Genomic DNA, 57,698 nt, shown 5'->3' with positions numbered 1-57,698 from the left:
TTCGGGCGAGAGGCGGGGTACACCCTGGACTGGTGGCCAGCCAATCACAGGGCACATATAGACAAACAACCATTCACACTCACATTCATACCTATGGACAATTTGGAGTGGCTAATTAACCTAGCATGTTTTGGAATGTGGGAGGAGTACCCGGAGAAAACCCACGGGGAGAACATGCAAACTCCACCCAGAGATGGCCGAGGGTGGAATTGAACTCGGGTCTCCAAGCTGTGAGGTCTGTGTGCTAACCACTTGACCACCGTGCAGCCTACATCCAATTATAAAATAAAAAAAAAATATATGGAAATTTTGAATGCGTTGCTAAAGTTTGAAATAGACTTGACTTTTGCTATTCTTAAATAGATGCTACCTAGCATGCTAGCAACCTGCCTGGACACCAGTCAGTAGTATTCCCTGCACAGGTTTGTCCGCCATGATGGTGAGCGGAATCCAGAGCCTTGCTGTGTAAACATGTCCTGGGCTCACTGCTCAGACATGAAGAGAAGATTTTGGCATTTTTCAAGTTCCCACAAAACAGAGACAGGTATGTGTCATAAAAATATTGTAGATTTAGAAGCGGTTGTTGTAAACAAACATGGCAGTGACTCACAAAGACTCACACTGCGTATATTGTGTGAGACTCCCACACAGCGTAGCTTGAAACTGATTTGTTAACACCGAGACCTGCCAGCCAAGAAGTTGGCCCATCCCCGGCTTAGATGATTGACAAAGATGACTTTACAAATGATTTGACTTAATTGCTGCTGGGATAGGCTCCAGCATGCCTGTGACCCTAGTGAGGATAAGTATAGAAAACGGATGCATGGTCCTGACTGTTTATTTTGTGAATTTAGAATGCGGGACTTGGCGGTAGTCCGGAAGTCCTTGGGAGCGCTTGGGAGTATGACCAATCACAGCGGAGTGGGTGTGACCAGAGGCGTGTCTAGTAGGTAGCGTTTTAGGTGCAGATTCTGGACAATCTGGATAGCTTTCTGTGTGGGGGTGTATTGTGGGTAGCTGCTCTATAGAAGTCCACCAAAAAAATGAACCAAATATGGTCAGTCTACCGATGTTTGGACTTTTCCAACACCCTTGGATAACGAATGTACATAAGTCTGTGTGCATACAATGTTGCAGTTGTCGGCAGCACTCGTGCAGCCCTCAGTTAGTATATGCTATAGGGCTGCAATTTGAGATTATTTTTCTTAGTTGATTAATCTGAGATTAATGGAGTAAGGTCCCAAGTTGTTGTTGGTGGTTCATAGTAAATATTGTTTTTCTTAAAAACAGAAAGGCCCCATCCTCAGGAACGCCACAGAAACATTCAAGATTTTTTTTAAGCAGTCCAAATCCCCCCGATCCCCGACCCCCCGATCCCCCCCAAGCAGTCAGGCGGGGTCAGGCGCTAGCCGGGATAAAACAGTGATGGTCAACTTCAACACTTCAAATCAGTTGACAATGTCATGTAGCCACTATAGCTACTACAGTTAGCTATAGCTATAGCTACATGAAATGGTTCGGTCCGCTCCCGCCTCCACCCACTTGGTAGATGCGACATGTTTTCTGTCATTCATAGGTTGGGGCAAAACTTTGACAGGACTAAACGTTGACAGTCGACTTTTATTGTAATAAAGCTTGGCAAGCCATCATCTTCTATACAAAGTTTAACAGCAGAAAATCACATCAACGACGATGAAAACACTCTTTTACGGGATGCTAAATGCTACATGCTAAATGCGGCAGGTATAAACCGTGATTCACATATAAGGATCGGCATCAAAGGGTCACATTAAGAGGTGCAAGCGTTGACCTTTATGTTCCTCCTCAAGGACACGGCCTTCAGCTGAACAAACGTTTCAGGCGCTGGAAAGAACAACAATAAAAACTGTTCAGCGTCATATTGTAATAGTTTATACATTAAAATATATATTTCACCTTTTGGGGGTTCCTCTTGGGATGTGGAGTGGGCTTGGTGTCAATGGTGTCCATCAGTTCTTTCACCCACGTCTGTCGGGGGTCGGTGCAGTACACGCGACCTTTCCTCATGGTGAAGCTGAATGGCGACAATTAGCGTTTATTATTATGAATACATTATTATTATTAAATTAAAATTCATAAAAATAAAAATTAAATTGTTATTATTATTGCTATATTAATAATATAATATATAATAATAATAATATATATTATAATTATATAATATAATATTATATATATAATCTAATAAGATATTGTTGTATTATTATTATTAAATTAAAATTCATAAAAATAAAAATTAAATTGTTATTATTATTGTTATATTAATAATATAATATATAATAATAATAATATATAATATATATTATAATTATATAATATAATATTATATATATATAATCTAATAAGATATTGTTGTATTATTATTATTATTCTTAAGATTCAGGATTGAAATGAAAGCAGCGGGATAAAGGAAGCCCAAACTTTTAATTTGTGGTGTACAGAATTAATTCTCATAATTTTCATAACTGCATTCAAGACTGGCATGATGACCAAAGAGCTACGTTCCAATCATAAACTGTATAAGGTTTATAAAATACTGTAACAGGTCAATAACACTCAATAAGTTATTACTTAGGCCTATAAATTTTTATTTTTAAAATTGTGCAATAAATATTTAACAATAAAAATAATTTTAAAAATAATATTTGCAAAAATGAATCATATTTTTAATGACCGCTCATGGCCCACCTGCAGTACCACCACGGCCCACAAGGGGACCGCTGCCCACACTTTGGGAATAACTGCACTAGAGTTTAGAAATACATGGATACTAATGATATTTTATTTCCATGGAAATAATTGCAATTACAATATTGAATTATTTCTGATATATCTTTCCATTCCCAACTCCTTTCCGTCTCAGATGTAAATATCATGCATGGTAAAATGTATTTCATTTCAGCCATGTTGTACTGAGCAGCCCGGACAGAGGTTTGAGTTTTGAATTCTACCTCCTCAAGGGTGTTTGGGTTGTGAATTGGTGAATTGGTGAATTGGTCAATTTGTGAATTTGTGAATTTGTGAATTTGTGAATTTGTCAATTTGTGAATTTGTGAATTTGTAGTGTGTTTCTCTCTCACATGACAGCGCGGATGTTGCAGCCGCCATCCGTCTCCTGAATCCTGTACTTGACCGCACGCTGCTGGCTCTTCCTGTCCAGCTTCTTCACGTAGGACAGGCAGCAGTCATCGTAGGACACTCAAGGAGAGACCACAACCATTGGTGTTATTCATAAAGAAATAATGGGGGTGGGGCCACATTGGGGGGCCACGAGACGTGGCAAGATTTTAAGAGAAGTACAATGAAAAAAAATCACAAAACAATCCAGGTGCGTTTAAAGAAACCATGATAATATCATGGATATTAATAATAATAAACAATATGTTTTCTCTTATCAACATTTTAGCTTTTTTTTAGATGGTCTGTGATTGGTCACACGCCCGAAGTACTTTCTGACTATGAACCATTTAAGAAATTCCGTCCCTCTGTGACATCACAAAGGAACAGTTTGACCACGCCTTTTGAAACGGAGCGTTTTGAGCCATCCCAAACTTCTTTCAGGGCTCACTTCCAAATACAAGAACCTTATTACCTGAAACTTTGGCATACTTTAACACCAGAATACATCAAATACAACATTCTAACTACATTTATAAGTCGGAAACGTGGAAAAAAAGCATCACATGACCCTTTCACTAATGCATTTATGTTATGAGGAAGTAATGAAGTCCTCCCACTGCGGCAATAAAAGCACACGTGTGGCCTTCTCTTTATCACCTGCGGCATGTTTTGCACGTCATAATATCACCAGAACAGCCACGAAAAGCCCCCCTTTTTACCTTGTGCCATTGCCAGACAGAGACAACATAGGACCAAGAGGAAGACGCATGTGTTGGAAGGCATGGCGGTCCCGAATCTGCATCAAAAAGCCAACAACAACAGGATTAGATTATGATATTATTTGCCCATACGTTAGACTTTAGACGGGACTTTAGACTTTTATACGTTAGACGGGGGGACAGGGAATCCGACAACGCATTCAAACAGTCATGCATTTTATTTTATATGACATTTATATACTTTTTGTGCTCAAGGTAACACATAGAAATATCACTGAAAGAGCATAAAGTAGGAATATATAGTTATATAGAATATATAGTTTGGAATATATAGGATGTGCTATATTTTGCTATGCAGCTTTTTCTGTTATTATAAATCAGGGGTGGCCAACCTGCGGCATGTGCCAGGTCACTGGAAACAATGCAACACATTCTAATTAAATGATTTTTAATAGTAGTATTAAATTATTTCTAAATTGTAAAAATATTGTTTTAAAAAACATGTACAGCTGGGATAGGCTCCAGCACCCCCGCGACCCTTGTGAGGATAAGCGGTAGAAAATGAATGAATGTATTTGATCATATTTTATATTTATTTTATACTTATTTCCAATTTCCAAATAAATTTTGAATGCATATTTTTGCTTCTATGACTATGTATCGTAATTAAATATAAATGTCGTTCGAACACATGAACACAGAAAACTGCACGTCTGCAAGTCTAAAATGAGGGCCCAGTCTTTCCTGGATCTGTGCATCAAAAGGCGACGCGTGCTAGCTAAAGTGTTGTGTCAGCATGTGGCTCACCTGTGTCGCTTGCAGGTTGTCTGGTTTGTGCAACCTGTTGCAGGCGAGGCCTTATAAAGCTTTAAAAAAAGGGGGGGGGGTGAGGGGGGTTGCGTCTTGCCAGGTATCATATTTCCATAAACGCAACTCACCTTTGCACCCCGATTCATTTCTCTTTCTCTTTCCTGGCAGTGCAAGGTTGTGTTGACGTGATGTATGTTTCTATGTCACATGGTTGGCACCGACACCTTCTTTTTGTTCACGCAACTGAATGGCAAATTAAAGCAAGCGATGGTGTAATAATAATAATAATAATAATAATAATAATAATAATAATAATAATAATAATAATAATAATAATAATAATAATAATAATAATAATAATATATTATTATTATATTTTAATAATATTATCCTTATTATATTCATTAATTAATTCATTAATTTTCTACCGCTTTTCCTCACGAGGGTTGCGGGGGGGGGCTGGAGCCTATCCCAGCTGTCTTTGGGCAAAAGGCGGGGCCTTATTATATTATTAATATTATTAATAATAATAATAATAATAAATTGTTAGATTTTATTATTATTATTATTATTATTATATTAAAATCTAACAATTTATTATTATTATTAATATTGTTATTATAATATTGAAATATAATAATTTATTATTATTATTATTATTATTATTATTATTATTATTATTATTATTATTATTATTATTATTATTATTATTATTATTATTATTATTATTATTATTATTATTATTATTATTATTATTATTATTATTATTATTATTATTATTATTATTATTATTATTATTATTATTATTATTATTATTATTATTATTATTGTGGGCCACGGACATTTTTTTGATTTTCAAGTGGGCCACGAGTTTCCGATTAAATTTGTATTTAGATGAGGGGCAAACGTAGGATGGTGTTCCTCCTGCTGCCGTTTGACACCCCTGCACAACCTGAAGTAAGTGTGGAAACTATCTGAGGTGGCATCTCCTTGTCAAGATACAACATGCACAGGAAGCCTAATGCTCACTAATGTGCTTGTCAGCATCAGCAGATGATTGATGGCCGGTGAGCTCCGCCCTTCCCTGAAATTGTCTCTTTAATTGCCATTTTGTTGGAAAAGCTTGGCGATAAGACAACTGATGCTGTTATATTCACGAGAACACCTCCACCGTGACATGACCGGCTTTCTGATGCATTTTGCATTTGAGTGCGTTTGCGTGAAAAGCTGCCACTGGACGCTGTTTGACGACGCTTGACTGCCTTGAGTGGACATGTGATAGCGCCGCTGTTTGTTTACGTTCCAGCCGCCACTCAGACACGCCACTTAGGCCCAATGAAGCGCCGCATGCTGCTCTCGGCTGACATTTTAGTGTCTCAGCCGATGGTTACGACTGTCTATTGGCATGTTTTCCATCCACCCGTGTCGGACGTCACGGCTTTTACTGACTTTATTTTATTCTGTTTTCTCCGGGTTCTACGGGTTCTCCGGATTCTTCCCACATTCCAAAAATGTGTTAGCTTCATTGGCCACTCCCAAATTGTCCATAGGTATGAATGTGAGTGTGAATGGTTGTTTGTCTATATGTGCCCTGTGATTGGCTGGCCACCAGTCCAGGGTGGACCCCGCCTCTCGCTCGAAATCAGCTGGGGTAGGCTCCAGCATACCCGCCACCCTTGTGAAGATAAGCGGCATCGATTTTATGCCGGATTTTATTCTCATAATATTATAATTTTATCCCAAACTGTTTTATACTACTTAAAAAATATATTTTTGTCTTGAATATATAAACTTTATGCTACTAAAATGACTTGACTTGAAAATGACTTAAGACTTAAAATTTGTCCTTCTGATATTACAAGTTTATTCTTGTAAAATTGCAACTTTTTTCTCAAAAATTTCCCCATAATTTATTTTTTATTTTATTTTCCAAGTATTTCAACTTCCCTATCCCAATGCGATCCCAATACGATAATGATACAATAACGATACGATAACAATATGGTAACGATACAATAACAATAACGATAACGATACAATACGATATGATACGATACGTTACATTACGATAATATATGATAACAATTTAACGATACGATAACGATGCAATAACGATACTCCACCTAAGCAAACATTATGTCATTAGATTAATATTTAGACATTTTTCCTGTAAAGTTTTTAGTTTTCTTAAATGATATTTTTAGAATATGCAGTGGGCAGTAAATGGCTCCCTGTATGAAGCCCTTTATTATACCAGGATGTCTTGTTATTGTGCGTATTTAATGTTCAAAATGTACAAAATTGCATCACTTTGTTAGTAGGCAAGATTATGCAAAAAGTAGCAAAAAAGTAGCCTACCACTTTCTGCATCGACCGTGATAGTTATCGCTAATGCTGCGATTGCATTATCCAAAATAAAAAAAATAAAATATTAACGACATTGGGGCTTTGTCAGGATTTGATGGTTCCTCGCCAACGGGCACTTGGACCAGAGCCATATCATCATCATCATCATCATAAGTCATTCCCGATAACATGCAGCGTGTTGCTTTTTGACTCTGTTGATTTTGGCGAGGAGGCACCTCCAAGAACTCATCTACCAGAAACCAGACCTGTCAGGGAGAAGAAATGGGCTTTGGTACAAAGTGTGCAAAGATGATCATTCACTGTTGGAAGTCAATGACAATGAACAAGAAACAGTCAAACCTCGGTTTTCCATCCACCCCAGTTTTTGTCCAACATTTGGCTTGGGCTTTGCTTTTATAACCGAAACGTATGAAGGTTAGTTAGAATTGTACTGGATCTTGGAATCTCTTGCTATGTATAATTAATATAACCTATTATATTCCACTTTTCTGAGCCATAAATGTAGTTAGAATGTCGTATTGTGGCGTTAAACCATGCCAAAGTTTCAGATAATGAGGTTTGCCCGTTTGGAAGTGAGCCCTAAAATAATTTTGGGATGGCAAGCGGTAAGTCGGTAATTAGCAGTTTATCAGTGTCCTAACTGTGCAAAGGAGCTAGCATACAGGGAGCGGGGTTGCTAATAGACGTTTCACACCACAATTAGCGGCCGCATTACACGTTACCGATGCTGTAGAAACGCTAAAATGCTAAAGCTACTTAGACGTCTTGAAGTAACCTCTTTTCTAGAGAAATGTCGGACTTTCCAGTCTCTCAGGGTCAGGGTCAGGGTCAGGGTCAGGGTCAGGGTCAGGGTCAGGGTCAGGGTCAGGGTCAGGGTCAGGGTAAGGGTAATGGTCAGGGCCAGGGTCAGGGTCAGGGTCAGGGTCAGGGTCAGGTTGAGGGTAAGGGTAAGGGTAAGGGTAAGGGTAAGGGTAAGGGTAAGGGTAAGGGTAAGGGTAAGGGTAAGGGTAAGGGTAAGGGTAAGGGTAAGGGTAAGGGTAAGGGTAAGGGTCAGGGTCAGGGTCAGGTTGAGGGTAAGGGTCAGGGTCAGGGTCAGGTTGAGGGTAAGGGTAAGGGTAAGGGTAAGGGTAAGGGTAAGGGTAAGGGTAAGGGTAAGGGTAAGGGTAAGGGTAAGGGTAAGGGTAAGGATCAGGGTCAGGGTCAGGGTCAGGTTGAGGGTAAGGGTCAGGGTCAGGTTGAGGGTAAGGGTAAGGGTAAGGGTAAGGGTCAGGGTCAGGTTGAGGGTAAGGGTAAGGGTAAGGGTAAGGGTAAGGGTAAGGGTAAGGGTAAGGGTAAGGGTAAGGGTAAGGGTAAGGGCAAGGGTAAGGGTAAGGGTAAGGGTAAGGGTCAGGGTCAGGGTCAGGGTCAGGGTCAGGTTGAGGGTAAGGGTAAGGGTAAGGGTCAGGGTCAGGGTCAGGTTGAGGGTAAGGGTAAGGGTAAGGGTAAGGGTAAGGGTAAGGGTAAGGGTAAGGGTAAGGGTAAGGGTCAGGGTCAGGTTGAGGGTAAGGGTAAGGGTAAGGGCAAGGGTAAGGGTAAGGGTAAGGGTAAGGGTCAGGGTCAGGGTCAGGGTCAGGGTAAGGGTAAGGGTAAGGGTAAGGGTAAGGGTAAGGGTAAGGGTAAGGGTAAGGGTAAGGGTAAGGATCAGGGTCAGGGTCAGGGTCAGGGTCAGGTTGAGGGTAAGGGTCAGGGTCAGGGTCAGGGTCAGGTTGAGGGTAAGGGTAAGGGTAAGGGTAAGGGTAAGGGTCAGGGTCAGGTTGAGGGTAAGGGTAAGGGTAAGGGTAAGGGTAAGGGTAAGGGTAAGGGTAAGGGTAAGGGTAAGGGTAAGGGTAAGGGCAAGGGTAAGGGTAAGGGTAAGGGTCAGGGTCAGGGTCAGGGTCAGGTTGAGGGTAAGGGTAAGAGTAAGGGTCAGGGTCAGGTTGAGGGTAAGGGTAAGGGTAAGGGTAAGGGTAAGGGTAAGGGTAAGGGTAAGGGTAAGGGTCAGGGTCAGGTTGAGGGTAAGGGTAAGGGTAAGGGTAAGGGTAAGGGTAAGGGTAAGGGTAAGGGCAAGGGTAAGGGTAAGGGTAAGGGTAAGGGTAAGGGTAAGGGTCAGGGTCAGGGTCAGGGTCAGGGTCAGGGTCAGGGTAAGGGTAAGGGTAAGGGTAAGGGTAAGGGTAAGGGTAAGGGTAAGGGTAAGGGTAAGGGTAAGGGTTGAGGGAGCCAACCTTCTGGTTTCTGGACGACCTCCTCCACCTCCAGAACCATGGCCGCCCAATGATTGACTGGTGACCAGTTTGGGGTGTATCCTGCCTCTTGGCTGAATAGAAGATGGATGGATTTGGGGGACCAGGAATGAATGAATGGGATTTGCATTATTGACTTGGTTAGAGTAGTTAACGGATGAACGACGCTAACTGAGGTTCCGCTGAATAGAGACTAGCTTGGTACTCAGCAGCTGTACGCAAAAACTACTACTGTGTTTTCCATAATTTTTGTCTTTTGGAGGTACAGTTCATGTTACCGTAATCATGTAACATATTGCCCAAAAAAAGCTTTTATCAGTCGGGTTTAACTGTTTCTTTCTAGAAAACGTTTGTGCACAAGTTGCAAGTGCAGGTGCGTTGACTCATCCTCCATTTTCTGAAACACAAACCAGTCATCAGTCGCAGAAAACCCGTGAAAACGTTTAATCACAGTTTACGAACAAACTGATTTCCTGGCTGAGCACCAAAGCAAACAGACTGAGCGGCAGTCATGGGCACAGCTGACGGAGCAATGGAAAACAAAAGAAAAAGCGTTACGGTGGCAAGCACGAGCCCAAGCTGACAGATGAGACCAGCGCGTTCAACTCAAGCGGTGGCTTGTTGCGGTGGCGCCCGGGGGGGGGGGGGAAATGTCAAGTATCATTCTTTCTGGAAACCTTCTGGGCTGGCCTTGCGCAATGTAAACTCTTGTGAAATGGGATTTGTGTGTGTTTGTGTGTGCACGTGTGAGTGTTCTTTTACCAAAAGTTGGCAGTCGCCACCAGACGATGGTTTACGTTTCTGCTTGTGCTGCAGAACTTTCATAAGGAATCAAACAATGTGACACGTCAGCAAATTCTCATAAGTAACACCTAGAAAGGAGTAAATCAAATTGCAATAAAGTAATAAAATCTTTCTTGATTGGCACTAAGGCGATGTTCCTTAAGCTACTTTCACTTCCTGGTTTTCTTCTCGGAACCAACCTCACTGCAGCCTCGGTATTCCTTTCCTCCTTGTGACATTTGACCTGTTTTGACCTTTTGTGTTTCACCGCCTCTGACGCCAAAAAGTGGACGTCTCGAACCCAAAACAACATCATTAAAGTCATATTGTCATCAATCATGAAGACGCCATATCTCCATGACAACCAAAACATCCCAGGGGCAAAAAAAAGGGCCTGAAAGTTCACTTGGAAATAGTTTTTTTAGGGGTAACTCGTTTAAAAAAATTAATAATAATAAAAGGAAAATGCTTCATTCATTCATTCATTTTCCACCGCTTATCCTCACGAGGGTCACGGGGGCGCTGGAGCCTATCCCAGCTGTCTTTGGGCAAGAGGCGGGGTACACCCTGGACTGGTGGCCAGCCAATCACAGGGCACATATAGATGCACAGGATATGAATGAATGTAGTAGACATTCAAAAAAATCCAAAAAACAAATAATAACCGGAATATAACTTTCCCACTTTTGGAGATTTTTTTTTTTTCAGAGATTTTTTTGTAAAAAATAAAAAAAATCAATAAAAAATTAAAAGAAAATCAATAAAAAATATCAAATTATTTAGGGGATTAATAACATTTTAGGGGGGCTGAAGACCCCCTAAAATAGGCCTAATGAATATGCAGCATTGTAATATGATAATTGTATACACCTGTATATTTAGATACTGTACATAGCACACATACATTACATAAGTACACCATAGCAAAAATGATCGGTTCACTTATGGATTTTGACAATACTGACCCTGCATTTACTTGGTGTCGGAACATTTGAGGTCCTACCCCTCATTGGGACAATGCAAGTAGCGTCCCCTTGTGGCTGTTGGCAGCATTGCAATGACATCAGGGCAATGTAGTCCACTTTGGGTAGGGTATGACATCAATGGGACGTCATTGCTTCTGTTATTGAAAAAGTGAAAATATATATTTTATAATAAATAATGTTTGCATAAATAAGTGATTGATCGATTGTTCTTATTTCGATTAGTTGTCAGGCAAGGCCCTGCTCAGTGTGAAAGCTTAGTAGGTATAAATAAATGACAATAGTATTTTTGTTAGATTATTTCCAAAATGTGAGCGGTATTGTCTTTGCTCCTGCGGGCAAACGAAAAGCAGACGAAAGCAGACGAGAGACACACGCAGCCAGACGAAAGCAGACGAGTGCAGATGCAGGCCGACGCACGAGCTCGTCGACCACGGCGGAGCGCGCTCTCTCTCTCTCTCTCTCCAGGCCTGAGCCTGTCTTATCTGCGCGGTGGCTTGTGGGTGTGTGTAAAGTAAAATGGCGGACTTGGCAAACGAAGGTGAGTTGCTAGTAGTGTTGAGTGCGGTGGTGGGGGGTGGGCGGACGAAATACACACATCGGCGACATTAAACGTCGTCTTTCGCGACATGTTTACTTTGGTAAAATGTTGAAATGAGATGAATCGGCAGCTTGTTGGGCGCCGATTCGAGTAGCATGAGTGCTTCCCGGCGTTTCCTTGGCTACACTGTTAGCAAACAGGCTAGCGCTGCTAGTAATGGGGGACTATTGGGGATGCGTCTAATATCTGGGAAGCTTCGGAACGCCCTCGAATGCAAGCAATGCTAACTAGCATTGCACAATGCTAACACCCGGCTATTTATAACTAATGGGATTTGCTTATTATTGTACCTGTATTCAACACAATCACAACAAAATTACTACGAGGTCTGTTCTCCGGGGAGGGAATCTACCTGTTCTTTGACAGGTTTACCTGGACAGCTTGCGAATAACAACTTTACTAAGTGGCTGTTTTTCCATGTTGTCAGCGGCCGGCTTCAGGCTGACTGGACGTGCATTTGGGCGGGTAAACAGCTATGGTAACAAGTCTCATCAGCAGCTTGCTTCTCGTCTTTAATCTCTTTCTCGGGCACGTCTTGTTACGTTAATGTGTGTTGTCAAGAGTCGAGTTGACCGCGACGGCGTTAGCTAGCGTACTACGTCGTTAAGGGACACACTCCACGGAACAACCGGCGGCGGCGTCTAATTGCTGGATTGTGTCCGCTAGTAAGCCAACATTAAGCCGGGCAGAGCATCTCTTCCTCCGCGCTGACACATACACGCAAATGGCCACATAACGCCGTGTTTACTGTATCGTTACTTAATATCCGATATCCTATTTATGTAGCCGCCAAGGCTGGTCTTCACCTGCTCAATGTGCAAGTGCAGAAACACATGCTGTCTGCTTATATGATAGATAACAATTCATGCAGAGTGCAGAAGTTGTAAATGCCTATTGCTTCCGTTGGTTAAAGATCAACCCTATCACAGTGACCTACTTACTCACTTAAAGGATTTGATGGCTGTCAAATGTGTGCAGCATCACATGACTGGACTGTGTTGTATTTACCCTTACACATGATAGGACACCCGATTTGCTAACTGGAGTTATTATGAGTCAGTCACTGAGATTCATCAGGTACTCGCTCCATCACTCCCGTCACTTGTCGCAGAGCACTTGTAGAAACTTGCACACATCAAGAAAATGCTCAGAAACTTGCCAAAATGCACTACAAGTCCCCCCTCGCCTTAAAGTAGAGTCTTTGTTGAACACTAGTGAGTCTGTAAATCTAGTCTTGGTAAACTAGCTGTGAAACTAGAGTCTTGGTCAACTTGGAAGTCAGTGAAGCTGGGTTCTTTGCTAAGCACCCGTGAGTCGGTGTAAGCTGTGAGCTGAGTGAGTGAGTCGTTTGTTTTGGTGAGTCTGCACAATGCATCTTGGGCAGGAAAGGTTGGGACATGCTACCGGTTTTCTTTTGTGATTTAGCCAGCAGTAGCAGGGGCGTCAATCCCTTTGGGATTCCCTCAGGGCGAGTTAGTGAACGGGTTAGTTCTCAATTCGGTGAATAACTCCTGAGTTTTGAGCGACTCGTTTATGACTCGTACATCTCTGCTCCCTGTGCAAAGATACCTGGAAGTGCATGGTTGTGGAGGGAAACCTCAAAATGTGCACCATAATGGTTAGAGGGTTTGGGTCTAAGAACAAGTTTACTGTTGTGGTTGTAGTAGTGCTAGTGATAGTGCTAACTATCCTCTGTGCTACCCAAGCTAACATATTTCATTGACAGCTGCAGTTTCCATCATTTTATGCACTCAATGTACATGTAGGCTTCTCACGATAAGCAATAAATCAGTAACACACGATAAATCAAAATTAACGTGATCATTTTGCTGGCCTTGATACATTGCCGTGTGCATACACGTTTGTTTTGCTCCTCTCTCTCTCTCTCTCTCTCCCAAACAGCTTGGATGATGAGGGCTCACTCTGTGCATCGGCACATTAGTTCTATAGCGAAATGAACAAAGTTTGTGAACCCTCTCGTCATCATTCAGTCTTTTTATCATGCCTGTTGTGTATAAAACACCCTCTGAACTCGGATGCTAAAATGTTTGGTTACATGACCTAAAACGCAACTTGGGTAAACACACAGCTGCACTAGCATGCTCTGTTGGACTAAGCTAACCTAGCCAGTTTACCCTGGCCGCTATGAATGAGCGGTCTGCTGGGAAATATTTTCCCACACAAACGTTCTTTCTCCTCACGCTTAAAACAACATTTAATATCCGTAAGATTCCACATTTAACAGTAGCATTAAAGAAAACCTCAAAGCATTAAAAATAATGCAACCAAAGTGTGGCTGAATTTACATTTTTATTACACAGCATGACCACCAACTGTATTGTTTGTTTTTTTGAATCTCCACTAGTAAGCATCATTGGTATTTGTCAGGAAGGGTATTTGTCAGAATATAAAGAGTATGCGGATAAAAATCCGCAGTGGCGACTCTGTAATCAGGAAAAAGCCGAAACAAACAAACAAACATAATAATAATAATAATAAACATGCCCCCTGCAGTTTCGACTCTCTTAATTTTATTATGGCAATCCTCACCCACTCGGCTACACTCTCTACAACGCAATAGTAATTTATTGCCAGTCCGTCGTGTAAACATCCAGCGGTTAAAACAGGAAAACAGACACACAAGCACATGGCAATATGCCTCAAAAGATATCAAATTATTTTGCATTTATCATGTGGTAGGTGCTGTAATGCACCTCAAACCTGAATGCCACCCGTAAGAAGAAGAAAACGCAGATAGGAAAAAAAAAACCTGGACTATACCATTTAGGGCTGCAACAATTATTAGAATAATCGCGAAGAACCGCTTACATGACTAACGCAGCGTATTGCTCTTCTTGACAAGTAGCTGGCGGTCCCCCGGAAATCAAGGCTCACACTTAAATGACAGTTATAAGAAAGCATTCTGATAAGATGAATGCGCCTCACTCATCTCACATTTGAACATCCCTCGTTGACATGCAAGTGTGAAAAGAAGTCAAGCAGTGTCAAATGGAAAAAAAAAACCCAGAAAGCGCTACCTTAAATAACAAATAAGGATGTATGCTTTGAGGCTTCTATTCATTTGACATAAACTGAGGGTTTCTGTCAACTCCCACTGGCAGTTATTACTTCGGGTATGCTTCTCCCTGCTGCGGCATGTTAACACAAATGTTTCACTGATGTTCTAGCTTGATGACTAACCTTTGCCCCCTTATTTCTACCAACAGACAAGCCTGCCATAGCGCCCCCTGTGTTTGTTTTCCAAAAAGACAAATCTCAGAAGGTGGGTTCCCTTATTCTTCTACTTCAAAGATGGCGCTGTTCTCTCAGATTTTGTCCGTCTCTAAAATAAGCTCGCTTTGAAGAAGTCACTTATCACATTCCTCACCAGTGGCTGAACTGTAAACAAGGCTTGATGAGAAGACTTCCCAAGCGTGTATTTCATTTTGTCATTTGTCTTTCTCCCGGAGAGAGAGTGTTGTAAATATGACCGTGACAGTGCTCGGTATATTTTTAAGATGTGTGTTGTTTTGTGTTTTAGTTTGAAGACATGGCCATCTTGGGATCGTGTCAAACTAAATATTGTGCTTCTTTCAGCGATCTGCAGAGGGCTCAAGTGCAGAGGAAAGAGAAGGTAAAAGTGACATCTGAATGTGATCACACTTGCCAGTAGGGGTGTAACGATACATGTAGTCTGAATCAGATATTTTGGTATGGTAAGTAAGTGAGAGACAAGAAGTACAACCGTCCATTGACCTCCCTTGAGGTCTGCATATGGATTCCCTCAGACAGATGTCATTTACACAAGATCTTAATGTTATACACTACATTTTCTCAAATGACGTATCCAAGTATTCTGGTTTGAGAATTGATTTTGCATTACATTCGTATTACCGTATCGGCTTTTGTTGCCTTGCTGTACCCAAAATGAGCCTAACCGTGCCCTTAATGATCACGATTATGGCATAGCGTTACACTCCTACTTGTCAGTCGTGCTGTAATAATCATAGATGTATTTCCCTGTTCATTTTCAGACTCCGATAAAGAAGAGACCAGCTATTTCCCTCCAGTTAAACGGGAGAGGACTTCATCATTCCCACCTTTACATTCTGGTAACACTTGGGTTTTGTTTGTTTGCTGGTGGTGATCTGTATACTAAGTGCAAGGCTTGTTGACTACTTTGCAGTTCCCAAGAACAATGTATTCATGCCCCCGAGTTTCTGCCAGTCTCCCACTGGGAACTCTGACTCTGAGCCAGGTGAGCTTTTTTGACAAATCTTTAGTTTTAAAGGCCCCCTGAGATGCTAGCGCAAATGTTGCATTAAGACGACTAAACTGTAGTACCTGCATGCTTTGATTACACTGTCTGGAAATATGACGGCTTGTGTGGCTGTCGTCTTGTCTCCTTTGTGTCTCGTCTGTCTGGCTCACCGCCACACTTGAAGATGTATGTCGACCACTAGAATCAAGATGTAATGTTCACTTGAGAGGGCTCTCATAAATGACTCCACAAGCATTGCCGTGGCAACAGGCCGAGTGGCTCAGGAAGTAGCATGAGTTGTTATGTAACCCATAAATGTTTTCTTTCACCTGCTTTGGACATCGCCAGAGGAGAAGCCTGTTGGGTTCCGCCTAAAGCCGCCGACTCTCATACATGGACAGGCGCCCAGTTCAGGTTTGTGCTCCACCTTCCTGCCAATTGGTACCAGTCATATGGTTCTACCCTGATCGCGCTTGCGATTCTACCACTGGAACTGAAACCCGAGTCAGGGAAATCCAACCAGGGCTTTTGTTCCTGTAGGCATCCCGAGTCAGAAGCCAAAGGAGCAGCAACGCAGTGTTCTCCGCCCCGCGGTTCTTCAAGCGCCACCCTCAAAATCACACATAGAGTCCAGTACGTCTTTTGTCTTTGACTCATCAGTCTGCAACGGCATTCACTATTTTCTTTACCTAGATTCTTTTTCTTCCGTACATGTGCTCAGACTCTACTTGTGGAACCAACGGCGTGAAGAAGTCATCGGACGGCCCTGCAGCCACCCAGTCCCTCTTCCTGAACAACACAGAGCACTCTGCCACCCCGACCAAGTTACAGGTGACTGCACCCTGGAAATGATTCCAACACTTACTCAATGACTGCCAGGTTGGACGGGATGATCACAGCCTGTTTGTTTTCTCCCTTGAATTTTAGAAACATGAAAACGAGGAAGACGATGCAACCTGTAACAAAGATGAAGGAGAAAGTGAGAAGAAGGAGGCAGATGTAGCAAACTCTTTTGTGTTTGGTCAGAATATCAAAGACAGAGCAAAGGTAGGTTTGCAGCTGCCGACTTGGAATGCATACTGCAACTTTGTATCAGCATCAGTATAGCACCAATGCCCATGCAGGCAGTAGTAACTGGACCAAAAAACTTCCAAAAGTGCTTCTTTTGGGTTCTAAACGAACATTTTGACTACTAATAGGCTGTATCTAACATTTATTAAATTAAATAAAATGGGGTAGAATGAGGGAGCAATGTTCGCACAGCAATGTAGCAAAGGACGACTGTATGTGTCGGCTTCATTAAACATGAATTTGTGAGGATGTGGTGGTGCATGATTGCTGTGTTTTCTCTCCAGTTGGACCAGAACAGTACAGAAGAGAAGACAAATGCTTCATTGGACTCAGAGGGCACTAATTATTTCCTACAGTACATCTCCACCCCAAGGTATTAGCACAGTGGTGTTGCTGTAGTGTCTCTTGTGTTATCTCCAGCTAACAGCCATTTGTTTCTCCTTTTTGGTCAGTTCAAACAATGCCACAAACAGTACAGACAGTGGGGCAAAATTTGTTTTTGGGCAGAACATGTCTGAACGCGTTTTGGTGAGTGCGGACATCTCTGTTTGCCTCGCTGGCCTAGTTGGACAAATGATCCCGTGTGTCAACAAATTCCCATGTCTGTGCCGTTCTTTTTTCCCTCCCAGAGTCCTCCCAAGGGCGAGACCTCCAGCGAAGACAGTAAAGACGTTCAGGCTCACCCTGCTTCAGAAACCCCTTCGCAAGAGAACGCCCCAGAGAAGGGTAAATACGCTGAAATATGGCCTTTCTTTAGGGACTATTTATGTCTTAACTTGAAGATAAGAGATTGAAGATGAAGAGTTGTGGTTCTGCAAAAATACATGTGAAAGAAGGAGGAGTGAAAAAAGACAAAAAACATGATTGTCCCTTGAGGGCGGGTGTTAAATTTACAAGCAGTGTCCTGGGAATGTGTCCTGAAATGAGTCCATATTTCTGTGTTTTTTTTTTTTTGGTGCATGTTGTGTTTTTTTTTTTTTTTTGGTGCAAGACCTGCTGCCCCATCTCACCTCAGGCTGCAAACACGCACACTCAATGTGAACTTTGTGTGGCGCCGGGCAAGTCACTCACTGCAAAACTGATTTCTCTGTACTGTCATCAGTGAATAGCGTGTCAGAGTCTTTGGAGGAGTCTGCAGCAGCCTACACCAAAGCCACAGCCAAGAAGTGCATCTTAGAGAGAGTGGAAGTGAAAACTGGAGAAGAATCAGAAAGCAACGTTTTACAGGTAAGTGTACGGCTTTGTTAGTCGTTTGGAGGCATCCAACGGAAGGGTTTCCTTTGCCTCCTGCTTCAGATGCAATGCAAGTTATACGTCTTTGAGAAAACGGCTCAGTCGTGGATAGAGAGGGGTCGGGGTCTACTGAGGCTCAACGACATGGCATCGACGGAAGACGGCACGCTACAGTCGCGTCTCGGTAAATGCGCACAATCCCTTCTTAAAGACACAGAAGCCACCCCGCACATACAATGCTGATGCGCCATTGTTTTGCCTCCATCAGTGATGAGGACCCAGGGCAGCCTCCGGTTGATCCTCAACACTAAGCTATGGCCCCAGATGCAGGTGGACAAGGCCAGTGACAACAGCGTACGCATCACTGCCATGGACACAGAGGACCAGGGCGTCAAGGTCTTCCTAATAGTGGTATGTTTTACCAAACACTTCCTACTGTTTTGTAGACAGGGATGCAGCTAGAGACGGGCTTTGGTGCTTGTTGTAATCTATGCTTTTAAACATAAAGCAGGAGTGGCTGAACAGTCCCACCCTCGAGTGGCAGTCCCTCTTGCATTTTTCGCAGACGAATGTCGATTGTTGTTGTGGCTGGCGCACACTCTGCTTCCGCCTTCTTCTCTTCTCAGCCAAAGCTGCATTTCTCGCATCCTCAGCCACCTTTTATGCCAGATTTCAGTTAAGTGCCGGGAAGACCGGTCCTCAGCACGGCTCTCCCAGGAGGAGACGTCGATGTTGTAATTCTACATTTGATCAAAGTTACTTTACATATGTTGGGACTCTGCACGCTTTATTCCCGGTACTGTTACTCACTGACTGCCAGCCATTTATAAACAGAGCTCCGTGCTGAACTTTCAAGACCCACAGAATATTGAGTTTTAGGACTACATAAACATTGAAACTATGCAAAGAAACTTTAGACTCTTCTTTCATCAGAAAAAAAGTTTGTTTATAGCCTTCTTGGGTCTTTATAAATCAGTATTAACACAAAGCTTTATATTGAAAGACATCTTTAAGAATATTTGTCTTATTTCTAGTAAGACTGTCTAAGCGTATGATTTACAAATACACAGCCATAACATAATGTAGTATGTCATTTAGTCAAGTAATAGTAGTAATGGTCATTTCTATCCGTTTCCACTGAACGGTTACAGTCTGGGATGGATACATTCATCTACCATCATCAAACCCCCCCCCCCAAAAAAATACAGTTTGTTCATATGTGCACTTGAATTTAAACCAATTGGTTGTTCATTATTTAGTGAAATGTTTTATTTTCTCTTAATAACCAAGCAAAAATCTTCTTTTTTTCTCACTTACTTGATTAATTTAAAAGGTTCTCAGTAGAATACACAATTACTAAAATATTTGATGGCTGCAGCCCCAACGTGAACAGTTTTGGATGGGTCAAAAATTCCAAAATATTTCATCTAATTGCCTGAAGTAATTTTTTTCTGTTCAGTGCAAATATATTCCATATTAGCATCCTCTTCTTTGGTGTGTAGAAATATGAACTGTTGAACTATTGAACTATTATGAACTATTGTTACTGATTTTTTTTTTGTAGTTGACAAAAATCTGTAGCACTTGATGGAAAAGTGTTTTTGTGGTAGTATGAGTAGAAATACTAGAAATGTGTACTGAATAGTCGGAGGAACATGATTTAGACTTCTTCTACTATCCAAAATCTGCGGTCCTCAGGGTAGCTCAAAGGACATTGGTCAGCTGGCGGCGGCGTTGCATCACCGGATCTTGGCCCTCAAGAGCCGGGCAGATCAGGAGACGGAAACACCCACTACAACCATCCCCGAAGCCGAGGTGCCGCAGTCGAATGAGGACGACAGCGACGAGGACAATGCCTCTGCTTCGGCCTCCGTCTCCACTCCTGCAAGTCAGTGCTTCTAATTTGTTGTTCAGTTAGCAGCTTCTCCTCCTAAACTTAAGCCCTCATGTGTCTATCCACCTGCAGCTGTTTCGGAAGGAGGAGACACCCAGGCCGCAGGAAGCACATAGCGTCACCCTGTGGGACAGCCTGCAACAGATGGTGCTTTGAAGGCATTTTTTTTGCTGCAGGCATCTCCACGGACACCCTTTGACCAACGTGGTCCTCCAGACCAGTACTTTTGGATATTAGAAGTCTAGCTCCAGGAAATAACATCCCCTCCTTCCGAACCCCCCCCACTCCACAAAGCGCCGGAGTGTCGTCACCCCCTCCCAACCTGTGCAGTTCATTCTTCCTGCAATCCGTGTTGTCGATGGAGTCATTTCCTCCAGTCCTCCTCCTCTTCCTTTTTTTTTTTTTTTTGCTTTTTCTCCTCTTGGTTTTCCCACTCTCCCAAATAGCAAAAATAAAGACTTCAAAGCTTTGGTTTGGGACTTTTCTGCTCATCATATTGATGAGCGTAAGGGTGTTTTCCTCTACATTTTAAAGTAAGGCACATGTTAAGACTGCAGTTTCTACTTTGGGACCTTTCTACTCCCTGTACAGCCGCTCCTCTGGACGCCCAACATCCGGAAAGGGGCTTCATCACGCCGGTGTATTTGACCAGTCATCAACTTCAGCTGCTCGGCAGCAACTCCCACCCCTAAGTCCCCACTCCCCATGCCCCAAACACCCCAACCCTGTCGGTGCGTTAGGTTTGGCAACTGTAATTTATTATTTTGGCCACCAGGAGGCACCTCAACGCATTTGTGCTATTTGTAATGACTAGAAGAGACCACTCGACTTGTCATCAATAGCAGTTTCTCTGATTTCCTATTGATCTATATTCTAGTGAATAAAGGACTGAAACAATGCACATTCTGTTAATGTGAGTCAATGTGACAAATTCTCAAGACTTCTCCAGATGACCCATACAGTTATTTTTTTGTACTTTTCATTTGATCAATTCAGCTGTCAAGTCTTCATCTTGCATGTAAACATTTTTTTTCTTTGAACATCCCAGGTCTTTCTAGTGTTTTTTGTTCTGTTTGAAAAGATTTTTATTTACATTGGAAAATGTGTTGCATTGGAGTGATAACTGTTAATATGTTTTTGACCCACATGTACATTTTTGAATATATCATTTAGTGGTGCACCGTCACCCCGCCCTCCACCTCCAGCTGTCCCCTGCTCCTTCCCCCCCGCCCCCACAGCCCCTTTACGAAATAAACCTCTGCCATAAATGCTGCTTTCACGTTGTGAGTTAATGCATTGTAATGTGTGTGTGACACCGGTGTAGGCTCTGTTTGAATTCTACAATGACTAACCTTTGTCTGCCTTTTATGCTTTCAGTTTGCAAAGCAATTTTTGACCCTGTGGCAACCACTGACCCCCCCGTACAGGGAGAAGGGTAAGTGGGGTTTCACTTTTTCTACTTCACTACCGACTTTCACCCCGGCAACTAATTCACATACTGTTGATTGTGTCCAGCAGGCCTCCTTGCGGTTGGAACGCCACCACTTCTTCTACCTGCTGACACAGGTATGCACTCAGCACTGACACACAAATGAAGCCCGATTGTCAGACAGGCGAAGCAAAACATTTTGATGATTTGGGATTTGGGACCATCCGAGCATGAACAAGGTCGTGACAAGACGTTCTTTTTACAAAGCAACAGATATAGAATCACAAAAGTAAAGTTAAACACAGCAAGCCATTAAAGTAGTTGAAAATTCAAGGCACTTATTGATAAATTAGTGTCAGATCCAATGATGTGTCAATAATTAATTTTGTTTTTGCAATATGCCAAGGAAAAATGTCTGCTGTTTTTGATAGCGCGCTTGGAAGTGAATCTCATAGGATGGCGCTGTTGAGCCTTGTGGCTACTAGGCGGTGGTCGAGTGGTTAGCATACAGACCTCACAGCTAGGAGACCTGAGTTCAATGCCATCCTCGGCCACTACTCCGGTTTCCTCCCACATTCCAAAAACATGCTAGGTTAATTAGCCACTCCAAATTGTCCATAGGTATGAATGTGAGTGTGAATGGTTGTTTGTCTATATGTGCCCTGTGATTGGCTGGCTGGCCACCAGTCCAGGGTGTACCCCGCCTCTCGCCCGAAGACAGCTGGGATAGGCTCCAGCACCCCCGCGACCCTCGTGAGGATAAGCGATAGAAAATGAATGAATGAATGATTTCATTCTTGAGAGTACTGACTGAAGGGTAGACCCCCTTTCAGGTACCCTGAAAGTTCAGTAAACTTGAACTTCAGGTCGTGATGTCAACTAATCAAGATGGGGGGTGTCACTGAACGTGTTGGCTGGCCGCACAGTTGCTACAAAAGGCCCCTTATTGGTCTTGTCTGTAGTCAGATATGATGAAGATCACCTGAGATACGCTACCACGTCCCTGTGGACACACATCATTGTTTGTGTTCACCAGTCATTCGCGCTTCCAAGCAGATTTACCAGCAGGTGCTGAGTAGGAATGGGAATGAAATAAAATGATGAAAAGTGGAACGTGATCTCCCATAAAGACTTTGCAGAGTCATTTTGCTTCCTTAAAAGGAGTCGAGTCCTTTTCCTGACCACTGTCTGCGCTTTGGAGAAGAGCTGGGAATGTTGACTCCCACATTCCCTGAGAGTGTCTAACTAAATCCGATGTCACCCATGAATATGGAGGAATAACGTGATTAGTCTGAAAACAATTAGCTGGTTTATCCATTGTATCCATTGTTTCCCCCGGTGATGTTAAGTTAAGCATGATGTCAGAGATGAAGGCAAGCAGTCACGCTACTGGTCGTCCAAGCTATGTTAAAGGATATGTTTATGTAAGAGGTTGGAGGTAGCTAAGGTTCATGGTCAGACCAGCGATCCTCGTCAGAGCTCGGCTAACAAATGTCAAATCTTGTTGCTTTTAAATGCTATGATGCTAACCCAAGGTGCTCAGATGTAGATGCTGTTATTGCTGTATGGATTTTTACCGACTTGGAACGTTCTTTTTTTCTTCTGTCCAGCCATTGGGCAGATAGTATTATTGAGCTAAGTGCCCAGATTTGTTTGATGTTTTTGTTATGTTATTTGGAGTGGCGAAATCAGAGCAGGAGGGGATAGAAAAGAAAAAAAAACTTTTGTTACAGATGCTGCATATGAAAGCAAGAGACCTGTTGGTTTTGAATAATAGTTGAGGTTCCTGGGGTTAGAGTTCATAACAGTACATATCCATACCTCTACCAGACAGTTGTCTTCTATGGATTACATTTTTTTCTCAGCGAAAACTGACTTCAACTCAGGACGTTTATTGATTTTTTTTAAATACTGAGTGCTTGCTTTGACCTGCAGCACATTGTAAAAATATGGAACACAAAAGATTTTAAAAAGTTCATTTTTTTTTAACTATTAAAAAAAAAAAAAAAACTCATATTGTGAGGAAAAATGTCAAAATATTAGACAGGTCATAATAAAAGCCATAATATGAGAAACAACAAAATAAAGTTGTAATTGTAGCTTGGGGATTGAGTTAAACTGTTTGGAGAATAAAGTCAAAATATTATGGGAAAAAAGTGAAATATTGCATATTGCAAGAAAAACATTTCCCAAGATGAAGAAGAAAGTTGGAATATTTAAAAAAAAAATTTAAATAGCAAAAACAAAAAGAGGGAAGTTCATACTAATATGCTTTTCCACCGCCATCACAAAGCTAAGATGGAGTTTAATCATGAAATATATTTATACTATAAATCTTAGCATATCACTTGACAAAATATCACATTTTCACTATTTGGCCCTTGCTGGAAACGTTTGGACCCTCCCCATTTCGAGGAAAACTAGAATGGACTGTCTTGTCATTCCTCTATTATGACACAAGGGGGAGCTGTCATGTCAAAAACAGAATGATTCTGTCAGCTTGATTTAGGACTTCTTAGCAGACAATAGATCCCAAATCATGTGTTTTACATCACGATGATGAGGAAACGTATTGTGTGTTTTCACTCGGCTCACATACCTCAATTGTTCCCCATCAACTTGTCTCCAGTCCCCCTTACATTGACAGCAACGATCTGGAACAAATTACAACCAAAACCAACATTTGTTGTTTTTTTTGCAATGTTTTGGAGACATGGCAGGACACAGTAGAGCGAGTCGAAGGACAGGAAATGGATGCGGACATGAAGCGGAATGATGAATGCTGACTGGCAAACGATGAACTCAAAACAGTTCTCGCAGTTCGTAAAGTTTTACAAACAGACGACTAGCGACCTCTGAATCCGTTTACTGGACGAGGTCATCAAACGCAGAACACATTCTGGTCTGTCGCTCTGGATCATGCAAACCTGTCGCTAAAGCAAGGCACTTGTTAGCTCACTTGGGATGTTGGGAAACCCAAGAGATCTCGTTCTGTTCCACAATATCATTTTACATTTTGGAACAAAAAAAAACCAAAACATACATGCTAGGTTGATTAGCGACTCCAAATTGTCCATAGGTATGAATGTGAGTGTGAATGGTTGTTTGTCTATATGTGCCCTGTGATTGGCTGGCCACCAGTCCAGGGTGGACCCCCCCACACACAGTCTGAAGTCAGCTGGTATAGGCTACAGCATACCCACCACCCAAGTGGGGATAAGCGGCATAGAAAATAGATGTTGGAAGCCCCCCGACTATGGCGCTACCACCACCATGCCATGCTTGACTGACAGTACAAGCCCCCCAGTACAAGCCCCCATTACGTAATAAATTAAAACAGACCATTTTGGAAATCCAAGGAAATACAGCTGGGGTAGGTGCAGATTCTGGAAAATCTAGAAAGCTTTCCGTGCTGGTTATTGTGTGTAGCTTGCTCTACTGTTGTCGACAACTCAATACAAAAGGCTGAAAATGAGCATAATAGGTCAGTTTTAAAAGAAATCATGCATTCCGCTGACCGGTTTGTAAGGTGCGCTCGCTGTTAGGTCACATGATAACCGGGACAGTGTACCAAAACGAGTCGTTTTCCTAGCAATGGTTTTTGTTGTAGAAAACCCAAGGTACCACAATACTGCATGTACCAGATACTATATCAGCCACATATTGCAGGGTGGACAAGTGTGACGCACCATCAGGAGATTCCAAAGTGTGTGCTGGGAGGGAAGTGATGTGTGATGTGTTTGCAAAACGCCACCTTCTCCCTAAAAGTCAGCGCCATAAATCCCGCACATGTAATTACGCACCAAAGCTGTGAAGCAAACCGCGCCGTTATTATTATTATTATTATTACTATTATTGTAATATATTTTTATTATGATTGTAACAGTCGTGCTAAGCGGCGCTGAGAAGGAACACCTGCTCGTCACCACGGGACCGTGATCACCCCCCTCAGTGAAGGATGGATGAGGCTCTGCAGTGTTTATTGTAGATCTTGTCGGCACCGTTGCTAACAAATGCCTTGTTTATACAGACGCCATTATGTATGTCCCGTCCTCAATACTCGGGGCCTTCCCTTCCCTCTGCCGTCTGCAACCATATACTAACCCTCCACCAAATACTCACCAAGTATACTATTAACTTCTTGTTTGGCTCTTGCGCACGTGTTGTTTTTGCATTTACGACACTCGGCGGTAGCGGAAATATCTGTTTATCTCCCAGGCAAAGAAAACCAAACTCCAGCTGTTCTAAACATTTTAATGCATTTTTGGGGTGCGCGGAGACCCACACACAATCTGGAAATGACATCAAACACACACATTGACTCCATACTTCCTGTAAGTCAAACAAGGCGCAATTCTTCAAATGCTTCCGTTTTTATTGCATCCAAAAAGCCTGGCGGTGATGTTCTTGTTGATCTTCCGATGTGGAGGGAAAAAAAAAAAAAGCCAACCAATCACAGCCCCTCGTTCCGCCGTGGGATAGAAACCTAGGTCAACAGAATCAGAGTTGAGCGTGCTAGCCATCGAGTTAAAAGTCCGGACTCTCAACCCGACATCCAGCACGACTCGGGTTTTGCTAGCATCACACCGGCCGACCCGCACCCAGACCTGGACGGGTTTGTTACGTGCAATATTGTATATTTGGAACGAAAACTGGGGCAAATACTGTACAGCAGGGGTCATGGACGCTAGTTTGAGGCCCCCGCCTTGATAGGAAAGTTTAATTTGTTTAAATTAAATGTTGATTTGCTTATTTATTTTTACATCTTACTTTGTGTTGAAAAATAAAAATTAACATTAAACATTTATTTAATAATAAATAAAAATTAATTTGTTCATTTGTTTGATTTGTTTAATTTGTTTTTTGATTTGCTTATTTATTTTTCCGTCTTATTTTGTGTTGAAAAATAAAAATTAACATTAAACATTTAATAATTTAATAATAAATAAAAAATAATTTGTTTAATCTGTTTTTTGATTTGCTTATTTATTTTTCCATCTTATTTGGTGTCAAAAAATAAAAATTAACATTAAACATTTATTTAATAATAAATAAAAATTAATTTGTTCATTTGTTTCACTTGTTTCATTTGTTTTTTGATTTGCTTATTTATTTTTCCATCTTATTTTGTGTCAAAAAATAAAAATTAACATCAAAAATTTATTTAATAATTTAATAATAAATAAAAATTAATTTATAATAATGTATTGTTTTATCAGAGCTTTTGCAAAGAACCAAAGCACTGAAAAAGTGGAGGGTAGACAAGAAGCATTGAAGACTATTATATTATATATATATTTATTAATATTTAATATTCAATATAATTAATATTTATTAATATTTTTTTATATTTTTATATTTTTTAAAAAATATATATATATTAAATTTTAATATATATATATATATTTTTTTATTAAATTTTAATATATATATATATATATATTTTTTTTTTTTTAACCTGATTAGCCCTAGCCCTAACCCTAACCCTAACCCAGCCTCACCCAGCCATTGTAATTGAAGATTGGGAACCTGTTAGGAAGACTTGTGAAAAGCGGCCCACATCTGTAGTGAGAACATGACAGATGGGCTCCACGTTGAGCCTGGGGGGATCATTTCTTCTCTCACCTGGAACCATCGATCAGACACGTCACCCAGCGTGACTCACCCTGCCCCCCCGCTTCACCTGCACACGCTCAGATAGAGCCACTTTTGGTGCAAATCTAAGCGAAAGTAGAGTAAAGATTGCGGTTTTACGTTGTGGTCAAAGCCAGCAGGCATTGTTGTTGCCACTTTATCATGAACTCTGCATCATTAATAAAGTATGCAAATTCTGGTTTTGGATTTATGTAACTGCCTCTCTGCAGATATTACCTGCTTCCTATTAATGCCCCGCCCTCGTGACACCTTCGGCATGCAAAGACAAACAAATGATGGTTCGGTAACAGGAATGACAGCTCCTTTTGGCATCTCCGGGATTTCCACATCAACCAATCACGGCCACGCACGTCACTCGCTATGACACACTTTCATCAACGCTTTCATGGAATGTGTCAGGAATTGTTGATTGTAATTACATTTGTGCTTTTCCTGTTTCGACATGTCCAAGTATCTGCAGAGGGGAAAGTTAGGACGGGAGGTGTTTGCTGCTTTCAGGACCGCTCGTCATTTCAACGCTCCACAACACACCGAGGTTTGCTCTTGGAAGGTTGGGCTTTCATTTCAGCTTCTATGATCATCTTGGCTTGTATGACACTGTTTTATTTGGAGCATTGCCCGTGCTATGTGTTGACAATAGCATTAGAATGCTCAACGTGGGACAAAAATCTTAGCTCTTTTTGGTCATTTTGACAGTTTTTTTTCTTTTTCATCACAAAACTATAATTAAAAAAACAGGGGAAACCTCACACATACTCAACAGGGGCCCCAGAAGCATCAAAAAATGGCATCAAATGCCAGAGTTTGAGGGCGGTCATTTTTGACAAAAAACGTAAGGGGTTAGTATGTCGTTTTTTTCATTTTTTTCAACTTGCTTCTAATGCACTTTTCTGTAAAAAACTAAAAGTGGAAACCTCACACACACTCAACAGGGGCCTCAGAAGCATCAAAAAATGGCATAAAATGCCAGAGTTTGAGGGTTGTGGTTTTTGACAAAAAACGTAAGGGGTTAGTATGTCGGGTTTTTTTTTTCGTTTTTTTCAACTTGCTTCTAATGCACTTTTTGTTTAAGAAAAAGCGGGGAAACCTCACACACACTCTACAGGGGACCCAGAAGCATCCAAAAATGGCATAAAATGCCAGAGTTTGGGGGCGGTCATTTTTGACAAAAAACGTAAGGGGTTAGTATGTCGTTTTTTTCTCATTTTTTTCAACTTGCTTAAAAAGCACTTTTCTGTCAAAAATAAAAGTGGAAACCTCACACACACTCTACAGGGGACCCAGAAGCATCCAAAAATGGCATAAAATGCCAGATTTTGATTTGGTGATTTTTGACAAAAAACGTAAGGGGTTAGTATGTCGTTTTTTTTTCTCCATTTTTTCAACTTGCTTAAAAAGCACTCTTCTGTCAAAAATAAAAGTGGAAACCTCACACACACTCAACAGGGGACCCAGAAGCATCCAAAAATGGCATAAAATGCCAGAGTTTGAGGGCAGTGATTTTTGACAAAAAAACGTAAGGGGTTAGTATGTCGTTTTTTTTTTTTTTTTTTCGTTTTTTTTCAACTTGCTTCTAAAGCACTTTTTGTTTAAGAAAAAGGGGGGAAACCTCACACACCCTCAATAGGGGCCCCAGAAGCATCCAAAAATGGCATAAAATGCCAGAGTTTGAGGGTTGTGGTTTTTGACAAAAAACGTAAGGGGTTAGTATGTCGTTTTTTGTCATTTTTTCCAACTTGCTTAAAAAGCACTTTTCTGTCAAAAATAAAAGTGGAAACCTCACACACTCAGCAGGGGCTCCAGAAGCATCCAAAAATGGCATAAAATGCCAGAGTTTGAGGGCGGTGATTTTTGACAAAAAACGTAAGGGGTTAGTATGTCGTTTTTTTAATTTTTTTTTTTTCAACTTGCTTCTAATGCACTTTTCGTTTAAGAAAAAGGGGGGAAACCTCACACACACTCAACAGGGGCCCCAGAAGCATCCAAAAATGGCATAAAATGTGATTTTTGACAAAAACGTAAGGTAAACGTTTGTCACGTTACGTTTGTAAAACGTATGTCTTTTTTTTTTTTTCAGACAACCTCGGCTGGTCACTCCACACAGCAGCGACTGCACTTCCTGCGGTGGATGAGAAGAGCCTCCCTCTACCCTTCTATCCTGACCACTTTTTACAGAGGGACCATCGAGAGCCTCCTGACCAGCTGCATCTCCGTCTGGTCTGGGAGCTGCAAGGCCTCGGACTGGATGTTACTGCAGAGAGTGGTGAGGACAGCGGAGAAGATCATTGGGACCCCGGGAGCCAAGCAATGACATTTCGTTGGCAATTTCACTGCTGTGTTATTGTGCAATGACAATAAAGGAAGTCTATGTCTATGTCAACTTACTTACACACACTCTAAGGGGGACCCAGAAGCATCCAAAAATGGCATAAAATGCCAGGGTTTGATTTGGTGATTTTTGACAAAAAACGTAAGGGGTTAGTATGTCGTTTTTTTCATTTTTGTCAACATGCTTAAAAAGCACTTTTCTGTCAAAAATAAAAGTGGAAACCTCACACACACTCAACAGGGGCCCCAGAAGCATCCAAAAATGGCATAAAATGCCAGATTTTGATTTGGTGATTTTTGACAAAAAACGTAAGGGGTTAGTATGTCGTTTTTTTTTTCTTCATTTTTTTCAACTTGCTTAAAAAGCACTTTTCTGTCAAAAATAAAAGTGGAAACCTCACACACACTCAACAGGGGCCCCAGAAGCATCCAAAAATGGCATAAAATGCCAGATTTTGATTTGGTGATTTTTGACAAAAAACGTAAGGGGTTAGTATGTCGTTTTTTTCATTTTTTCAAGTTCCTTAAAAAACACTTTTCTGTCAAAAATAAAAGTGGAAACCTCACACACACTCTACAGGGGACCCAGAAGCATCCAAAAATGGCATAAAATGCCAGATTTTGATTTGGTGATTTTTGACAAAAAACGTAAGGGGTTAGTATGTCGTTTTTTTCATTTTTGTCAACATGCTTAAAAAGCACTTTTCTGTCAAAAATAAAAGTGGAAACCTCACACACACTCAACAGGGGCCCCAGAAGCATCCAAAAATGGCATAAAATGCCAGATTTTGATTTGGTGATTTTTGACAAAAAACGTAAGGGGTTAGTATGTCGTTTTTTTCATTTTTTTCAAGTTCCTTAAAAAACACTTTTCTGTCAAAAATAAAAGTGGAAACCTCACACACACTCAACAGGGGCCCCAGAAGCATCCAAAAATGGCATAAAATGCCAGATTTTGATTTGGTGATTTTTGACAAAAAACGTAAGGGGTTAGTATGTCGTTTTTTTCATTTTTGTCAACATGCTTAAAAAGCACTTTTCTGTCAAAAATAAAAGTGGAAACCTCACACACACTCAACAGGGGCCCCAGAAGCATCCAAAAATGGCATAAAATGCCAGATTTTGATTTGGTGATTTTTGACAAAAAACGTAAGGGGTTAGTATGTCGTTTTTTTCATTTTTGTCAACATGCTTAAAAAGCACTTTTCTGTCAAAAATAAAAGTGGAAACCTCACACACACTCAACAGGGGCCCCAGAAGCATCCAAAAATGGCATAAAATGCCACAATTTGATTTGGTGATTTTTGACAAAAAACGTAAGGGGTTAGTATGTCGTTTTTTTTTTCTCATTTTTTTCAACTTGCTTAAAAAGCACTTTTCTGTCAAAAATAAAAGTGGAAACCTCACACACACTCTACAGGGGACCCAGAAGCATCCAAAAATGGCATAAAATGCCAGGTTTTGATTTGGTGATTTTTGACAAAAAACGTAAGGGGTTAGTATGTCGTTTTTTCTCATTTTTTCAACTTGCTTAAAAAGCACTTTTCTGTCAAAAATAAAAGTGGAAACCTCACACACTCTACAGGGGACCCAGAAGCATCCAAAAATGGCATAAAATGCCAGGTTTTGATTTGGTGATTTTTGACAAAAAACGTAAGGGGTTAGTATGTCGTTTTTTTTTTCTTCATTTTTTTCAACTTGCTTAAAAAGCACTTTTCTGTCAAAAATAAAAGTGGAAACCTCACACACACTCAACAGGGGCCCCAGAAGCATCCACAAATGGCATAAAATGCCAGATTTTGATTTGGTGATTTTTGACAAAAAACGTAAGGGGTTAGTATGTCGTTTTTTTCATTTTTGTCAACATGCTTAAAAAGCAATTTTCTGTCAAAAATAAAAGTGGAAACCTCACACACACTCAACAGGGGCCCCAGAAGCATCCAAAAATGGCATAAAATGCCAGATTTTGATTTGGTGATTTTTGACAAAAAACGTAAGGGGTTAGTATGTCGTTTTTTGTCATTTTTTCAACTTGCTTAAAAAGCACTTTTCTGTCAAAAATAAAAGTGGAAACCTCACACACACTCTACAGGGGACCCAGAAGCATCCAAAAATGGCATAAAATGCCAGACTTTGATTTGGTGATTTTTGACAAAAAACGTAAGGGGTTAGTATGTCGTTTTTTTCATTTTTGTCAACATGCTTAAAAAGCACTTTTCTGTCAAAAATAAAAGTGGAAACCTCACACACACTCTACAGGGGACCCAGAAGCATCCAAAAATGGCATAAAATGCCAGGTTTTGATTTGGTGATTTTTGACAAAAAACGTAAGGGGTTAGTATGTCGTTTTTTCTCATTTTTTCAACTTGCTTAAAAAGCACTTTTCTGTCAAAAATAAAAGTGGAAACCTCACACACACTCTACAGGGGACCTAGAAGCATCCAAAAATGGCATAAAATGCCAGGTTTTGATTTGGTGATTTTTGACAAAAAACGTAAGGGGTTAGTATGTCGTTTTTTTTTTCTTCATTTTTTTCAACTTGCTTAAAAAGCACTTTTCTGTCAAAAATAAAAGTGGAAACCTCACACACACTCAACAGGGGCCCCAGAAGCATCCAAAAATGGCATAAAATGCCAGATTTTGATTTGGTGATTTTTGACAAAAAACGTAAGGGGTTAGTATGTCGTTTTTTTCATTTTTTCAAGTTCCTTAAAAAACACTTTTCTGTCAAAAATAAAAGTGGAAACCTCACACACACTCTGCAGGGGACCCAGAAGCATCCAAAAATGGCATAAAATGCCAGATTTTGATTTGGTGATTTTTGACAAAAAACGTAAGGGGTTAGTATGTCGTTTTTTTCATTTTTGTCAACATGCTTAAAAAGCACTTTTCTGTCAAAAATAAAAGTGGAAACCTCACACACACTCAACAGGGGCCCCAGAAGCATCCAAAAATGGCATAAAATGCCAGATTTTGATTTGGTGATTTTTGACAAAAAACGTAAGGGGTTAGTATGTCGTTTTTTTCATTTTTGTCAACATGCTTAAAAAGCACTTTTCTGTCAAAAATAAAAGTGGAAACCTCACACACACTCAACAGGGGCCCCAGAAGCATCCAAAAATGGCATAAAATGCCACATTTTGATTTGGTGATTTTTGACAAAAAACGTAAGGGGTTAGTATGTCGTTTTTTTTTTCTCATTTTTTTCAACTTGCTTAAAAAGCACTTTTCTGTCAAAAATAAAAGTGGAAACCTCACACACACTCTACAGGGGACCCAGAAGCATCCAAAAATGGCATAAAATGCCAGGTTTTGATTTGGTGATTTTTGACAAAAAACGTAAGGGGTTAGTATGTCGTTTTTTTTTCTTCATTTTTTTCAACTTGCTTAAAAAGCACTTTTCTGTCAAAAATAAAAGTGGAAACCTCACACACACTCAACAGGGGCCCCAGAAGCATCCAAAAATGGCATAAAATGCCAGATTTTGATTTGGTGATTTTTGACAAAAAACGTAAGGGGTTAGTATGTCGTTTTTTTCATTTTTTTCAAGTTCCTTAAAAAACACTTTTCTGTCAAAAATAAAAGTGGAAACCTCACACACACTCAACAGGGGCCCCAGAAGCATCCAAAAATGGCATAAAATGCCAGATTTTGATTTGGTGATTTTTGACAAAAAACGTAAGGGGTTAGTATGTCGTTTTTTTCATTTTTGTCAACATGCTTAAAAAGCACTTTTCTGTCAAAAATAAAAGTGGAAACCTCACACACACTCAACAGGGGCCCCAGAAGCATCCAAAAATGGCATAAAATGCCAGATTTTGATTTGGTGATTTTTGACAAAAAACGTAAGGGGTTAGTATGTCGTTTTTTTCATTTTTGTCAACATGCTTAAAAAGCACTTTTCTGTCAAAAATAAAAGTGGAAACCTCACACACACTCAACAGGGGCCCCAGAAGCATCCAAAAATGGCATAAAATGCCACATTTTGATTTGGTGATTTTTGACAAAAAACGTAAGGGGTTAGTATGTCGTTTTTTTTTCTCATTTTTTTCAACTTGCTTAAAAAGCACTTTTCTGTCAAAAATAAAAGTGGAAACCTCACACACACTCTACAGGGGACCCAGAAGCATCCAAAAATGGCATAAAATGCCAGGTTTTGATTTGGTGATTTTTGACAAAAAACGTAAGGGGTTAGTATGTCGTTTTTTTTTTCTTCATTTTTTTCAACTTGCTTAAAAAGCACTTTTCTGTCAAAAATAAAAGTGGAAACCTCACACACACTCTACAGGGGACCCAGAAGCATCCAAAAATGGCATAAAATGCCAGGTTTTGATTTGGTGATTTTTGACAAAAAACGTAAGGGGTTAGTATGTCGTTTTTTCTCATTTTTTCAACTTGCTTAAAAAGCACTTTTCTGTCAAAAATAAAAGTGGAAACCTCACACACACTCTACAGGGGACCCAGAAGCATCCAAAAATGGCATAAAATGCCAGATTTTGATTTGGTGATTTTTGACAAAAAACATAAGGGGTTAGTATGTCGTTTTTTTCATTTTTGTCAACATGCTTAAAAAGCACTTTTCTGTCAAAAATAAAAGTGGAAACCTCACACACACTCAACAGGGGCCCCAGAAGCATCCAAAAATGGCATAAAATGCCACATTTTGATTTGGTGATTTTTGACAAAAAACGTAAGGGGTTAGTATGTCGTTTTTTCTCATTTTTTTCAACTTGCTTAAAAAGCACTTTTCTGTCAAAAATAAAAGTGGAAACCTCACACACACTCTACAGGGGACCCAGAAGCATCCAAAAATGGCATAAAATGCCAGGTTTTGATTTGGTGATTTTTGACAAAAAACGTAAGGGGTTAGTATGTCGTTTTTTTTTTCTTCATTTTTTTCAACTTGCTTAAAAAGCACTTTTCTGTCAAAAATAAAAGTGGAAACCTCACACACACTCTACAGGGGACCCAGAAGCATCCAAAAATGGCATAAAATGCCAGACTTTGATTTGGTGATTTTTGACAAAAAACGTAAGGGGTTAGTATGTCGTTTTTTTCATTTTTGTCAACATGCTTAAAAAGCACTTTTCTGTCAAAAATAAAAGTGGAAACCTCACACACACTCTACAGGGGACCCAGAAGCATCCAAAAATGGCATAAAATGCCAGGTTTTGATTTGGTGATTTTTGACAAAAAACGTAAGGGGTTAGTATGTCGTTTTTTTTTTCTTCATTTTTTTCAACTTGCTTAAAAAGCACTTTTCTGTCAAAAATAAAAGTGGAAACCTCACACACACTCAACAGGGGACCCAGAAGCATCCAAAAATGGCATAAAATGCCAGATTTTGATTTGGTGATTTTTGACAAAAAACGTAAGGGGTTAGTATGTCGTTTTTTTCATTTTTTTGAAGTTCCTTAAAAAACACTTTTCTGTCAAAAATAAAAGTGGAAACCTCACACACACTCTACAGGTGACCCAGAAGCATCCAAAAATGGCATAAAATGCCAGATTTTGATTAGGTGATTTTTGACAAAAAACGTAAGGGGTTAGTATGTCGTTTTTGTCATTTTTTCAACTTGCTTAAAAAGCACTTTTCTGTCAAAAATAAAAGTGGAAACCTCACACACACTCTACAGGGGACCCAGAAGCATCCAAAAATGGCATAAAATGCCAGATTTTGAATTGGTGATTTTTGACAAAAAACGTAAGGGGTTAGTATGTCGTTTTTTGTCATTTTTTTCAACTTGCTTAAAAAGCACTTTTCTGTCAAAAATAAAAGTGGAAACCTCACACACACTCAACAGGGGACCTAGAAGCATCCAAAAATGGCATAAAATGCCAGATTTTGATTTGGTGATTTTTGACAAAAAACGTAAGGGGTTAGTATGTCGTTTTTTTCATTTTTTTCAAGTTCCTTAAAAAACACTTTTCTGTCAAAAATAAAAGTGGAAACCTCACACACACTCTACAGGAGACCCAGAAGCATCGAAAAATGGCATAAAATGCCAGGTTTTGATTTGGTGATTTTTGACAAAAAACGTAAGGGGTTAGTATGTCGTTTTTTGTCATTTTTTCAACTTGCTTAAAAAGCACTTTTCTGTCAAAAATAAAAGTGGAAACCTCACACACACTCAACAGGGGACCCAGAAGCATCCAAAAATGGCATAAAATGCCAGATTTTGATTTGGTGATTTTTGACAAAAAACGTAAGGGGTTAGTATGTCGTTTTTTGTCATTTTTTCAATTTGCTTAAAAAGCACTTTTCTGTCAAAAATAAAAGTGGAAACCTCACACACACTCTACAGGGGCCCCAGAAGCATCCAAAAATGACATAAAATGCCAGATTTTGATTTGGTGATTTTTGACAAAAAACGTAAGGGGTTAGTATGTCGTTTTTTGTCATTTTTTCAATTTGCTTAAAAAGCACTTTTCTGTCAAAAATAAAAGTGGAAACCTCACACACACTCTACAGGGGACCCAGAAGCATCCAAAAATGGCATAAAATGCCAGATTTTGATTTGGTGATTTTTGACAAAAAACGTAAGGGGTTAGTATGTCGTTTTTTTTCATTTGAAAGACGGATGAGGGTACATGTGAAATGATGTTTATTCAGCAGTCGGTATAGAAGGTCGAAGGGATAATAAACGTAGTTCTTTGGCACAGTTGCTTAATGAGAACAAGCTGTCTGTGTGTAATGTCAACTAAATAAATATGCACAACCATAATTTACTTCCCAAATAAATATGATTCATAGTCCAATAACGATGCACTGCATCCTCACCCCCCCACCCCCCCAACACACACACATATACACAAAACACAAACATGATGAGCGGCAGCAACGATAGTTGATGCTTCATAACAAGAGCTTATATAATCCCCCCCACCACCCCCCCCACCCTGCTAAAAGGTGATGCCCTTCGATATGCAGGATTTTCGGGGATGAGTGCAAACGACACAAAAGCTCCACGAGTGGAAAACGTTCCACAGATGCCATCAGGTTCGTAATCAGGTGGAACTGGAGACGTCCATTTTTGACCTCACGTGTGTTTTGGCAAGGATGACAAGGATTTCAACTCTTTGGGGAATTTTCTGGGTGTGACTTGCTCTATAGAGCATACAGGGTGGGCCGCCCACCCCCCGCCCACCCCCGCCATTCCCACTTGAAAAATGCATCATGCGTTTCCAAAATGTGCACTGACTTAGCCGATAAGCGGCTAAAATAGCATCGTGTTGTAATACCAGCGGAAGCTTACGAGTTGTTTGAAATATTCCTGGAGGGAGGTTGAAGTCTCATCTACACAAAAATGGACATACATGAAAAAAAAAAAGGCGGACGGTGTAATAACACTGCAGTCAGTCCCATGAATGAACGCATGCATGAAGCGCAGTTAGTATGTTTATCCACCCTGTAATACTGTAAAGATGCGGGATCGGGAATGCGGACCATTAAAGAACGGGAACGTGTGGCAAATTCAGACAACACAAACAACGTCGATGTTTGAACAAGTTTGGACGCGGAAGCTTTCCTTTTCTGTTTTTTTTTTTTTTTTTTTTTTCCCCCTGAGTGTGATATTACTCTTGAAATTGTTGCCAAGCAGAATGAGTCACGTACTTAGTGAGGCAGCTTGAATTGTTTTAATTGTTTCTGCAACGCATTCCTTCCGTGTCATTTACGACCTTAAGTCCTGTTTGTTTTGAGCTGGATTAGTTGTCTCGTATGGGAACACGATTGTGTCAAAATGACAAAACCATGTCACTCGTTGACCTTTCATCCCGGCTGGGTCAAGCATCCCGGATCGCAAATTGCTCAAAATCAATAGGGTGCTTGGTGAGTTTCCCGCTCTAAAGGTTTGCGCGGTTTGTTGTCTGAATTTGTTTCCTGTGGTCCAGTTATCAAAAATATTTTGGTTGTGACGCCATGTTTAATGGATTTATAGCCGCCCGTCCGCCGTAGAGATTTGTTTGTCTTGACTCTGTGGCGTTAGTCATAGTCACATGACTGCCCGTGTTGCTACATTGCCGTGCCACCATGATTTACAGTGTTACTACACACATAGAAAAAAGTCTTAGAAAAAGAACAGTCACTCCTTCTGATTCATTCCCACATGAAGTTGGTCCGGGTCCAAAATATTCCTGATCTGGAACCGATATCCCGTATTGTGCCCACGTTGGGGGGCATCGAGCAGCATGAAATCGAAGTGGCCTCCGTGGGTCATACGCAGCCACAGTTCTTGGCCGAGATGTTCTGTATGGTGTGGTAGCGACTCCGGTTGTCCAGGAAGGAGAAGTCCTTCTCGAAGGCGGTGGGCCGGCAGCAGGGACCGTTGCTGACCTTGTCCTTGCGACCCTTCTTCTTGAAGCCTGTCCGCATCATGTGCTCCATGGTGATGTCGTAGTTGCGGCGTTGCGCCGTGCATTTGCCGCTGCAGTAGCGCAGCATGACGGTCTCGTCGCTGTCGTAGCCCAGGCCCAGCTCGCTCACCGTCAGCTCCAGTTCCCTCAGGGAGCACGGCTTGGCCCGGCGGGCTCTTTTAGTCCTTCGGGTCTGGCCTTGGCCTCGGTTTTTCCGTTGCTTCCCGTCCATCAGGGTTCCCACCACGTGCTGAAGCTCGCCTTCTGTGAAGCTCTGGAACACCATGGACACTAGGACAGGAAAAATAGGGTTCCGGTTGGGTTAGAGTTTGGACTTTTGGGGGGGTAGGGGTACAACTAGGTTTATATTTAAGGTTTGAGCTCGGCCTGAGGTTATGGTTATGGTCAGGCTTAAGTTATTCCAACAAGGTTACATTGGAATACATGTTACGATTCACAATTCCACATGTCTAAAAAGGAGTAGGAAGAAGCAGAGCTTATTCATTCAATTGCTAATACATTTGTTCAGTTCTTGTATTGGACATACACTATTTAAATTATTCTTGACAAGACCACCCTAACCTGAACCCCTAACCCAAATCCCTATTCCCAACCCTTTAACCCCAAACTCCTACTCTCGACCCCTAACCCGAACCCCTATTTGGGTTAGGGTTAAAAGTGTTTGGGTTAGAGGTGGGAATCGGGGTTTGGGTTTAGGGGTTTAGTGGTCCTGTCCTGCCATCTTTCGTGTTGCACTGTGGGTGTCGTCGATGTCCACAGTTGGGTGACAAGGTTTACAAAGCTGCTTTGGGTTTTGGAATTGGGGTTTAGGTTGGGTTTTGGGCCAGCATTAGAATTTCTTAGGATTTGAACTTGGTCTACGGTTTGGATTAGGACTGGATTTAGCGTTAAGATCAGGGTTTTAGTGAAACAAGGGTGCGCTTGGAACTAGGCTAGGTTAGTTAGGTTTTGTGTTAGAACTTGGGTTTGAGCAAGTTAGTGTTGTGGTTTAGGGTTAGGGTTAGGGCTAACCCTAAACCGTAAGGCTAAGACGACCACGCTGCCATCCATTGTTGCAGATGCTTTGACTTTTCTCCTGGAGTGAGGAAAAGGTAATTAGACGACTTTGGTACAACCAGGATAACATAAGATGGCAAGTATGAGACCTTAATTGCCTGCAGATTATTGCAAGACATTAAAACCTGCTCTAACGTGCCGCTAAGACTTCTTGTAGCATGATGTCATCTGCATCCTTTACACTTCAGACTCACACCTGTGGACAGCAGGGTTGGGGTTAGGGGTCGGGAATAAGGGTTCGGGTTAGGGTTAAAAGTGCTTGGGTTAGGGGCGGGAATAGGGGTTCGGGTTAGGGTTAAGAGAGTTAAGGTATAAAGGTCAGGTTAGGGTTTGAGAATAGGGGTTAGGGTTTAATTGGGTTGGGTTTAGTGGTCGAGAATAGGGTTAGGGGTCGGCAATAGCGGTTCGGGTTAAAAGGGTTTGGTTTTAGGGGCCGGGAATAGGGGTTTGGGTTAAAAGGGTTTGGTTTTAGGGGCCGGGAATAGGGGTTTGGGTTAAAAGTGCTTGGGTTAGGGGCGGGAATACGGTTTCGGGTTAGGGTTAAGAGAGTTAAGGTATAAAGGTCAGGTTAGGGTTTGAGAATAGGGGTTAGGGTTTAATTGGGTTGGGTTTAGTGGTCGAGAATAGGGTTAGGGGTCGGCAATAGCGGTTCGGGTTAAAAGGGTTCGGTTTTAGGGGCCGGGAATAGGGGTTTGGGTTAGGGTTAAAAGTGCTTGGGTTAGGGGCGGGATTAGGGGTTCGGGTTAATAGTGTTTGGGCTGGGGTGGGACCAGGGGTTCGGGTTAGGGGCGGGAATAGGGGTTCGGGTTCGGGTTAAAAGTGTTTGGGTTAGAGGCGGGAATAGGGGTTCGGGTTTAAGTGTTGGGAATAGGGATTCGGGTTAGGGTTAAGAGGGTTAGGGTTTAGGGGTAACGAATAGGGGTTCGGGTTAGGGGTCGGCAATAGGGGTTCAGGTTAGGGTTAAGGGGATTAGGGCTAAGAGGGTTTGGGTTTAGGGGTCAGGAATAGGGGTTCGGGTTGGGATCGGCAATAGGGGTTCAGGTTAGGGTTAAGAGGGTTAGGGTTTAGGGGTCCAGAATAGGGGTTCGGGTTAGGGGTTGGCAATAGGGGTTTTGGGTTAGGGTTAAGAGGTTTAGGGGTCAGGAATAGGGTCTCGGGTTCGGGTCAGGGCATGTTATAAAACTTACGCTCAGAGAGGAGAGAGTTCATGTTGTCGGTCGAGCGCGTCCGCCGATGAAGACCAATGCTCCAGGTGGAAGAAGAAGAAGAAGATGATGATGATGACTCTGATACTGAGGTTGAAGGATACCACGAGGATGACGACGTTGGTGATGAAGATGAGGTTTGTTTAGCCTTCGCTTTGGGGTGTCCCACGGTGGTGGCCATGTTTCTAATGAGGATGACTGACAGGGCGGTGCCACAGAGCACGAAGGCAAAAGTAGCACTTTTCCATAACTTCATCTTAGAACGTGGAGGAGCATTGAAACTCTGCCAAGGAGAAGAAGGAGAAGAAAAAAGATATATAACAAACAACCATTCACACTCACATTCATACCTATGGAAAATTTGGAGTGGACAATTAACCTAGCATGTTTTTGGGGCCCCCGGGTTGTAGTTTGCCCACCCTACATCCTACCCTTGGAGTAAGGACTCCATGAGGAAGTAAAAGGAATATTTTAGAAACCATGACTTTCACCACCATTCTTAATCAGGGTGCCGGATTTAGACCAAGGGTCCAAATAATTGAACTGTACAGGACTAAAAATGGCAGCACTTTAACTTTTACACCAAGTCTGTAAAAAGTAACAAAAGTGATCATTTTAACTCCACCAAAGCATGCTGGGAAATCTGCATCTCCATTCCACATCTGTAAACTCTTCCAGGTTTGGGATGTTTGTGGTGAAGGAAAATACTTGAGCTTGTGCCGGACCAGGTGGGCCATCAACTAGGTCTTTATTGAAATCAACAACGCAGACAAATGCAAACAAACTACAGCAAATCCAAACAAACTACAGCAAATCCAAACAAACTAAACTACAACAAATCCAAACAAACTACAATAAATCCAAACAAACTAAACTACAACAAATCCAAACAAACTAAACTACAACAAATCCAAACAAACTAAATTACAACAAATCCAAACAAACTACAACAAATCCAAACAAACTACAGCAAATCCAAACAAACTAAACTACAACAAATCCAAACAAACTAAATTACAACAAATCCAAACAAACTACAACAAATCCAAACAAACTACAGCAAATCCAAACAAACTAAACTACAACAAATTCAAACAAACTACAACAAATCCAAACAAACTACAGCAAATCCAAACAAACTAAATTACAACAAATCCAAACAAACTACAGCAAATCCAAACAAACTACAACAAATCCAAACAAACTACAGCAAATCCAAACAAACTAAACTACAACAAATCCAAACAAACTACAGCAAATCCAAACAAACTACAGCAAATCCAAACAAACTAAACTACAACAAATCCAAACAAACTACAACAAATCCAAACAAACTACAGCAAATCCAAACAAACTAAACTACAACAAATCCAAACAAACTACAGCAAATCCAAACAAACTACAGCAAATCCAAACAAACTACAGCAAATCCAAACAAACTACAACAAATCCAAACAAACTACAACAAATCCAAACAAACTACAGCAAATCCAAACAAACTAAACTACAACAAATCCAAACAAACTAAATTACAACAAATCCAAACTAACTACAACAAATCCAAACAAACTACAACAAATCCAAACAAACTACAACAAATCCAAACAAACTTAACTACAACAAATCCAAACAAACTACAACAAATCCAAACAAACTACAGCAAATCCAAACAAACTAAACTACAACAAATCCAAACAAACTACAGCAAATCCAAACAAACTACAGCAAATCCAAACAAACTACAACAAATCCAAACAAACTACAACAAATCCAAACAAACTACAGCAAATCCAAACAAACTACAACAAATCCAAACAAACTACAACAAATCCAAACAAACTACAACAAATCCAAACAAACTACAGCAAATCCAAACAAACTACAGCAAATCCAAACAAACTACAACAAATCCAAACAAACTACAACAAATCCAAACAAACTACAGCAAATCCAAACAAACTAAACTACAACAAATCCAAACAAACTAAATTACAACAAATCCAAACTAACTACAACAAATCCAAACAAACTACAACAAATCCAAACAAACTACAACAAATCCAAACAAACTTAACTACAACAAATCCAAACAAACTACAGCAAATCCAAACAAACTAAACTACAACAAATCCAAACAAACTAAATTACAACAAATCCAAACTAACTACAACAAATCCAAACAAACTACAACAAATCCAAACAAACTACAACAAATCCAAACAAACTTAACTACAACAAATCCAAACAAACTACAGCAAATCCAAACAAACTAAACTACAACAAATCCAAACAAACTAAACTACAACAAATCCAAACAAACTACAACAAATCCAAACAAACCAAACTACAACAAATCCAAACAAACTAAACTACAACAAATCCAAACAAACTAAACTACAACAAATCCAAACAAACTAAACTACAACAAATCCAAACAAACTAAATTACAACAAATCCAAACAAACTACAACAAATCCATGTTGTGCAGGATTTTTCATACTGGGGGGAAGGGGGGGTAATGACCTATTCAGCCCAATTCAGTGTAACACATTTTAACTCATTTTACCCCCCCCCCCCCAAACCATAAACACCTTCCAAGCTGGCCTCTTTTATCCCTCCTTTCACTATTGCCCACCCCCTGACCCCCAACCCTTAAATGCTATAAAGCATGTTTGAGTGCACATGCACACCCCCCCCCCCCCTGCCCCAGGTTGATCCATTTACCCCCCCCCCCCCCCCCTTTCATTATCATCATGCTACACCGACTCTACAAGCACTTACAACTTGGCGTTGCTTTTGTGTCCCGTCCAAAAAGTAGGAGAAATAATAATCATTTTTGTGAGCCGGAATAAGGACTAGGTGTCTGTGGAGTCCAACAGCAAATCCAGACTGGCCTGGGAGTTTTTTCAAGGCCGGGCTGGACCGTGTTCACACATGTCTGAGGAGCTCACGCTGACACATACGTGTTGCCATTAAAGCTACGCTAGGTGATAACCGCACAGTCGCATCATAGGAATTATTAGAATATTAATAATGTCAGTTAGGATGCACTGGTCACTTCGTTCAATGTTCTAGAACTACGGTGGTGGACCAGCCAGGACACATCTTGTGTTAAGTTAGCATAGATACTAAAATTCTTCAATTATTTTTGATGTTCAATTTGCTAAAATTGTGGTGAAATCCAAAGGTAAAAACAATTTGGCGATTAGCATGAACGTAAATGCCACTTTCCGCCTGGAGGAGGTGCTAGGGAGCAACACCTCCTCCCCGTCTCGTGTTGTTTGCAGACGGCGGTGCACCCCAGATGCTAAACACATGGGCGCTGCACACATGACATCCAAACACAACATAAACAGGAAGCAGTGGTCCTGTTAGCCAAACAAAGCTGGACCCGCTGGAGTCCTGGACCGGCTCTCCCTTTGCCTTGTTGAAGCAGAACGCCGTGCTTCGTGGACCGTGTTCGATTCTGCAGCCAGGCGCCATGGACTGGGATTGTAATTTGCATTCATTAAGGACTGTTCTTAATATTTGGCCTACCCCCCACCCCCCCCCCTGCTGCAGGTGGATCAGTCCTGGTTGCTCCACATAAGGCCCATCTACGGCGAACCAAGAGCATCCTGACACTTGTTGGGGGGCGTCAATTGCAATAAGCCACATCCATCCGTTAAACACGGAACCAGGACAGACGCTGAAGTTTTCCAGCAGCGAGGATGGAAGAAGATGAGGAGGACGGAGGAACACGAGGGGGGACAAAGTCCCGGGAGAAGGAGAGGAAGCAGCAGGAAAAGTCATAATCGGAGAGGCCCAAAAAGCAACACAGGAAAACGTGGAGAAAAAACCAAGATACGTGAGGTAAACACCATGTTCACACATGCGTTGCCCCCCCCCCCCCAAGCAGCAAGCCAGCGTCTGGTTAGCATGCATGGTTAGCATGTTTGAGGGCAGCCGTGGAAGCTCGTCAAGAATCATCAGAATGCCGACTCCAAATGCGAATCATTCCAAGGCAGCGGACAAGAAGGCCAACGTTCAGATCATAAATGGAGAATCACACTCACAGCCAGTAGGGGGCATATTTGCTCTCATGCTAGTCTTTTATAGCCCTTTTATAGCCCTTTTATAGCCCTTTTATAGGCCGATTATAGGCCGATTATAGGCCGATTATCCGCTTTTCTGACCAATAAGTCTTGTTAGAATGCTGCATTCAAAATTTTGGAAGTGAGCCTTGAAAGAAAAGTCTGAACGATCACTGTGACGTCACTTATATGGGCATGCCCTAGTACACTGTACAAGCTGAGTGAGACCAATCACAGATGAGTGGGCGTGCCCGGAGGCGGGCCGCAGCTGGAATAAATTAAGACTGTTTTGGAAATTCTAAGAAATCCAACCGGGTGCAGAGTTAGGTGCAGATTCTGGAGGATCTAGAAAGCTTTATGTTCGGATTATTGCGAGTCGCTGCTCTACAGGAGTCCACAACTCAATACAAATAATAATAAAATAAAATTAAGCAGAGTAAAATGACAAATATGGGGAAAAAGAGAAATGTTGATAATAATAATAACACAAAGCTTTGTCTTTAAATTATTATAGAACAGATTTTTTGATTTGTGGCCCTCTGCACCTTTGATTTCCTCGTAGGAAAAGTTTGTCCCCCCCCAACTCGGGATCTTGGGATTACCAAGGAAGCTACTCCAATCCCAGGACCCAAAATACTAAATGTTTACTAAATACTAAATACTAATACAAAATCTTACTATTTCATTCACGAGTTGTCATAGTGAAAAGTCTAAATATTAGCATTTAAAATATATATATTTATTTAAATATTTAAATCTCAGTCATGTCTAATAAATATAATATTACATTTATAATACAATAATTTAATTTAATTTATAATGTATTATTTTAATTTATAATAATTATTATTTATTAATAATTATTTATTTAATTTATATAATTTATTTATTTAATTTATATAATTTACTTATTTAATTTATATAATTTATTTATTTAATTTATTTAATTTATATAATTGATATAATTTATATAATTTATCTATTTCATTTATAATTAATAATACATTTTCCGGCCCCCTTGTCCATTTAAAAGTGCATCCGAGTGCGTATCCGAGTATTTCAGTTCTTCCTTCATATCTTTCCTGACTCTTTTGGCTCTGCGACATCATCTCAGCGCTCGCACGCGATTCCCTCGATAGTTTACGATTTGTCACCGCCGCCGTGAAAGCCATTCCTGACTCATGAGGCGTTCGCGGGACTCCCAATCAGCCCGGAGCATCCTCCGCTCACTGGCCTCTTGTTGCCGCCGTCAAAGATGCTATTATCTGCCCGGATACAGCACGGAGGAATAATGGGGTCAGCGGTGATTCGCCTGGAGGAACGATGGAGGAGGAAGACGCTGAGTGACATCATCACGCCGGGACAGAAGATCACAGAAAGGTCGTGCATGAAGCGCGTCTTTGTCGGGAGGACATTTTATGACTCGGACACTCGCAGGGGCCTGCTCATGACATCCCATAACACCTGATAATCTGCTTTACATAACGCCGCTTGGTGTCTTTGAACGCAGCCCGTGAAGACAAACACAAAGATGGTAGATGGTGTTCTTAAAAAAAGAACGGAAAAGGAGCGCCTGGAGATGTGGTCCTGGGGAGGTCCGGTCTCGTCTTTGGCCAACCCGAGTGAGCGCCAGACGGGCCCAGGGACAGGAAGAGGGTGCTGGGATGGGAGAGGTAACAGGGACATATTCAAAAGATCAGAGCGGGATTACCACTAATTCCTGCAGTCGGCTTTATCTGCTGTCACGTGGGATAACACCTGGCGGGGGGGGGGGGGGGGGGGGGGGGTGTAGGGGGTGGAGGTGTGTGTGTGTTAATCCACAACTCCTTCAACTCCAGGGTTAGTCCGCCGGACTATGGTTGGTCACCTTCCGTTTATTCAGGAAAACACAACTCCGGAGTCTGTAGATATTCCCAGCCGGGATTGGCTCTTCTAAATTAAGCCTCGCTTCCCAAAACCGAGCGCTCCAGTCAGCTCGGATGATAATTAGAACAAGGCTGGGGCTCGTTAGAAGGGGAAAGTGTCGAGCCTTCAGAGTCCAAATCAGGGGAAACTTGCCTTTTTATTGCCATTGTGCATTTGACCTTCGTCCAATCTGCTCCACGGATTGTGGCTTTATTCCCATTTATTCCCATTTATTCCCATTCTGTTGGGGTTGGAACGTACTGATTGATTTACCGCAGGGGTCACGGTCTCTATATTTGGTGGATGGTCAGGGGCAATTGATCTTGTTGAAAGGACGGCGCTCTTTAATTGGCCAAGTGATGGGTAACTCTGACCTAAACAATCACGGAGTAAACACAAAAATGGCAGCACAAGAAGCAGAAAAGTCTGGAAACTATTTGGGAATGTTAAACAACAAATATTCATGTTTATAAATAGAGTTTAGATGTTTAGCTGAAGTATTTATGTTATATTTATATATTATATATTATATTTCTCTTCGCTTCCGGAGGTGTTTGTTGACAAATGAATGAATTTGTTTGACCGTGAACGCCTCGAGACCCCCTGGTTCAGAGGGGGTGTCCCAAAACTGTGCCCCAAGTGGGGCCACCCCTTCTGTCTTCTTCATTACTACAGTAAACCTCGGATATATCGGACTCGGATATATCGGAAATTCGCTCACAACGGACAGATCAAAAAGAACAGATTTTTCTGTAATGCATTTCCAATAAAAATTCATTGCATATATCGGATTTTTTATAACGGATTTCGCCTATTTGGGACAAAATCTCCAGTCCCGTTCCAATGCATTTCCATGAAATTTCCCTGGCATATATCGGATGGCCGCATCGTGGCGCTCCGATTCGCCGAATGGTGACAGGCCGCTATACGACGTCATTTGCAGCGTTTGCAGCGTTGCCTGCGCGTCCAGGTACATTGGAAACATAGTCAAGGAAGTGCCTTTTTATAACGGATAAAATCCCATTTACGCATATACCGGATATAAATCCGATATATGCGTAAAACGGACATTTTCCGGTATACGCATATAACAGATTTCGCTTATATCGGACAAAACCAGTGGGAACAATTGAATCCGATATATCCGAGGTTTACTGTAGTTTAGTCCCAGCAGGGGTGCCCAAAATATTTTTGCACCTCGACGTTAAATCTGAGCAGATCTTACATGAATAAACGCATTTAAGGGTTTTGAAACAACTCAAACGTCGCCTCTCGCTACGGTGCAAAGATTAGCAAAAACGTCCGTTTCACCACTTTTGGCCATTTTGTAGGCGACGGCCTCTCATACATTTGGACGTGTTGCCGCTGCAACATCTCCATGTGTGACGCGGCGCCGTACGCCGCTTCCAAACAATGTGTGCAAGCACAGGCAAGTGCGAGCATTGAAAATATGATGACATTTTCCCTCCGTTGGTTGCTTTAAAAAAAAACAAAAAAAAAAACGTTCAACTGGCAGAGAGGGCAGAATTCTCAGGAGGTCACGCCGATGATACTTCCTCTTGGGTTTTCATCGGTTGGCGGAGTTTCGGCGGGTCGTCACACTTGAACTGAATTCCAAAATGGCCTAAGGTGTAATTTACTCTAAGTGTCCAATTAGTCAGGATGAGTGATGGCAAACCATCCGTACCAGCTTGGAAATGTCAACGCTGTGTGGATTACATCACGTGTACACCACTACACAGTACACATAGTATACATATATGTGTGTATAATATATAATATATAATAATATGTGTGTATAATATACATTCTATGTTGTAAACAATATGATGTAAACATATCCATCCATTTTCTATATTGCTTATCCTCACAATGCTGGAGCCTATCCCAGCTGTCTTCGAGCGAGAGAGAGGCGGGGTACACCCTGGACTGGTGGCCAGCCAATCACAGGGCACATATAGACAAACAACCATTCACACTCACATTCATACCTATGGACAATTTGGAGTGGCTAATTAACCTAGCATGTTTTTGGAATGTGGGAGGAAACCGGAGTACCCGGAGAAAACCCACGCAAATCGAAATCGGAATCGAACCCAGGTGTATTTATTGTATTTATTTATTTGAATATATTACCTACATATTAACAAGTTAAAAAAGACATTAAATTGTTATTTAATATTTATTTTTGTCATAATATATGATTTTTTAGATTAGTACTATTAATGTTTATTTTTACAATTATCATTTTTGCATTTTATTAAATTTTTAAAATATCTATTTTTAGATCGAGTTCATTGATTGTACCTCATGACATAAATGCTAGAATTGTATTCTTATTTTAAATGTATTTTTACAATATTTATTTTTTATTTTGTGTGTAATTAATTGTCTGCATTACATGAAATAATTGTCAGAATTTGTTTTCTTATTTTAGATCATTATTATATTTATATTTATTATAATTATTTAAAAACATCCATCCATAGGGTGGCAGTTTAGTAGGTGGTATCTATTAATAATAGATTTATTGTTTTGGTTTATTTGATTTTAATTGTTTATTTTATGGCTCAGTGCAAACTAAGACTACCTTCTATCCCTCTGCTCTATTTTTGTATTTCTTTGGTATTTTTGCAATTTTGCAAAAAACTGCTGCTGTGATTTGCCGCTTTATCAATAAAGTTCAAGTTGAAGGCCAATTGCGTTACCAAAAATGGTTCCACAAAGACGCTAAATGCATGAAGCGTGACTGCGTCTGGCTGCAGGAGCTCCACGGCGACGGGACGCACCGACGAGGAAGTCAAGTGTCGGCGAGGGACTTTAGAGAAGCAGAAGAGAAAAAAAAAAACCAAGAGCGTTTGATCTGCAAACATTCCGTGACAGGCGGCGGTGGAAGCGTTGACGTGAGCTTCCAGGGAGGCCTCGCTGGCTGAATTAATCCGCCATGCGCTTCGTGGCGAGGCGAGGCGAGGCGAGGCGGCGCACCTAACACCTCGGCCATAAGCTGAGGGCTTAGAGCAACAAAAGGAGATGTGTCGTCCTTACCGTTCGGGCCGGCTAATCCTGACTTAGCTTTGTGGCGTTTGTCTTCTGCTGACCTCCACGAGGCGAGTCCACGGCGACCATCATCGTTCCCAAGAAGACGTGCGCCCTACAGAGAGGGAGCTGCCCGACTTGCTGCGGGTCCTCCGACCTTCTAGTCTGCACTCACGTGTGCTCTTTCCTCCTTCATGGGAATCTCAGAGCCGACATTCCTGCCCGCGTGGGCTCCATGGCTCTCTCAAGCGGATCCATCCAAGAAAGGGAAAAGAAAAACAAGCAGGAAAAGTTTGCAGCTCAGAAAGCTCCTGTCACTGTCGAGATGTTCTCCTCTTCTCTAGCAGAGGATGAGGTGAAGGCGAGGAAAGAAGGGAGAGCTTCTCCGCCTGCCCCCCCCCCCTCTCACTCCAACTGTTGCTCCTCCTCCGTGGTTCCCGAGTCGGATTACCCCTGACATGATAATCTCTCCGAGGGCTGCGGCTGCTAAAAGATGCTTTGGGCTTTGCATTCACCTTCTGCCGTCATCTTATGGAGAGGGAATGGGCCGGGGGCCGGGGGGGTCCGCGGCTGCGAGCACCCTCCAATCTTTTAAGGGGGAATTAAGAAAGTTGACAATTGGTTTAAATGGCGCTAAGACACTTAAATGAAATTATCACAGCGGCGGTATTCCCTGATAATGGAATCTCCGGATGAAAGCGGCATTTTGGAGCAGATGGTTGTGGCGTTTTGGGCCATCAGACAAGAATCGGAGTAAACAGGCCATCAGGCTTCAGGTGCAGGAGGTCAAATGAAAATAAAGAAGATCCAGAAAGCTGGCAGGTGTTTTCAGGAAGCACGTAAACAACATACGTGACGAGCGAGGGGGGGGGGCGCCTCCGGCCAAGCCGCCAACGCAACTCTGGCAACATCACGCTCTTGGAATTCCTCGCAAAAACTCCAAAAGGTTACGAGAGTTTCCCCCAAAACGTTTTGTTACCTTTCAGCCCGCAGCCGTCGTAAATCACAGCGTGACAGGTCGAGATGGGAATGTTTGGGTGGCGCTCGGGAAGCACGTCGAGCTGTTCCCATCGAGGTTGGCTGCTCTTCATTGATGGACCATGTGGAGCATCAACAACCACGGCGTGCTTGGGAATCAAACACGTGCACGAGAAACTAATTGTTTAGATGTATGTATAGATTTGTACTTATTTTTGTGCAAAAGTAACAGAATTTTAAAAACTGAAAGGGCAGCAGCTGTACCATTACACCACCTGGGATTGACAGGTGAACTTAGGTTGGATTCTTCTGCCCCCCCCATACATCGTGGGTGCCTGCACCCACTACTACGTGTCCCTCTGAATGTTCTTAACGTGGATCCACGGCATCCCAAACACGTTCAATTCCCCCAAAAGTGCAAAAGTAACAGAATTTTAAAAACTGAAAGGGCAGCAGCTGTACCATTACACCACCTTGAATTGACAGGTGAACTTAGGTGGGATTCTTCTGCCCCCCCGACCCCATACATCGTGGGTGCCTACACCCACTACTATGTGTACCTCTGAATGTTCTGAACTCCTACGTGCCGGTGCCGTACTGGGACACATGTTGCCAAATGCATTAACACAAAAACACAAGAATTAAGGAATTGAACGTGTTTGGGATGCCGTGGATCCACGTTCAGAACATTCAGAGGGACACGTGATAGTGGGTGTAGGCACCCACGATGTATGGGGTCGGGGGGGCCCAGAAGAATCCAACCTAAGTTCACCTGTCAATCCAAGGTGGTGTAATGGTACAGCTGCTGCCCTTTCAGTTTTTAAAATTCTGTTACTTTTGCACTAAAAGTATAAAAATAGTGAAAGACGACAACACTATCTTGGTAAAATACATCTAAACAATTTGTTTCTCGTGTATGTGTTTGATTCCAAAGCACGCCAGGGGGGGATTCCAACCTAAGTTCACCTGTCAATCGAAAGTGGTGTAATAGTACAGCTGCTGCCCTTTCAGTTTTTAAAATTCGGCCAAAAGCCAATTATCCTCACGTTGCCAAATGCATTAACACAAAAACACAAGAATTAAGGAATTGAACGTGTTTGGGATGCCGTGGATCCACGATACTTGAGACGTTTTTTTACGTTTACATTCAAAGCTCACATCCTCACAACATGAACATTACATAACATGTTTGACATGAGGCTGACTTCCAGGTGCTGGATGGACGATACCCAACTATCAACTGGGCTTTTTCCGCCCTTGAAATGTTTCCTGACTCGGGACGTGACCGTGTCCGTGTCTGCTTCCACCCTGCGTCCATATCGTTCGCAGATGTCTCAGGTTCGCCGGTCGAACAGAGCAGCTGCTGCCGATGCTTTAATCAAGCGGGAGCCAATAACGAGCCAACAGCTTGGGTTACACCAGCGTGACACGCCGCGTACACAAAGTGGGGAACCTAGCAAGTGGAACACTTTTTTTTGTTTAGGTTTGGACCGGGAACTTTAAGGAAGCCCTCAATCAGAGCGTTCGTAAACATTCCAGCCGAGGTGTCATTAAAGCAGCCGGTGACGATGCGGAGCAAACAATGAGGCCTTTTTTCTTCAACCATCAGCTTTTCAAGGTAAGACCAAAAGATAAATACACAAGGAAACTTGAAGCGAGACCGGCCCGAGTCCAAGAGCATGAAACTTTAGAGATTTAACCCCAGAAAAAACCGCACTTGTTGAACAAGTTTCTTAACATGCTTTCACATTAGTGGGCCGTCCTTTGTGGCCGCTTTCGAATAACAGCTAAATGGCGCCCTCTGCTGTCTAAAACCTGCAACTACATGCCACTGTGACGCCACAAATCCACTTTAAACGTTAAAGAATCCAAGAGCATGAAAAAAAAAAATCTTAAAACAAGAGAAAGTGGCGGATGGATTAAATCATAAATATGTTTTAAAAATTTTGCCCGTTGACTTGGTGGCAGACCCATGGGGCGTGGCTTAGCCTAAAATGTGTGGGGCTTACATTGGTACATTTTCATCTATATGTTTACTGTGTGTGCGTGTAAGTAATCATCTTAATTATTACAACACTCTAAATCATAAAGTCTTACAGATAAGACTATGATTTAGTGTTGTATAATTAAGATTATTATTCAATGAAGTGTTGGATTAAGAAGGAATACAAATTACAGATAATTCATGTTTGTACTCATTGCTAGTATTTTGCGTATTTTTATACTGTACATATTTTTTTACAAGCTATAAAAATTTACATAAATGAAAAATATCATTTTGATATTTTGCATAATTTTACCTTCCCATGACCACGACGGTGGAATATATATATATTTTTATATTCTATAATTTTTTTCTTATTCTACCTTTTAAGTATTACTGCGTGGCTGTAGACAACCCCCTGACAGCTCTCCATCCATAAACTTATTTGATGTTTTTGTTTGTGTCTTACCCGTCCCATGTCTCTTAGCTTGGTGAGCATGACCACGATGGTGGAGTTTGTGCTGACACAACATTCTCCAGAAGTCCTCGTGGTCTCGGCCAGAGGTAGGTCTTCTGCTGTCTGCACACAGATAACATGAATAACATGAACATGTGTACAAAAAACATAAATTTGATGAAAGCATTATGTCTCCAAAGCAGAAGGTGGAAGCGCGCCAAGGAAAAGGAAAGCCATCACCATGGAAGTGAAAATGAACACCAAATGAGAAACACCCACCAATTTACTCACTCGACTGTCGTGACCGTCATGAAGGATAAAGATGGTACGTCATCTGCTCCTATGAAAGCGACAGTGAAAACCAAGCAGCGTCTTTTAGACCACAATCAATATCCCAGAGAGCTTTATGCCAATTTAGGGGAAGGTAAATATTCTATTCCACAATATAATACTATAAAAAAAATGATCCTCCTTCCAATAAGCCACAGAATAAAAGTAAGGATTAATTTAACTTCATGTGTTCTGTGTAGAGCCTGAGCTATAATTTAAGCTCCACTTTACATCACAGTCTAGGAATGGAACATGTACTTAACCCCAGGACCACCTGTAAAAGTGTACTATAATAAATACTGTAGTTATGTTTAGATTTTTTTAAAAGCCAACCTTGGATGCTTTCCCCCACGTTTCTGACCTCTAAATGTATTTAAAATGTTGCATTCTGGTGTTAAACCAATGCCCAAGTTTCAGAGAATGAACTCTCCGCATTTGGAAGTGAGTCAGAAGTTTGGGATGACTCCAATGTGAGCAGGATTTCCTTATATGGGCGCTCTGCTTCTCTGTTTACAGTGTTAGCGATGGCTCCCAGGGAATGCGTCATTCCGGGCAAGCGTCAGGCAGAAGTGGTTGGAGTTACTTGGTCCTGTGGAGGAGTCAGAAGAGCAAGCAGTAAGTAAGTATTTATTTTTAATCCTAACCGAGTTTATTTTGTGGAGGACATGGAACAAAAGCGGTTGTGAGTGTAGCATTATAGAGTGTGCATACAGGTAGCAGGGTTGCTATTAGCCTTTTCCCACCACAATCGGTGGTGGACAGTGTGTAAAAACGTTCCAAAACCAATACTCATCCCCAAGACCTTTGGTCTGATGGGGCACAACTTTTTGTAAGACACCTCAACCACGGTGATGGAACTGTCCGCATACGTATCCCCTGATTCTGCTTCCTCTATGGAAGGCGTGTCATTGGGATCGAGGAGGGCCTCAAAGTCGGGCCTCAACGTCCACAGTGGAGGTCAGCACTCCCCGTCTCCACTGTAAAAAGTGTGCTTCCGCTTTGAGGTGTTGGCCGGTTTGCCAGAACCTCTTCAAGGTCCACGGTTGACCCAAAGTCCAAGCCCAAGGTCTGACTCCATGGCCTCACCTAACTCCTCCCACACCTGAGCTTTTGCCTAGACCACCGCCGCTTAAGCTGACTGTTCGAGTCCCACAAGCCATCCATCTTCACCCGTGTGACCAGAACATGCGGATGCAGGTCTGATGATACGACCACAAAGTCCATTATAGACCTAGTGCACTTATGGACCCCCCCCCCATGTTGGAACACTAGATTAGTTATGGTCAAACTGTGGTTCGCACACAAGTCGAGTAACACGGGTTCAGATGGGGAAGGTCGTTCCTCCAATCACGCCCCCTCCAGGTCACACTGTCATTGCCCACATTGGGCGATGAGGTCTCCCACTAGAATGGGGTGCTCTCATCACCCCATTGATGGGACCCCAAGAAGGGCGGGTATCCTTTGGACCCTTTTAAATCGGTTCAAGTCTATCATTGGAATTATATTTTCGTGTACAATTTAATGAATTAATCTTTTAAGTTTTAATGAGTTGAGAATTAATCTACATTTTTGTTGTTGCTCCATTGACTAAATATGTATCTGTAATAACTGTAATAAATTATAATCTGAGTATGAATAATATATTTAAGCTTTTATCAAACATGTTTTGGTCTCTTTGGGGAAATCCACTCAAGGACTTTACAGGCCAAAATAACAAGATGGGGGGGTCGTGATGATGGAGTATGATAAAAATGATAGACATATGGAGAGTTTGTACAAAAACCCCAATTATGTATCTTTATTAACATCAAGGTTTTTTTTTTTTCTCAACAGGATCTTTTTGAAACTCCAGTTCTTTATCAACAAATAGAAAACAGACGTGTGCGTACAACAGGTGGAACCCCTACAGCACGAAGCATTCACAAGATCAACATGAACAGGTAATGTACCCCCCCTGTACACCCCCCCCGTCGTCCCCCACCTGCCTCCTCCTTGCCTCAACTTGTGTGATGGGGGGGTGTCGCGTGTGCTTGCGTCGGGAGGAGGCGGGGCGTCGGTGGCGATGAGGCGATATCGGGGGGGCGGGCTTTGTGCTGCGTTTCCTCCCGTGTCGACGATGGCGGGACAGTAGATACGTTGTCATGACTACGCTGGACGACGGCGTCATCATGGGAACAATATAGAGAAGCCGCGTATACATCTATGTGTCATTGTACATATATATATAATCAATCATATATATATGTATATATATATTTATACTTCTATTTCTGTAGAAAATAACATCAGGTGTCAAGTCCAAAAGGGGCGGAGTCTCTGGGCTGGCTCGCTCTCGGCCCCCGTCGGGGGAGGAATGGTTGATTCTGTACAGGTGCCAGCAGTGGTCGCCCCCCCCCGGGGTGGGGGGGCGCTGCCAGCTGATGGCTGATGGACGGGGCTGCTTTGAAAGATATTCAGAGATGAGGGCGGGGTACAAAAGTATAGTCCCCCCCCCTCCCTTCGCCGCCGTGGAGCATGAAAGGCCTCGATGCCGTCGCTGAACACAAACAGTGGTGTGCTTTGCTCTTCCTGTACACGCTCGCCGCTAGCTAACTGCTAGCTTTGTGCTCTCAAGGTACTCAAAGTCTTCAAGGGAATATTTGAGTGAAAAAAGGCAGTTTTTCAACTTTTTTTCTTGTTTTTTTTTGCTTTTTAAACTAAATCCCGAGTGTTTCGGACTACAACGCAAACCGGGAGATTAGAATCTACGATCATGTCGGAAAACGACACATCCGCTGTGCTCGATACCCAAAGGAAAGATGGAGATGATGCCAACAATAATCATTAAAAAAAAAAGAATAAAACAATTCAAAGAAAAGACAGCAGGCCCTCAGCAGTTGTGGGGGGGGGGGGCACGTTAAGACACAAGTCGTGTTAAAAAGATGTTTGAAAAGCAACAAAAGTACGCTAAAGGATGACATTAAAAAAAACGGTTCTATGGACTGTCGACTGTACAAGTCCGCTCGGCAGCGCTTTGAAGAAAAAAAAAAAAAATATCTGTGTGATATTAGCTCCAAACCGGGGGGGTCCACTGGGCCCTGCAAGCAGCCCCCCCTCCCCTCCTCTTAGGGGGTGTGGTGCTTTCAGATTTAGTTTCAAGGGTAAAAGGGTGGGTGGCTGAGATGGGACGCTTGGCACGCTCCTGAGAGGGTCCCACCGAGCGGGCGGCTGGCGGTGCCTGCGGTTACGTTGCATAGTGGTCGAAGCTCCCCAGGTACTCCAGAGCCGCCCGGTAGCACAGCTGGTACTGGTCCTGGGGGGGACACACGGGGAGAGGGGGGGCATGTTCACATTCTTTTTACGCTTTTTTTTCCTCAGCAAAGCAGGCAATAAAATCATTAAAAATGCATTTACATAAACGACGACTAGTCATGAACTGGTTGCTCCTGGCACGTAGTTGGGTGCCTCAAGCTGGGTGAGGGTGCTTGGATGTGGGGTTTTTATTCCGGTAGACAAGGAATAATATTGGGATGAGGTTGGAATCTGGGTGGGATTAGATAAGTCTTGACTTCTTCCCATTCCCTTTCAAACATGTGTATGTTTATATGTATGTATATTTTTATTTGTGTTGATTTATGTTTGGTTTGTTGTGCTTTGGATGATGTTCGAAAAAAAAATTAAAAAAAAAAACAATTTAATAACCAAAATGGCGACAAGCAACACTGCCGGGTTGAACACGCCATTTCAGCCAAGATGGATGATAGCGATTGAATCGGATATTTTGATATTTTAGCTGACAAATTATGAGCCGGGTTTCAAGCTACAACCCTTTTAATAAACGGAACATCAAACCTGAAAAAAAAACCCTGGTGGCTATAAGGGTAAGAAAGGTTGAAATATGTTTTTCAGACGTTGAACAATATTAGAATACATGAATAATAAAGTGGCTGTAGTACCATTACTGGTGTGTTCACTGACGCATGGAAATATTGAGTTGGAGGCGAAGTCTTTTACAGAATTAATTTATCCATAAACGACACACCGACTATTTGTTTCAGATTTAATTTCTGTCAACATCTTTGTTTTGTTTTTGTCCGCTAACGGCTAATCGGCTAATCGGCTAATCACCAAGTAGCTAAGCAACGATAAGAAAAAAACGACAAGTGGCCACCATCAACTCGCCTCGAAAGCCCGGCACTCCCTGCAGTTGAGTAATTCCTTACCTCGGTCTGCACCATGGCGGGCCGCTGGGTGCGGAGCGTCTTGACCGTCTGGAAGAGGTCGACCACGCCCTCGTACCGCATCCTCTCCAGCACGATGCTGAGCGTGATGAAGACTCCGGTCCGACCCACACCGGCACTGACGGGCGCACACAAAGAAGCGTTCAAGATCCCCCAACGCCAACATCTCCATGGAGGTGCGTGTTGGCTCCGCCCACCTACCTGCAGTGTACAGTGATTGGTCCGTCCTGTCCAAACTGCTCCTTGGTTTTGTGCACCTGTCCGATGAAGTCGATGAAGCCCTCACCGGTTTTGGGCACTCCCTGCTCGGGCCAGTCTGTGAACTGGAATTGGCGGATGGTTCTGGACTGGCCGTCCTGGAGGGGAGGGGGGAAGGGGGGTACAAGATGAAGGAAATGAAGTCACCGGCGCCAAGCACCGCACGCCATTCGGCCTCATGAGACTCACCCTGGCGTCCGTGACCTTGAACTCTCTCAGGATGTACTGAGGCATGTTGTACTCCGCCATGGGGTCCACCACAAAGTACT

General features: G+C 41.9%; 4 protein-coding genes across 21 annotated transcripts in view; 1 reads left to right on the top strand and 3 right to left on the bottom strand.

Moving 5' to 3' along the window:
* Positions 1-1,615: 1,615 nt before the first annotated feature.
* ccl25a (chemokine (C-C motif) ligand 25a) lies at positions 1,616-4,705 on the bottom strand. The gene is made up of 5 exons (XM_058061974.1): positions 4,686-4,705; positions 3,879-3,955; positions 3,120-3,237; positions 1,936-2,053; positions 1,616-1,863 (listed from the first exon to the last, which is right to left on the bottom strand). Exons 2-5 carry the CDS (start codon positions 3,940-3,942, stop codon positions 1,840-1,842), a joined length of 324 nt encoding a protein of 107 aa, XP_057917957.1. The 5' UTR covers positions 3,943-3,955; positions 4,686-4,705; the 3' UTR covers positions 1,616-1,839.
* Positions 4,706-11,583: 6,878 nt separating this feature from the next.
* On the top strand, positions 11,584-21,419 carry ranbp3b (RAN binding protein 3b). Its single transcript, XM_058062258.1, has 17 exons — positions 11,584-11,620; positions 14,908-14,963; positions 15,278-15,314; positions 15,715-15,792; positions 15,867-15,938; positions 16,290-16,355; positions 16,482-16,574; positions 16,663-16,772; positions 16,869-16,988; positions 17,297-17,385; positions 17,465-17,540; positions 17,642-17,738; positions 18,115-18,239; positions 18,309-18,429; positions 18,514-18,656; positions 19,944-20,133; positions 20,212-21,419. The coding sequence occupies exons 1-17, from the start codon at positions 11,599-11,601 to the stop codon at positions 20,253-20,255; spliced, it is 1,539 nt and encodes a 512-aa protein (XP_057918241.1). The 5' UTR covers positions 11,584-11,598; the 3' UTR covers positions 20,256-21,419.
* A 15,054-nt stretch (positions 21,420-36,473) lies between these two features.
* On the bottom strand, positions 36,474-52,843 carry LOC131109442 (neurturin). Of its 4 annotated transcripts, none has more exons than XM_058061463.1 (3): positions 52,634-52,843; positions 40,171-40,471; positions 36,474-38,197 (listed from the first exon to the last, which is right to left on the bottom strand). In XM_058061463.1, exons 1-3 carry the CDS (start codon positions 52,661-52,663, stop codon positions 37,767-37,769), a joined length of 762 nt encoding a protein of 253 aa, XP_057917446.1. In that variant the 5' UTR covers positions 52,664-52,843; the 3' UTR covers positions 36,474-37,766. The 4 variants fall into 4 exon arrangements, with proteins under 4 accessions (XP_057917446.1, XP_057917445.1, XP_057917449.1 ...); XM_058061462.1 differs by lacking the exon at positions 52,634-52,843 and adding an exon at positions 48,875-49,575; XM_058061466.1 differs by lacking the exon at positions 52,634-52,843 and adding an exon at positions 49,212-49,574.
* Positions 52,844-53,867: 1,024 nt separating this feature from the next.
* Positions 53,868-57,698, bottom strand: part of LOC131109441 (receptor-type tyrosine-protein phosphatase F-like) — a 185,117-nt gene continuing 181,286 nt past the window's right edge. For 5 of the 15 annotated variants that reach the window (XM_058061451.1, XM_058061450.1, XM_058061456.1 and 2 more), the window contains 4 exons: positions 57,619-57,698; positions 57,373-57,527; positions 57,154-57,289; positions 53,869-56,243 (listed from right to left, as the gene is read on the bottom strand). The exon at positions 57,619-57,698 is cut by the window's right edge and continues 46 nt beyond it. In XM_058061451.1, coding sequence (XP_057917434.1) covers positions 56,175-56,243; positions 57,154-57,289; positions 57,373-57,527; positions 57,619-57,698 — 440 coding nt within the window. In that variant the 3' untranslated portion in view covers positions 53,869-56,174. Of the gene's footprint in view, positions 56,244-57,153; positions 57,290-57,372; positions 57,528-57,618 lie in introns of all 15 variants that reach the window. The other 10 variants (XM_058061446.1, XM_058061454.1, XM_058061448.1 and 7 more) reach the window with 4 other exon arrangements.

This window comes from Doryrhamphus excisus, chromosome 22 (genome assembly GCF_030265055.1).
Source record: "Doryrhamphus excisus isolate RoL2022-K1 chromosome 22, RoL_Dexc_1.0, whole genome shotgun sequence".
Classification (NCBI taxonomy): domain Eukaryota; kingdom Metazoa; phylum Chordata; class Actinopteri; order Syngnathiformes; family Syngnathidae; genus Doryrhamphus; species Doryrhamphus excisus.
The sequence above is the reverse complement of the archived record's forward strand: the minus strand, read 5'-3'. Positions and strand labels throughout refer to the sequence as shown.

Bases quoted from the DNA above. Each gene is read 5' to 3' on its own strand.
- ranbp3b (XM_058062258.1), top strand. From the start codon at position 11,599: ATGGCGGACTTGGCAAACGAAG. The intron at 17,386-17,464 runs GTATTAGCACAG...CTTTTTGGTCAG, and splicing joins CAGTACATCTCCACCCCAAG to TTCAAACAATGCCACAAACA. The intron at 17,739-18,114 runs GTAAATACGCTG...TACTGTCATCAG, and splicing joins AGAGAACGCCCCAGAGAAGG to TGAATAGCGTGTCAGAGTCT.
- LOC131109442 (XM_058061462.1), bottom strand. From the start codon at position 49,039: ATGTTTGCAGATCAAACGCTCTTGGTTTTTTTTTTTCTCTTCTGCTTC. The intron at 40,472-48,874 runs GTAACGCAATTG...TCTCCTTGGCAG, and splicing joins TCTTTGTGGAACCATTTTTG to AGTTTCAATGCTCCTCCACG. The intron at 38,198-40,170 runs GTAAGTTTTATA...TTCCTGTCCTAG, and splicing joins GAACTCTCTCCTCTCTGAGC to TGTCCATGGTGTTCCAGAGC.
- ccl25a (XM_058061974.1), bottom strand. From the start codon at position 3,942: ATGCCTTCCAACACATGCGTCTTCCTCTTGGTCCTATGTTGTCTCTGT. The intron at 3,238-3,878 runs GTAAAAAGGGGG...TCTCTCCTTGAG, and splicing joins CTGTCTGGCAATGGCACAAG to TGTCCTACGATGACTGCTGC. The intron at 2,054-3,119 runs GTGAGAGAGAAA...GTCGCCATTCAG, and splicing joins TGCAACATCCGCGCTGTCAT to CTTCACCATGAGGAAAGGTC.